Source organism: Panthera leo, chromosome B1, assembly GCF_018350215.1.
Source record: "Panthera leo isolate Ple1 chromosome B1, P.leo_Ple1_pat1.1, whole genome shotgun sequence".
In the NCBI taxonomy this organism is placed as follows: Eukaryota; Metazoa; Chordata; class Mammalia; order Carnivora; family Felidae; genus Panthera; species Panthera leo.
Window position 1 is genome coordinate 18,326,888 of NC_056682.1, and position 72,089 is coordinate 18,398,976.

The 72,089-nt window shown below is 36.0% G+C and overlaps 1 long non-coding RNA gene and 1 other non-coding gene across 2 annotated transcripts; one reads left to right on the forward strand and one right to left on the reverse strand.

The window, feature by feature from the left end:
- Window positions 1-38,724: 38,724 nt before the first annotated feature.
- On the reverse strand, window positions 38,725-38,832 carry LOC122218755. The gene has a single exon (XR_006202087.1). It is a non-coding gene; the product is annotated as a U6 spliceosomal RNA (small nuclear RNA).
- A 24,532-nt stretch (window positions 38,833-63,364) lies between these two features.
- LOC122216849 lies at window positions 63,365-66,078 on the forward strand. Its single transcript, XR_006201154.1, has 3 exons — window positions 63,365-63,397; window positions 65,265-65,349; window positions 66,005-66,078. It is a non-coding gene; the product is annotated as an uncharacterized LOC122216849 (long non-coding RNA).
- The last annotated feature ends 6,011 nt before the right edge of the window (window positions 66,079-72,089 follow it).

Sequence of the window (72,089 nt, forward strand, 5' to 3'; positions counted from 1 at the left end):
AAAAGAAATGAGGTCCTGCTGAGAGTCTGAGCTGAAGAATGACATGATTTGTGCTGCATTTTTAAAGGATTATTGTGGCTGTTGTGTTGAAAGTTTAGGAGAGGCAAGACTGGAAGCATTGGAAAACTAAGAAGCTACTGAAATAATCTAGGCAAGACATGAGAATGGCTGAATCAGGGCTGTAAAATGCAGATACTGGTGAGTATTTGGTCCTTAGACATACATGGCAAGTAGAAGGATATACAATTTCAAAAAGAAAGAAAGAAAGAAAGAAAGAAAGAAAGAAAGAAAGAAAGAAAGAAAGAAAGAAAGAAAGAAAGAAAAAAAGTGGATGTAGAGGCGGAGCGAAAGAGTCCATTGTTTTGGCTTTAGGGACAAGAAGAATGGATTTGCGACCAACTGAGATGAGTAAAACTCACATGGAATAGGTTTGGGAGGAAGACCAAAAGTTTAGTTTTGGACATATTGAGTTTGAAGATTGTTTCAGAAAAAAAGAAGTTGCACAGACTGTTAAATATATGAGTCTATAAATAAGGAGTGTGATTTGGGCTCAAATTATAAATTTAGGAGAAGTCTACATGTTAATAATATATTTATTTCCTATTGCCACTGTGAAAAGTTACCACAAACTTTGTAGCTTAAACCAATACAAATGTGTTTCTTATAGTTCTAGAGGTCAAAAATCTAAAATAGATTTATGGAGTTAAAGACTTAGTCTTGAGATGCCTAGGTGGCTCAGTTGGTTAAAGCATCCAACTTCAGCTCAGGTCATCAATTCACGGTTCATAAATTCAAGCCAAGCCCTACATCGGGCTCTGTGCTGCCAGTGCAGAACCTGCTTGAGATTTTCTCTCTCTCTTGCTCTGCCCCTACCCCGATTGCACGCTCTCTCTCTCTCAAAAATAAATAAACATTTAAAAAAAATAAGGAAGGGTGAGCCTGGGTGGCTCAGTCAATTAAGCATCCGACTTTGGCTGAGGTCATGATCTCAAGGCTCAAGTTTGAGCCCCGCATCAGGCTCTGTGCTGACAGCTCAGAGCCTGGAGCCTGCTTCAGATTCTGTGTCTCCTCTCTCTCTGCCCCTCCCCTGCTCATTCATTCTCTCTCTCTCTCTCTCTCTCTCTCTCTCTCTCAAAAATAAATAAACGTTTAAAAATTTTTTAATAAAATAAAATAAACATAAATAAATAAAAAAGAAGAAAGAACCTCAACATATTTGGGGAGAGGAGGCCATACAAGCTCCAGCATGGAGAATGGGGGATGCTCATGTGAGATGAAGTCAGGGAAGCAAGAAGGTGGCCTGTCATTCAGTGTAGATTTGACTGTGGGTCAAACTTGGGATTTTGTATTTATCCTAAGTGTAAAGAGAAATCAATGGAGGGTTTACCCAGGCTGTGACAGGATCTTATTTATTTTGGATAGAATTGGGAGGTAGGGAAAGAGTCATATTAGGAAGACCAGAGAAGAAGGATTGCACTTTGAACTAAGTGAGAAATAGTGGAAATGTATTCAATAGACTTAGAATGTGTTCTCCAAGTAGAGTTAACAAGCTTTGCTGATAACCTACACCATGGGAGTTTATTCTTTTTATTACCTCTGTGCCCCTTGGGCATTAATTGGCAGTGTTTCTGATTTGGTAAAAACAATGCTACATTCAGATGGTTGCAAATCTATTTGAAAGCTGGTTAATCCCACTGTACATCTACAGATTATGCTCAATGAGTAGTTAGACATTTAGACACCAACTAAAATGTGATTAGCTAAACAAAGGTTACTTTGATAATAGTTTTGTCCTCATTTTTTTGTTAAAAAAGTAAAATTGTGGGGATTAGTTTGAGGATAAATATTATTAAAGTATATTAGAAAAATATTAATAAATTTCCCTCTGTCAAAATTAATATATATTGACAATAAATGTTGGAAGATTCATAAAGAATAACTTGGCTGAAACCCTGTAAAGATGAATCCTCAATATGTAGAGATGAGAAGGGTTTTCTTCTGTTTCACTTTGTTTTTAGACAACATAGAGAAAAAAAAATGGACAGTAAAGCTGCCAAAACAATCTGGTTTTATTTTATTGTGAGTTACCAAGAAAAAAATAACTCTTTTTCTTTTTTGAGCTTATCTAGCCATAAACACTAAAAATAGCACAAGAGTTTGATAGCATGCCATTCCCATTTAACATAAATTTTAAGGCATTCAATAATAGTAATAATTTAGATGGCATCCATCAGAAAATTTCCCATTGCTACTCATTTTATTAGTTCAGTTGAATAGCAACAATAGCAGACTTGCATTTTAAAAAGTTAATGATGGGTTTGTTTTCTTTTAACAAGGAAGGAAAAAAAGGGAAGCTCAAATGCACACTGTTGCTGGAGTCAAAACAAAGAAAATTCATCAAAGCATACATGAAGGCCACCCTGGAAACAAAGAATTCACACTCTAGAGAAGACAATAGATATTGGTCACAATAGGCTGCCTTCGAAGTCTTGGGGAAAAGTCACTGTGAGCACACCACAGTGCAGCTGGCTGACTGCTCATTGTCCCACACATGGATGTCGAGAACACATTTCTGACCTGAATTCTGACTGGTTAAACTTAATTTAGACTTTGAGATAGAGGGTCAAATGTATTCTCTCCCAACATTCCCAGGCCTGGTCATATTAACTTGTTTGATCTCAGATAATAAGTGTTCCTGTAATACTCAATGTGATTTCCTTCTTCGTACAGCTTCTGCTCTTTAATACAGCAAAAATATCCTTCTGCTGTGTCATGATAGAACAATAATAAAGAATTGGACTCATGAGTTTACACAGAGGCTTGCTTTTTACTCGAGTGTATTATTTTGTCCTTAGGAATCCTGGAAAAGGTCCTCGTATTTAGGTGTAGAACCAGAGTTATGTGTATTTACAGCATGGAGAGTCTACTGGTGGAACAAAAAGGTGAAGTGACAATGCACCAGGAAAATAGGGTAAAAATGGACAAATTTTACATTTAGTAGTGTTCTTATTGCACATGTATCAGACACCAGAGGCAAGAAGAGACTGATTTCTCAAATGGAACTTGGCTACAAGGAAAACATGGAATTTAAGAATAGCACTATAAGAAACTTCATCTTTTCCCTCAAGTATTCCATTTACACTCACAATTCTAATGAGCAATGACCATGGGCACCAACTACAGGGTCCAATATTAGTACATCTCTTGAACGTGTCAGTCTTGCAGATACTCACACTAAATAATCAAATCAAGAGCCTAAAATTGAATCTATTAAGAATTACAGCAAAATGTGAAGGAAGTATTTAGCAAGCTCCAGGAAGTCTTCCTTCACTAATGGATGTTAAAGACATATGCCTTGGACGTTTAAGATGACACCAATTTAACCATATTCAAAATTAATGATGAAAAGACTGTTCTTTTTTATCTACCTCACCGATTTTCCTGCAACATCAGGGTCCATTTCAGAGTCTTTCTGTTTGTTACTTCTCAAATTTGGAAAATATGGGCTCTCAGCATCATTGTGACTTAAGACAGAAGGACCCTCATTTCCTTTACCCTAGATCGATTAAATTTGCTTATTCCTAAAAGTTCATTTTGCTTAGCAACAGACACAAGTTGTTGACATGTATGATTATAGTTTCCTTGCATTATCATCGAACAGTTTGTTCTACGTATGCTAATTCTCATGATGTTCTGCTAGGTAAATATTAAAAGGCAATGTAATTTTTAGAAATGCCAATCAAACCAAGTAAATCACATCACTGTCAGATGCAGTATATCTCAGCACTTACTTCTCACAAGATTCAGGGGGTCCTCTTTCTGTACAGTTTAATAATAAGAAAAGTTGCAAAGAATAACAGCCACATATGAGAATTAGCAGAAGTGAAAGTAAATTAGATTAGAAGTTATCAAATGTAAATGGCAACTAGGCCACTCTGTGTAGACACTGAAGAAAAAAAAAAAATGACCTCAGCAGACTCACAAACTTACAGAGGCAAGCCAGTGGCTAAGGATCAGAAGTCAGCCTATTAGAATGTTACCCTCTGGGAAACTTCAGCCAAAAGGAGGCCTGCATGGCTAAGTGGTTAGGAAAGAAACTAGCATCTGAAAAAACAATTGAGGACAGCACCGGCAGACACATACCATAAGTCATCCTTAGCCGTTCATATTCATATATTAAAGGCTCTGAAAAGTCCTGCAAAGAAATGTGTTTCACTATATTTAGCCCACTGTCTTCCATAGTTATTTGAGCAAGAAAATGCCCTAGTGTTTCTGAAACATAGTTTGGAAAAGCTTGTTGGGTTGGTAAATCAAAGATTTGCCCAAAGTCCCACTTGGTTCTCTCTGGAATTAATCTATAGCCTGACATATGTCCGTTGCTTGCCAGACCAGGTGAAAATCCAAGTGTATCTAAAAATTTGAAGGGGCGCCTGGGTGGCGCAGTCGGTTAAGCGTCCGACTTCAGCCAGGTCACGATCTCGCGGTCTGTGAGTTCGAGCCCCGCGTCAGGCTCTGGGCTGATGGCTCGGAGCCTGGAGCCTGTTTCCGATTCTGTGTCTCCCTCTCTCTCTGCCCCTCCCCCGTTCATGCTCTGTCTCTCTCTGTCCCAAAAATAAATAAAAAACGTTGAAAAAAAAAATTTAAAAATTTGGTCACACAAGTAGTGCAAAATAATATAAATTATTTTTTTACCTCATTTTCTGATATTAAATATTCTTTATGTGTTGCCTTGGGAGAAAGGGAATCAAATGAGGTAAAGTGTATGGAAATCATAGTCAACAGTTACCTCTCAGAAATGTTTAAGCTTCTCTTAAAGTTGTGTCCCAAATAACATATGAGAATCTAGCAAGGGATCGATCAGTGAATACCATCATGAGTTTTTAGTTTAATTTAGCAAACAAAAACATTTGCTGTGGAAAAAGCCTAACTGATTTTTATCTGAAGTCTCCGGGATGCCAGTTGCCATAACCACTTTCACTATCATCCCTGCCGGCATTTGCTAATTGCACCCTGTGCTGAGCACTGCATTTTATCAAAAACATATTAAACCCTGCTATCTAGTAAGAGAAGTACTGGATAACTCTATGCATACCTCGCTCCTCATGTTTGACAAAGTATTCAAGGCAAACTTAAACGTTACTTACTTTAGATTATAACAGATTCATGTGCCATTCTGTAAAACTGGTTATATCTGGAGAAGGGGTGAATTCTTGGTTTAATTTTGAACAACCAGAAAGATGTCATCGAATCCTAGCCAGTGCTACCTAGCTCAACTGTTTTTTTGCCAAGAAAATGTTTTAGTTATTCAAGCCCTGTGAAAGCAAACTTGGGAGTTGGAAAATTTTAATAAGTATTTTTAACAACTGCAAATCTTCAGATTCACCAGGTTTGATGAAAGCAGGTAACATGGATAATTTACCTGCCATGAGCCTTTACTTTCAAAACAAGTGCATGTTGCAGGATTCTAGTATTTAAAAATTTGTTAAAATACCTGGCTCCAAAAATCGCATGCCTCATCAGACTGTATCCAAAGGGGAAGATACACAACTTGTTTTCAAAAAATAAGAACAATGATTTAATAAAGAGCAAATTTATCCTGAAGACATAAAGCAATCACATTTAAAAATTTAATAAAACAAACAGAAAAGTAAGTACTGCTAGTCAAATAAGCTAAAATGTTTTCCTTCAAACTTTTAATTTTGAAAAGTACCTTAAAGTTAATTACTGCTGATAACTAAGTTCTAGAGAAAGCTGCTGTACAACATTGTGCCTATATTTGACAATATTGCACTACGCACTTAAACATTTTTTGAGGAGTACCTGGGTGTCTCAGTCAGTTAAGTGTCTGACACGATTTCGGCTCAGGTCATGATCTCAAGGTTCATGACGGAGCCTGCTTGGAATTCTCTCTCTCCCTCTTTCTCTGCCCCTCCCCTGATCTCTCTCTTCCTCTCTCAAAAATAAGTAAATAAAATAAGACAAGTAGTGCAAAATAAATTATTTTTTAATCTCATTTTCTGATATTAAATATTGTTTAACTATGTATATTACCTTGGGGGAAAAGGAATCAAATGAGTTAGTGTGTGGAAATCATTGTCAACTGTTATCTTTCAGAAATGTTTAAGCTTTTGTTTAATCTTTAAATGTTTAATATATTTAAAAATTTGTTGAGAGTAGGTGTCATGTTAAGTGTTCTTACCATAATAAAAATACATGTATACATAACTTTTAAAACCTAGCTTTTGCAAAATATGACCAAGTTTTTAAGATAGAGATTTCTTGATGTTTTTAAATGAACTGATTAAACATTCAGTTATCTTGTCTGGTGTCCATGTGTCTCATAGGTAGCAATCAGTTTATTTGCTAACTGTCTCACCACTAAAAATCTTGGCTAATACATTCACTTGAGCTTTACATTTTTAAAGTAATATTTGCAAAAGAAATAATTTGCAAAAAATGTCAATGCTATTTCTGGACAGTACATAAAGCATCTTGGAACTGATATATACACACCAACAGATGTATAAACTATTATGATGTTTAATTTATTCAATGGACAAGAGAAATAAATATCATCCTATCTATAGCTATTGTACAAATGTTTATCTGTTTCAGATCATCTCCCTGTCCTAGATAAACACACACACACACACACACACACACACACACACACACACACACACGTAGAGTAAAACTCCAAATATATTTTAATCGAAATATACGAGATCAAACAACTGCTTTGTTGGACTGGTCATGTTTGTCACATTGAATTCCCCCAATAGCTTTGCCATCATCTCTATAATACCAATGCCTGACTGGATTCCAGAAGTATGCCAGTAAATACTTCTTGGTTACTGACTATGTGCCTTTGTTGCACTGAGATTTGTGGAGAATAAGAAAGTGTTCTTAGGGGACATATTAGCCATTAAAAATATTTCCTAATACTAATTTCTTTAAGGAGAGAGACAGAATCCCAAGCAGGCTCTGTACCATCAATGCACAAACCACAAGATCATGACCTGAGCCCAAAAAAGAAGCTTAACCTGCCACCCAGGCACCCCTAATACTAATTTCTAAATCATGTCAGAGCTGTCCATAGTCATGTAAATGCTGGTTAAAAAAAAAAAAATCATGCCACTCAAGATGCCACACCATATTCCTGGTTAGAAAAATTAATGATGAAATTGATGGAGCAAATTTCTACCATGTCTTCTATAATCAGCCTCAAGGATCTGGAGTTTTGTTATCAACACAATGAAAGGACAGAACATGATATGCTTTGTTTAATGACTAGGATATTCTGAATACATTTCAGTCAAAAAAAATACTATACTCACATGGTCTTAAAAATATATTCCGTTCAGGCTTTGTGACTTTCTAGGTTTATCAAGGCAAATTCTAATATATTTCTTTCAATAAGGTGCATGAACTCTTTTGGTTTTTAAATGTAGCTTGTGCAGACCTGCATATTAAGATAAACCTATCTTCCCAAGATTAAAAGGTGTTTCCAGTAGAATTTTTGCTCAATTTGAATAATGACTTAAACTCAGAACTACAGCAACTTCATTTAATGCTTCTGATTTTAATGAGAGCATGTATGTATCTTTAGAATATATTCAAAATGGTCTAAGGCAGTTTTCATTGTTGAACAGCAAAGCAGAAAAGGAGGACTATTTGTGTTATGTACCACTTCCTCCCTAACATAATTTTGAAATATAAACTTTACAAGGTTGGTTTTTGTTGTGTGGGAAACCAGTGTTTCTGTGAGATAAAAACACGGAACTAATTGTTTATATTAGAGACTTTAGGACTGGTGCTATTTTATATGCAAATTTACTAGAGCAATTTGTTTTACATGTGTATTAAGTCAAACGGATCAAATTATCTGAGTGGGTTGAACTAAGATGATAGACCATTTCATTCTATTTGAAAAGAAGTTGCGATTCAGCATTTTATACAAATCTAATTGAAATGTATTCATGCCTCTGTAGAGCAGTGATAAACTTAATAAATGAGGACCGTTATTATGCGCCAATAAAATATCAAAACCCAGCAAATTATAAAATAGTTATCGGTGTGACTGCTTAAAATAACACAACCAGCTCTAAAGCTGGGTCAAAAATAATTATTCCAGCTGTCAGAAGAACAATCTAGCAGAATGAACTCCATTTTGTTCTGCCTGCAGATGAAGTGTCTGTACAATACAATGGTAGCAGATCTTTTAAAAGTTGGACTTGTGTGTCATAGGGGAGAGTTCAGGAGGGTCACTAGTACCTGGATGACGGGGCAGCATCATTGTTAGGCCCACACGCAGGACTGACATTTACGGCCTGCAACAAACAGGCCTATGGCCCTTTATAAAGTGAAGTGTTTTCCTCTCATTGCAGCAAAATTGGTAAAGTAGGCTTTTTGGATGATCAAGTCGCAAGTCATTTAATACTGTGTGACTAGAGTTTTTCAGCTGTTTTTCTTTTCCTTCTCTCCCTGTTTTTGGTCAGTGCTAAAGTAAGCTTTTTGTTGCTGAGCAGGCCTGCAGTGCAGGAGCGGTAATGGCCGCGACTCAGGACCATGGCTCCCTCAACAGTTTTGTTGGCAGAAGAGTAACAGTGTGTAACAAAAAAAAAAAAAGGTCTAACAACCTAGATGGCATTGTGTCCTTACATACCAGGATATTTTTTAAAGAGCTTCTTAATGGTCTTTTAGTTTTTTACAATAATCCTTTTTTTAAAAAAAATGAATTTAACTTAGTAGCTCAACAAGAAACTTTGACTTGCAAGCAAGATAACTCAAGGATAGTGCAAACTGCAAAGCTCTTCATTTAATATGATATAGTTTGCTAATGTTTGCCTTTTCAGTCAGCTTGAAATATTTTTATTTTTTACTTTTTTAATGTTTATTTTTGAGAGAGAGAGATGGACAGTCGAGTGGGGAGGGGCAGAGAGAGGGAGACTCAGAATCTGAAGCAGGCTCCAGGCTGTGAAGCTGTCAGCAAAGAGCCCAACACGGGGCTCAAACTCACAAACCACAACACCATGACCTGATTTGAAGTCAGATGCTGAACCAAGTGAGCCAACCAGGCGCCCCGAGCTTTGGAATATTATTAAGTTTAACAGCTCTTAGCAACAGGGTTTACACTGTGGTGGCAAATATTAAAGCCAATTTATAAGAATGTTCTATTCACTCGTTCAAGTCCAAAATTCTAACACCAGGTGGGCGGCCGTCCCACCGAGAACATAAAGCAACCCTGTGTTCACGGCACAGTGCTGCAGTTGGTCTAGTTGGACTATGAAGTCTACCCACCTTCATACAAGGGTAGAGACTACTTGTCTTAGGTGAATGGGGTGCTAAAATTCTCATAATCGTCAACCTCTGGGGTATGTTCATCTCAAGATGTGGGAAGAACATTTAAGAAGAATCTACTGGCTTAGAATCCTTTATTTATTTGCCTTCCTAGGCCATAGCCATCGGGTAGAGGAAATCAAGGTGGTTAGTTACAAAGGTGACTGTCTCCAAACCAGAGTTTGTCTCTGAGCTCTCATACAGTAGCCCGTTGCAAACCCTAAAGATCCCCATGACCTAGAGACATAGATATGCATCCTTTTATTAGAAAACATGTATCCATGTGAGAAAAAAGTAATAATAGTATTTGTGCCTTTATCATTGGTTTTAATTCTCAGAACTTTTTGGAAACATACAGAATTTAGTTTTTTGTTATGAAAATTAAATGTGTTTTTTTAATTGTCAGATAACATGAAATTCAACATGTGCTTTTTTGGGTTTTTTTGTAGAGTGTAGAAGTTACGCTGTGTAACCATGTGAAATATTAACTGCTCCTTTAGATAGTCATCTCCTGGCTTGGGCATGACTTTTATTTTAAATGCTAATTTTCAGAATTCTTTTGGAGGCTGTTGTGTTTGTTATTTTATCACATAGTCCTGTGAGACTTGCACAGTGTCTGTAAAATTCTGAAATGTGCATAGGTTTTTTAAGTATCACATGTAATTAAGATTAAATATTCACACTATTATGAGCCTGTTCTTGCAGACATAAAGCAAAGCAAATTCCCAATGGATAATACTTCGGGAAATATTTGCATCCTTAACTTTTGTGGCATTAAATCTGTCTCACTGAGTTAAAATTGCTTTACTGACCAACTTTGAATGCAAAAGGGTAAATAAATCCAAAACATGACCTAAAGATAAATGCGCAACAGAAATAAGTATACAACATAAATTATTGACAGCGTTTTCATATTTTAACTAGTTCTGCCATTAGTAAGTAGAATATATATGTATATGTGTGTCTTTCTATATATGCATGTACATTGCCACTATTTAAATACATTATTCAAAGGTGCTAAGGTAACTTAAATACTTCGCGGACTTAAAATGATAAAATCTTTATCTTAGAAAAAACTGGAAAACAAAAACGGAAACATTTTCTTTTTTTTTAATGATGTAATTCTGTATTATCTTAGTGACTCTTTAGTCTCTGTGTTTTCCTTGACATTTTTTAATTGCTGGAGACAACGTTAAACATCAACTCCATCTATAATTTGCCTATTGGTGGAAGAAGCCACTGGAATATGTGATCAAATGTTTGGCTATGGAAACACCTGAAGAAGATGCACTGATCTAATTGAACAAATGAAATGTAGATCTATAGGCAATGTTCATTACATAGAGATGAATTCAACAAATACATTCTTTCTGAACACCTTCTATGACAATGCACAGTACTAGGTCCTTTTGAAGATGCAAATCAAATGGAATCTTGGCCCTCAAGGATCTTAAGAGTATATATACACTTGAGAAAGGAGATGTCTATGTTTATATTAAAGTTGTTTTCCTTCAAGCAATTTTATATAGGAGTGCTTAAGACTTTATATTACCCTCATGTCTTTTCTTTTAAAAAGAGTTAATACTAAATATATTTATAGGGAAAACACTGCATTTATATGTAAAGATAACTGAAATTAGTTGGAAGTGAAGTCACATAAAATGCTATTAACATGAAATTATACCATTAAGGCCTCAAATAAAGAGCTATGTCCATATTGTTAACTGCAATTCAGGGGAGAAATGGCACTTTTACTTATAACAAGCAATTGTTTTCAGTTAAAAACATATTTTTTAATAATCTCTAATTTTTTTCAAATATAAAGTTAACAAAATATATATAAATCTAAATCTTTTGTGGAGTACTTCAATTTTTTAAAATTTTGGTGGCTTAATTTGAGAAATGCAATTAAATAAATCCAATCCTCATTACAGTACAAATTTCTTAAAGGAAAAACTATACTCTATTCATCTTTATGTCCTCAAGGCCTAACCAAGAGATGTGCACACAAAAGGTAAGCAACAAAAGTTGCTAGCTATTAGAGGACTATTTGTAATACAGTCTATTCGGTTATCTACTGAGGTATTTTCACATTCTCAGAGATCCTTCCACCATCCCTACTAGCCGTTCCTCTTAGATGTCGCTATTAATATACAGGAGGATGACAGAGCAGCAGGGTAAACTTTGGAAACGTGGACAAAAGATGGCTGGGGCAGGTTTCACAAAGGATCAACAAAGTGAAGGCAAGCTTCTGGCAGCCAGTGTGATGTCACATGGATGGGACATATTCATCACCATTTCTAACTATTTTTAGGATGATGCTACTGAAGGAACTGCCCAAATTTAAGTCATCATATACAAACTAAAGATAAAAGCACCTATTCTAGCAGAGCCAACACAATGGCATAATATGGAATAGTTTTCAAATAAATATTTTTAATGAATAGATAGATGAGTAAATGAAAGGACAGGTAAAAATGAAATAAAGTAAGGCATAAAGTGAGTATGGAGTATGAGGGGGAGAAGGGAGAGAAGTCATGCGGTAGAGAACAACAGATGAGAGGGCCATCGAAATTCAATATACACACAACTGTATTTCAGCCACACTGGGCCAGGTGACTCTGTTCAGGGCACTTCCTACAAAAGAGTAGGCAGTGCCCCTGTGCCTTTACATGCATGCTGTACTTCTGGAAAGAACTAGCTACCTTTTGTTTACATAGCCTTAGGTGTTTACCTCAAGCATTATCTTCTGGAAATTTCCTGTCTTGAACCCACTTTTTGTCTTGTGTTAACTCTATCATAACATTTGTCACACTGTATTTTAATTATTTATTTATCTCTTCTTCCAGTCATTGAAAATTCTTATTCTTTTTTGTATCTCTATTTGTTTTTCAATGCTGTATTTATTGAGTACCCTCTATATCATTTCCCACTAGGCACTGGAAATAGAAGACTGAACAAATAATTTATAGTCCAATACAGTAATACACAATAATGTTTAAGTCTTTGTTTCCCACATTAATTTTTTTCATCTCATAAGAATATTCTTGACAATTGTGTTTTTGCAAGTATTAGTAACCATTTCATACAGATACAATTAAAGTATGGTCATGTGATAGAGATTAGGAATATTCAGTAATTCCTAAAAGGTACTACTTACACATGTAATATTTGGAGAAATTTTTGTATTCTTTTGTTTCTTATGAAGAGAATAAAGAATTGAGTAGCTATCTCCATTATATAATAATGTGAGGGAACATAAATGCAAAGGCTGGATTTTAATTCCTCTCTATATCTCCTAACATCACATAAGAGCTCAAATAAACTTTGTTCAAAGAATTAACCAAATAAATGAAAATAGTAATCTGAAGAAACATATTTTCTTCCAAATCTTTATTTAAATTCTAGTTAGTCACCATTTAGTGCAATATTGGTTTCAGTAGTAGAATTTAGCGATTCATCACTTATATACAACACCCCATGACCAATACAACTGCCCTCCTTAATACCTATCACCCATCTAGCCCATCCCCCACCCATCTCCCACCATCAATTCCCAGTTTCTTCTCTATATTTAAGAGTCTTTTATGGTTGCCTTTCCTCTCATTTTTCCCCTTCCCGTATATTTTGTTTCCTAAATTCTACATATGAGTGAAATCATATGTAGAATGATTGTCTTTCTCTGACTGAATTATTTCACTTAGCATAATACACTCTAGCTTCAATGCAAAATGGCAAGATTTCATTCTTTTTTGATGGCCGAGTAATATTTCATTATCCCACACCTTCTTTATCCATTCATATAAGTTGTTAGACACTTGGGCTCTTTCCATAGTTTGGCTCCTGTTGATAATGTTGCTATAAACATCAGGGTGCGTGTATCCCTTCAAATTTGTATTTTTGTATCCTTTGGGTAAATACCTAGTAGTGCAAATGCTGGATCATAAGGTTTTTCTGTTTAGTTTTTCGGGGAACCTCCATAGTGTTCTCCAGTGGCTATACCAGTTTGCATTCCCACCAAAGTGTAAGAGGGTTCTCCTTTTGCTGCATCCTCATTAACATCTGTTGTCTCCTGTGTTGTTAATTTTAGTCATTCTGACAGGTGTGAGGTGGTAATCCATTGCAGTTTTGATTTTTATTTCCCTGATGATGAGTGATGCTGAGCATCTTTTCATGTGTCTGTTAACCATATGTATGCTTTCTTGGGAAAATGTCTATTCATGTCTTCTGCCCAATTCTTAAATGGATTGTGTTTTAGGTGTTGAGTTTGGTAAGGTCTTTACAGATTTTGGATACTAACCCTATATCAGATATGTCATTTGCAAATATCTTCTCCCATTCTGTAGGCTGACTTTTAGTTTTACTGATTTTTCCTTTGCTGTGCCGAAACTTTTTATCTTGATGATGTCTCAATAGTTCATGTTTGCTTTTGTTTCCCTTGCCTCCTGTGATGTGTCCAGTAAGAAGCTATGATGGCCGAGATCAAAGAGGTTTCTGCTTGTGTTCTCCTTTAGGATTCTGATGGTTTCCTGTCTCACATTTAGGTCTGTCATCCATTTTGAATTTATTTTTGTGTATTGTGTAAGAAAGTGGTCCAGTTTCATTCTTCTGTGTGCTGCTGCTCAGTTTTTGCAACACCATTTGCTAAAGAAACTTTTTTCCATTGGATATTCTTTCCTGCTTTGTTGAAGATTAGTTGACCACGTACTTGTCGGTTCATTTCTGGGCTTGCCATTCTGTTCCACAGATCTATGTGTCTGTTTTTATACCAGTACCATATTGTCTTGATGACTACAGCTTTGTAATATAGTTTAAAGTCTGGAATCATGATGCCTCCAGCTTTGCTTTCCTTTTTCAGGATTGCTTTGGCTATTAAGGGTCCTTTGCAGTTGCTTCCAAATTTTAGAACTGCTTGCTCTAGCTCTGTGAAACATGCTGGTAGCATTTTGATAGGGATTGCATTAAATATGTAGACTGTTTTTGGTAGTATTGACATTTTAACAATATTTGTTCTTCCAATCCACAAGAATGGAATTTTTTCCCATTTCTTCGTGTCCTCTTCAATTTCTTTCATAAGTGTCCTACAGTTTTCAGAGTACAGATCTTTTATCTTTTTGGATATGTTTATTCCTAGTATCTTATTGTTTGTGGTGCAATTATAAATGGGATTGATTCTTTGATTTATTTTTTTGCTGTTTCATTATTGGTATATAAAAATGTCACAGATTTCTGTACATTGATTTTTATATCCTGTGACTTTGCTGAATTCATGTATTAGTTCTATTACTTTTTTGGTGGATTCTTCCAGGTTATCTACATAGAGTATCATGTTGTCTACAAATAGTGAAAGTTTGATTTCCTCCTTGCTGATTTGGATGCCTTTTATTTCTTTTTGTTGTCTGATTGCTTCTGGTACCATGTTAAATAGTAATGGTGAGAGTGCACACCACGGTCTTGTCCCTGAAAGTAGAGGAAAAGCTTTCAGTTTTTCCCCACTGAGTATGATAATAGCTGAGGGTCTTTCATACATGTCTCTTATGCTATTGAGGTATGTTCCACCTATACCTACTTTGTTGAGGCTTTTTTTTTAATCAAGAATGGATGCTGCGTTTTATCAAATGCTTTTTCTGTGTCTACTGAGATGATTATATGGTTCTTATAATTTCTTTTATTAATGTGGTGTATCACATTGATTGATTTGCAAATACTGGACCACCCCTGAAGCCCAGGGAGAAATCGCACTTGGTCATGGTGAATAATTCTTTTAATGTACTATTGGATTAAATTTTCTAGTATCTTGTTGAGAATTTTTGCATCCATGTTCATCAGGGATATTGGCCTATAATTCTCCTTTTTAGTGGGGTTTTTGTCTGGTTTTGGAATCAAGGTAATCTAGCCTTGTAGAAGGACTTTGGAAGTTTTCCTTCAATTTTTATTTTTTGAAACACTTAAAGTAGAACAGGGATTAACTCTTCTTTAAATGTATGCCAGAGGGTGCCTGGGTGCTCAATCAGATAAGCATCTGACTTTGGCTCAGGTCACAATCTCACAGTTCATGAGTTTAAGTCCCACATCAGTTGAGCTCACCCACCTTGGGTGAGCATGGGCCCCACAACAGGGGAGCTCGAGCCCCACTTTGGGTGAAAATGAATGCCGCTTCAGGTGGGCCCCACTTCTCTTTCTCTCCCTCTCTCTCTCTCTCTCTGACCCTCATGGGATTCTCCATCTCTCTCTCTCTCTCTCTCTCTCTCTCCCTCACTCAATGCACTCACCCTCTCTCTAAAAAATAAAAAATAAAAAAAAATATTTGGCAGAATTCCCCTGGGAAGCCATCTGGCCCTGGACTTTTGTTTGTTGGGAGATTTTTGATTACCAATTCAAATTCTTTGCTGGTTATACGTCTCTTCAAATTTTCTATTTCTTACTGTTTCAGTTTGGGTAGTTTGTGAATTTCTAGAAATTTGTCCATTTTTTCCAGATTGCCCAGTTTGTTGGCATATATTTTTTCATAATACTCTCTTAGGATTGTTTGTTTTTCTGTGGTGTTGTGATCTCTCCTCTTTTAGCTGTGATTTTATTTGGGTCCTTTCTCTTCTTTTTGATAAGAATGGCTAGGGATTTGTCAATTTTGTTAATTCTTTCAAAGAACCAATTCTTAGTTTCATTGATCTGTTCTATTGTTTTTTGTTGTTTGTTTGTTTCTATATCATTGATGTCTGCTCTAATCTTTATTATTTCCTTTCTGCTGGCTTCAGACTTTATTTACTCTTCCTTTCCTAGCTCCTTAAGGTGTAAAGTTAGGTTGTGTATTTTAGACTTTTCTTGCTTCCTGAGGTAGGACTGTACTGTAATATACTTCCCTCTTTGGTCTGATTTTTCTGCATCCCAAAGGAATTGGACTGTTGTCTTTTCATTTTCATTTGCTTCCATGTATTTTTTAATTTCTTCTTTAATGCCTTGTTTAACTCATTCATTCTTTAGTAGGATGTTCTTTAATCTCCATGTATTTGTGGTCTTTCTACATTTTTTCTTGTGGTTGACTTCAAGTTTCATGGCATTGTAGATATGAAAATATGTATGGTATAGTATTAATCTTTGTGCACTTGTTGGGGGCTGATTTGTAATTCAGTATGTGATTTATTCGGGAGAATGTTCCATGTGCACCTGAAAAGAAGGTATATTCTGCTGATTTAGAATAAAATGTTCTGAATACATCTGTTAAGTCCATTCAGTCCAGTGTGTCATTCAAAGCCATTGTTTCCTTGTTGATTTTCTACTTAGATAATCTGTCCGTTGCTGTAAGCAGGGTGTTAAAGCCCCCTACTATTATGGTATTATTATCAATGAGTTTATTTTTGTTATTAATTGATATATATATTTGGGTGCTTTCATGTTGGGGGCATAAATATTTATAACTGTTAGATCTCCTTGATGGATAGAACCGGTACCTACAATGTAACGCCCTCTTCATCTCTTGTTACAGTGGTTTAAATTGGTTTGAATCTAGTTTGTGTGGACATGATACTCTATGTGGAAAACCCAAAAGACTCCACAAAAAAACTGCTAGAACTGATACATGAATTCAGCAAAGTCACAGGATATAAAATCAATGTATAGAAATCGGTTGCATTTAAAAAAAATTAACATTTATTTATTATATTTGAGAGAGAGACAGAGCATGAGCAGGGAAGGGCAGAAAAAGAAGGAAATACAGAATTTGAAGCAGGCTCCAGGCTCTGAGATGTCAGCACAGAGCCTGAAACGGGGCTCAAACCCACAAACCAGGAGATCATGACCGGAGCTGAAGTCAGATGCTTAACCAGCTGAGCCACCCAAATGCCCCTTGTGCCTTTCTATAAACCAATAATGAGGCATCAGAAAGAGAAATAAAGGAATTGAGCCAACTTAAAATTGCACCTAACCAAAGAGGTGAAAAATCTACATACTGCAATATAGAAATCTTATGAAAGAAATTGTGAAAGACACAGAAAAATGTGAAAACATTCCATGCTCATGGACTGGAAGAACAAATGTTGTTAAAATGTCAATACTACCCAAAGCAATCTACATATTTAATGCAATCTCTATCAAAATAACACCAGTATTCTTCACAGAGCAAGACAAACAATCTTAAAATTTGTATGGAACCAGAAAAGACCCCATATAGCCAAAGCAATCCTAAAAAAGAAAACCAAAGGTGGAGATATCACCATTCCAGACTTCAAGCCATATTACAAAGCCATAATCATCAAGACAGTATGGTACCGGCACAGAAACAGACACACAGATCAATGGAACAGAATAGAAAACCCAGAAATGGACCCATAAATGTATGACCAACTAATTTTTGAGAAAGCAATAAGGAATACCCAATGGAATAAAGACAGTCTTTTCAGCAAATGGTGCTGGGAGAACTGGACAGTAACAGGCAGAAGAATGAACCTGAACCACTTTCTTACAACATACATGAAATAAACTCAAAATGAGTGAAAGACCTAAACATAAGACAGGAAGCCATCAAAATCCTAGATGATGAAACAGGCAGCAATCTCTTTGACCTCAGCCACAGAAACATATTACTTGACATGTCTTTCCAGAGGCAAGGGAAACAAAAGCAAAAATGAACTACTGGGACCTCATCAAGATAAAAAGCTCCTGCACAGCAAAGGAAACAATCAGCAAAACTAAAAGGCAACTGACAGAATAGGAGAATTTATTTGCAAATGATCTATCAGATAAAGAGTTAGTACCCAAAGTCTATAAAGAACTTATCAAACTCAACACCCATAATCCAGTGAAGAAATGGCCAGAGGACATGAATAGACACTTCTCCAAAGAAGACATCCAGATGGCTAACAGACACATGAAAAAATGCTCAACATCACTCTTCATCAGGGAAGTACAAATCAAAACCACACTGAGATACCACCTCACACCAGTCAGAATGACCAACATTAACAACTCAGGCAACAACAGATGCTTGCAAGGATGTGGAGAAAGGGGAACCCTTTTTCACTGCTGGTGGGAATGCAAACCAGTACAGCCATTCTGGAATACAGTATGGAGATTTCTCAAAAAATTAAAAATAGAACTACCCAATGACCCAGAAATGGCACTACTAGGTATTTATCCAAAGGATACAGGAGGGCTGATTTGAAGGGGCACATGTACCCCAATATTTATAGCTGCACTATAGACAATAGCCAAAGTATGGAAAGAGCCCAAATGTCCAATAACTGGTGAATGAATAAAGAAGATGTAGTATATGTATATAATGGAATATTACTCAGTGATCAAAAAGTAAGAAATCTTGCCATTTGCAACAACATGGATGGAACTAGATTGTATTATGCTAAGCGAAATAAGTCAGTCAGAAAAAGACAAATATCATATGATTTAACTCATATGTGGAATTTAAGAAACAAAACATATGACCATAAGGGAAAGGAAGCAAAAATAATATAAAAACAGAGAGGGAGACAAACCTTAAGAGACTCTTAAATACAGAGAACAAACTGAGGGTTGCTGATAGGGTGTTGGGTGGGAGGATAGGCTAAATGGGTGAGGGGCATTAAGGAGGACACTTGTTGGGATGAGCACTAGGTGTTATATGTAAGTGATGAATCACTAAATTCTATTCTTTATATCATTATTACACTATATGTTAACTAACTTGGCTTTACATTTTAAAATAAATAAAATTAAAAATAAAATAAAATAAAATAAAATAAAATAAAATAAAATAAAATAAAATAAAATAAAATAAAACCTATTTTGTCTGATATTAAGTATGGTTACTCTGGCTTTCTTTTGGCATTTATCAGCATGATAGATGGTTCTCCATCCCTTCACTTTCAATCTGCAGGTGTCTTTAGGTCTAAAATGAGTCTCTTGTAGGCAGCACATACATGGATCTTGTTGTATTTTTATCCATTCTGATACCCTATGTCTTTTGATTGTAGCATTTAGCCCATTTACATTCAGAATGATTACTGAAAGATAGGAATTAAGTTCCATTGTGTTACCTGGAAAGTTGATGTTTCTAATGATGTTCTCTTCCTTTCTAGTCTTTGCCACTCTTGATCTTTTTTCTCCAAAGAGTCCTTTAATAGTTCTTGCAGGGCTGGTGTAGTGGTCACAAACTCCACTAGTTTTTGTTTGTCTAAGAAACTATCTCTCTTTCTATTCTGAGGACAAGCTTGCTGGATAAAGAATTCTTAGCTGTATATTTTTCCCATTCAGCACATTGAATATATCCTGCCACTCCCTTCTGGCCTGCCAAGTCTCTGTAGACAGATATGCTGCAAACTTGATCTGTCTTCCCTTGTAGGTTAAGAACTTTTTTTCCTTGCTGTTTTCAGGATTCTTTCCTTTTCTGTGTATTTTGTGAATTTGACTATGACATATCTTGGTGATGGTGGCTTTTGTTGAATTTAACAGTTCTGCATAGTTCTTGGATTTTAATGTCTTTTTCCTTCCCCAGATGAAGGAAGTTTTCAGCTATACTTTGCTCAAATAAACCTTCTGCTTGTTTTTCTTTCTCCTCTTCTTCTGCTATTTGTATGATACATATGTTTTTACACTTTAAGGAGTTGCTGTGTTCCCTAAGTCTACATTTGTCATCCAAAACCCTTCTTTCCCTTTTATTTCCAGCTTCACTATTTTCCATAATTTTTCTTCCATTATCACTGATTCGTCCCTTTGTTTCATCCATCCTGTTGTCATAGCATATATTCAGTTTTGCATCTAGGTTTAGCATTTTTTATTTGGGCCTGACTCGTTTTAGTTCTCTTATCTCTGGAAAGAGGGATTCTCTACTGTCTTCTATTAAGTCCAGCTAGTATTCTTATTATTGTTTTAAATTCTGGTTCAGACATCTTACTTGTATCTGTATTAATTAAACCCCTGGCCATGACTTTTCCTGTTCTTTCTTTCATGATGAATTCCTCTGTCTTCTCATTTTGTCTGGGTAACTGTTTTGTGTGTGTGTGTGTGTGTGTGTGTGTGTGTGTGTGTGTGTGTGTGTGATTGTTAGAAAAGCCTGTTGTGTTCCTATTCTTGAGAGTAATGGTTATATTAAGAAAAGGTCCAAAAAAAACAAAGAAAGGAAACTAGATCCTATTTCTTGTAGCGTTGAAGCTTTCCAACTTGGTGTATTTGAGGGGTTTGTGCTGGTCTTCTGAAGAAGAAGCCTGCTACTCTGATTCTCAGGCAGATTCCCCATACTGGAGATGCATGTGTAGGGCACAGGTGGGGGTGGCGGGTGGGGGGCGGGGGGCGTGCTTGGTGGAGGCAGCTCCAGCCTCCACTGGGTGGCGCTGTTTTGCTCCCTAAAGTCTGTCAGTACTGATGGGTGGGGGAAAAAAACGGTGTCATTCCCTCTTGTCCTGAGCAGGAAGCTGGTGCCTGGCACTCTTCAGGAAGCCCTCAAAGAAGAGCAAATAATCATCTCTCTTATGTCCCTGGCTTCTACCAGATCCCCGCCTTCACCCTCCCCTGCATCAGAGCTGTCTGCCTGCCAGGTGGCCCAGCACTCCTCTGTTTTATTTTAGGTGCATGGCGGGGTTTCAAAACTCAGAAGTTTAGAGATATGCATAGGGTGGACCCATGCTGATCCTCTGGGGGAGGGTCTTACTGCAATGTGGCTCATCCTGACTTGTCCCAGAAATCGGTTGTGTGACCACGCGGCGATTTGGAGTTTATGGTAAAGCTTAGGTAAAAGCTAGCACCAAAGCTCACCACCCTTAGCTGGTGTCTTTGTTTCTATGCTAGGGAACAAGACAGCATGCTGCCTGTTCTTTTGCCCCCAGAGAGGCTGTACTGCCACTCCCAAATGCACTCAAGCAGGGGAACTGCTTCTCCCGTGTGACCCAGGGGACACACGCTGCCTGCCCTCAGGTGTCTGCCTTCCCTCCACACCAGAACATAGCCAAGCCCTTCAGACACAACCCCAGTGATGGCATGGACCTCTGAAACTTCAGACTCTGCACTCTGCTGTTTATATAAACTTGTAGTATTTAGCCCCTCTCCCTTTCCCAGTCAATGGTTTTGGGGAACAGTGTCTTTGTTTTTGTTTTTTAATTCCCTGTGTGTGTTTTCACTCTTTCTCTCTTTCTTTTTCTCTTGCTTCTCTCTCTAAGGCTCCCTCCCCTTTGCAGCACCCGCAGCTATTCTCTCCCCCAAATCAACTCTGCAGCTCCCACATTCCACAATGCTCTTTTCTACCCGTAGTTGTGCAGTTCTGCTCTCTCAGTCCTGAGATGAATTTCTTGAGTGTTCAAAATGATTTGATATTTACCTCACTGTGTTTGAGGGATGAGGCAAGCCAAGAGTCCCCCTACTCCTCTGTCATCTTCTAATCTGAAGAAATGTAATGTAATACCTGTATACAACTACCTTATAAAATCCAAAGGCTGTTTTTAATCATTGCTTTAAGTGAAACTCTACTTTCTTAGAAAATTAGTTAACATTTCCTTCTAATTAAAAAAATAAATAAAACACTTTCCTTTTCTTCCCAAGAAATGTACCTGATAATGTTTTGCCTCTATCATACAAAAAGACATTTTTTTAATACTCGAAGGACATCTAGAAAAATATTTTAACATTTCCAATAAAAGGCTAATAGTTAAAACACACCCTATTTCTGTGAATTGTAAAGTTCTCTCAGTGTACATGAGAGGTCTTGCAGCCAAAATAATCAATTCCTTATAATGTATATTTCCAGTTTACCAATATATTTTCCTTATACTTTATCTTTTATGATGTGTTTTCTGCCTTCAAATTAAGCAATTTGTTATGCTGGTTCATTAAATGGGCTTTAGAATCCAACACCTGAATTTGAGCCCCATTTCTTTACTGACCAGATAGGGTACTTGGGCACTTCACTTGACCTCACTGAGCCCAGACTTTCCTATCTGTTTGTGGAGAAAATGCAACAGTAAATGAAGCATTGTGCTCAGCCTCTAACACAGAGTAAGGGCTGAATAACTGATACGCATCATTAGTATGTGTTTGCTCAACAGACAGTGTGCCCACTGAGTGATGCCATTTTTTGAAAAGTATTATAGGATAGTTCATTCCATATGGCTTCTAAAATCTCCCAGCTGATTGAATAATATTAAAAATTCATTTCTCATTAATAATTTCAGTCTCAAAATGTAAGTTTTTTTTTTCTTTGCCCCTCACTTAAAGAAGTATCATTCAAACTTAACATACAAGGAACTCTTCGAGGAAGCATAAGCAGAACTTTACCCCAATGTCTGAAAAATAACCTTTTTATTAAGACATTTGTACTTTTTTTTGCCTGATTTCATTTATATTTAATGATCTTAAATAATACAAGAAAATTAACTTTGGAGACAATAGTGAAACTATGAGCTGTGGGGTAGATGAGCAAGAATAGGCTTGCAGTGGGTAGAAATATAAGAACTAATTCCTTAACTCATGTGAAATAAAGCCAAATTGTAGATTCTGAGAAGCAATATTTTGGAGTACTCTGCAGGAAGACATGGTTCCTACCACCAAAGAAACACGTGCAACTAGGATTTGTTCTCATGGGCCTTTATCTCTCTGCCCCAAATCCTCTAGCTGACTTCTCCTTGAAACACTCTTCTCCTCAAATAACCTGATTCTCATTCGATTCAATTCAATTCTAATTCCTTCAGTCTTCTTCTATGACATGTATTTTCTGGTTCATTTTTGGATTCTGTTTTATTCCCATCCTACATAGGTCTATTTTCAGCCTCCTCATGTCCCTCTATATTTTCCCCATTATGGTTACTTTTACATTTATAACTTCCATTTCTTTCAGAAATGCCTCAACGACTACATCATTTCTGTTTGTTCCCAATTAGGTATTTGGTGACACCTAGATTCAAGGGATGCTAGGAAATGCCTCTAGCAGAAAGGAGCCCACGGAGAACTTGGAAGGATTTTTTTTTGAAGAGAAGCCAATCCAGTGGCTAGTCTTTATTGGAAAGAAGAAACTTTATAGCACTAAGTCAGTGCAGGGGTTTGGTGGCCCAACTGGTGGAGTACCCTCTTGGAATGGGTTCCATAGTCAGGGAATCGCTGCAAGTCACTTTTGTGCAGGCAGAACCAGATGGCAGACTGAAGTTCTCTCGAACAGATTCAGTCAACTATTTGCTTGTTGGTGATGGTGGGGACTAAATTAGGGTCTTCCTTGGTGTCTGAAGTTTCCTCTGAGGCTAGCGTACTGAAAAGGTCCAATTCGCTCTATGCAGCCATCATGACCTCTTTCCCCAGCCCAGTGGGCCGGTGGTCATCAGCAGGAACATCACCTCCAGATGCCATCAAGCCTACTACAGTAACGGGATCGGGACTGTGGGCCCCCAGGGCCTGACCAGCCAGCATTGTAGCTCAGCAAAAAAACTTTGAATGGCTTTGTTTTTAAAGGAAAACAGAGTGAATGCAGTCTGCTGACAACTAGCTCCCCTCAACACAGCAGGAAAGAATATAAGATCCAAGCGCACTGGCCCAGCATCAGGATAGCTGTGCAAAGTCCTGCTTTGGACTAGTACCAGAGTTTCTACGAACAGGGCTTTTGTTTTCGTTTTAGGCCTCATGACTCGCCTTGGTTCTCAGCACCCCCTGTGCTGAGGCTGCAGCCCTACTAGACCCTCTTTTTTCTTCCAGACTAAATCAGTATGCAGGCCCTTGACTGGGTCCCTGCTACCTGCTTTTCGCCTCTTTATTTCCCTGTTCTCCCCCAAACTGCATGAAACCCATCTCCTGCCAGATGCCAAGTGCCCTAACTCTGTGCTCCCTTGTTTGCTGATACATCTATAACAGCAACTGTGCATTTTCTAGGGCTTCTTTTTTTTAATGCACTTATAAAGGTCATTTAATTTTATTTTTTAATTTATGTTTCATTTTGCATTTTTTAAATTATACAGTTCTCAGTTCTATGAGCTACAGAACAACTTCCTAGGAACTCTTTAATGTTGCTCTTCATGCTGTTCCTTACCTTAGCCCCTGGCAAAGCTGATCTGTTCTCTGCCCCTATAGTTTTGTCTTTTCTAGAATTTCATGTAAGTGGAATCATATGGCATGTAACACTTAGCATTACATATTTGAGGTTCATTCATGTTTTTGCATCCATGTTATGCATAAGTGGTTTGTTCCTACTTATTGATAAATGCATCTCATTGTATGACTGTACCATTGGTTGTTTATCTGTTCACCAGTTAAATGACATTTGGGTTTCCAGTTTTCAGTGATAACAAATAAAGGCTGCTATAAATTCATGTTATACATTTTTGTGGGAATACACATTTGTATCTCACTGGAATAAGGACCCAGAAGTGGGTTTTCTGGGTCATATAGACAGTGTGTATTTAATTTTTATGGTAAACTGCTAAACTGTTCCAAAATGATGGCATTATTTTGCATTTCTGCCAATAACATATGAGAGTTCTAGCTGATCCACATTCTCACCAAGGTTTTGGTATTGTCTGATATTTTATTTTGTTTTTAGTCTAAAAGATGTGGCTGTAGTATTTTTATGCCTCTTCTTATCCTCTCTTAACTGTCTCTACTGTCCTATGAGTTTATCTGGTAACTATGCAGCCATATCTCAGGTTCTGAACTTCATATCTATTTAAGTGATTAGGTTAACAGATATTTACTGAAGGCCAACTGTGTGTCAGGTACTGTTCCTGGTGTTATGATTCAGTGATGAACCTGACAGATTTAAATTCCCTGACCTTAATAGACCAAAATTCTTTTCACAGATACAAGCATAATGAACTGAATATAAAGACAGATATATAAATTAAAAACTGAAATTATTCTAGAATTTGCACTAGCCAACATAATAGCCATTAGCAACCCAGGTAGCTACTACAGGAAATGTGACCAGTACTAGCTGAATGAGCCATAAGTATAAAATACTCACCAAATTCTGAAAAGGTAAAGTGGTAAGAAGAGTATGAAATATCTCTTACAATTTTTATATTGATTACACCTTTAAATGGTAATAATTTTGATCTACTGAGTTAAATAATATTAAAATTATTTTTTCCTGTTTCTTTTATATTTTTTTGATGTGACTACTAAAAAATTTAAATTATGTACTTCTGTGGTTCACATTATATTTTTATTGGATAGCACCATTCTGGAGAATTAGATGTAATACTAAGAACACAAACAGGTTAAAATTACAGACAGTGACTGAAGTAGGATTTAGAGAATACTTGAAATAAAATGGTCAGAAAAACTTTCTGAGGAAATGAGATTTGAAGTCTAACCTGGATGATGTGAAGGAAGCAGGCATGTGTCAGTCTTGGGGGAGTGTTGGAAGCAGAAGAAACAGTACAAGCAAGACCCAGAAAGAGCAATTACTCTGGGTGTTTGAAGAATGGAGAGAAGCCAGTGTGGCTGGGAGGGAATGAGAGAAGTCAGAGTGGTCTGCAGAACTCAGATCCTGGGTCTCAGAATGTGGTAAGAAACACGGGTCGGACACTGACCTAGCACCTACACTCAGGAAACTACTGAAAAAACAAAGTCTCCTATTTGAAGTTTCTACCTTTATTCTCTACTGCCTCTAGTTATTAGTAGGGACTACCTACCATTCACTGGGCTCCTACTATGTGCCAGGTACTGACAATTTGAAGCACTTGGTGGTCTTGCTTCACCCAGAACTCAGGGTTCTGTTTTGGGCTCCTTCTTCCACTGGCAGAGATTTCCCTCCCTCCTTCATCCTCTGGGATTCTACATTCCTGGGCCCTGTGTCATATAATATCCCCATCTCTATCAACCAGGACCAGGCCATGAAAATCAGAAACTTTAGTCTTTTGTTTTTATGTTTATTTATTTTTGAGAGAGAGAGAGAGAGAGAGAAAGAGAGAGAGAGAGAGAGAGAGAGCATGAGCGGGGGAGGGGCAGAGAGAAAGGGAGACACAGAATCTGAAACAGGCTCCAGGCTCTGAGCTGTCAGCACAGAGCCCGACGCAGGGCTTGAACTCACAGACTGCGAGATCATGACCTGAGCCGAAGTCGGGACGCTCAACCAACTGAGCCATCCAGGTGCCCCAGAAACTTTAGTCTTAATAAGTTTTTGCTCTTACTTTTATCCTACTTGATATATAGGATAGATACAATTTTGATATTATGTATCTATTTATTTTTGAGACCTAAGTTTCATGGGATAAGATACACATACTTTTCACAGTCTGACATCTTTGTAATCAGGATGCTTATTCCAATCAATGTCAGTCAATAGTTGTCTTTGTCAGCACATAAGCATATTTGGTCATGGTGGTTCATTTGCCATGATTTCAACTGAGTTATGTGTACTAGTGGATTGTTACTATACATATGTTGAGTTTAGTTATCATTGAAAATATATTCAGAAAGACTGTACTACAATTTATCTTTGAAACAAAAAGTTACTGTGTTCACAGAAAAACATGAGAATACAAGGGGGATAAATTTGATATGAGTAAAAAAAAACTTACACATTGGAGGAACAACCAAAATTCCATATTTTTTTGTAAATCAACAACAGAGAACTTTAAAGAAGATATCTACAGGTAAATGAAGCTGTTACTACATTTTAGCATGTACCTACAAGCAAACCCAAGACTTCTAACAGGAAAAAAACTGCAGTTGAAGGCAGAAGACATTGCTAAATCCCAATGGCAATAACAGAACACTCTTGATAGTATAGTGAGCAATATCATGTAGAAAAACATAGACACCAAGTGACAATGGTTTTTTTTTTTTTTTAATTTTTTTTTTTTAACGTTCATTTGTTTTTGAGACAGAGAGAGACAGAGCATGAATGGGGGAGGGTCAGAGAGAGGGAGACACAGAATCTGAAACAGGCTCCAGGCTCTGAGCTGTCAGCACAGAGCCCGACGCGGGGCTTGAACTCACAGACCGTGAGATCATGACCTGAGCCAAAGTCGGCCCCTCAACCGACTGAGCCACCCAGGCGCCCCTAAGTGACAATGGTTTTTAGAAAAGTCACAATGTAAAGAAGTTAGGAATACCTTCTCATTTTATTTTGCTTATTGCATTTGTTTTTAATCCACAAAAATAATACAGGATAAAAAATCTTGTCTAAATCTAAAGGAACTCTTTCATAAGTATAAAGCTGTCAAAATCTATGTGATTTAAAAATATATTTCATAAATTATTTGGCAGCATTTTATCTTTTAAGTAGTACAGAAAATAACGGTACATTTTTCAATCAATGATAGATATATGTTAATACAATTCATGCCAAAATGTCAAATGAGTCTGGAGCCATTTGGATATTTTCCAGGGATCAAGTGTGGATACTTAGGTCCCTTCTCCTGAACTCCCATGGCCAGGAGGCTAGTAACACAGCAGAAGAAATGTAGAACAAAAGGAGGATTTCCCACAGGCACCCATTTGCCCCACACCATTATCCCAAGGTCAAACATATAATTCAGTGGTTTTCAATGTGCTGATAATGTCTGTAAACCCAGGAGCCATGAAAATGGGAGAACTGAGGTCACAGTGACTTGGGGCTACTGAAGGTATTGGTTGATAAAAGCTAACAAATGCTAAACACTTTTAAATATCCAGGACAGTTCTGCATCATGAGGAACTGTCCCACCCAAAATACCAATAATGTTCCCGTTGAGCTGTAATTTGTTGGCAGAGCTTACGTTATAAGCTCAATCCTTCACCTATCCAGAAATATTCCAGATGTTTGTCATGGGACTGACATAGCTGAGCTGTTGATTTAGGCTTAGAGAGGAAATTCTTGATGGTACCCTATCAAATTAAGCTTCAGTGTTTCCACACCCCACCCATGCCACTCAGAGATATCCTAAGATTCTGTCAATGAGACTGGTCTGTTCCCTTCTTCAAATACCCCAAATACTCCAAATACAATTACCAAAGGTAGAAGAGAATAGGCAGAGATTTGGTCACAATGAGTGTTATTTATACATATTATTTCTAATCTCTACTGCCACCTTGGAAGAAAGATTTTACTTGAACACTCAGGTGACCGGGGCCCATGCATACAATGGTGGCCCTTTGGGTGAGAAGATGCTTCACAAAGTGCTATATGTGTTTCGTGAGAGTCATATGCTCAGATCTCTGACTTTGTTAGCACATTAAAAATAATTTGGTCTTTCAAGAATTGACTCACATAAGTTATGCTTGATGAGGCTTATTCCATCTAAATGTCAGATTATTCCGGTCAACAGAGAACTACATTCTCTTCATGGAGGCAACCTAAGCACAAAGTCACCTGATCAGATTGACTTGACATTCCTTCAAGATCAATGTCATTTTGTAGGATAACCCCACTGTCAAGAATGTATTTCTATTTCACCTCTTGAAAATCCCATCTAATCCTTCAAGGCAAAATTCAAATGCCTCTCCTGAGGCTTATTACTTGATTTGCTCTCCCTGAACACCTAGTGTATGCTATTATCCCCTTCTTTGTCATTTAGTACAGAATATGGTACATCTTGTCACTTAAAATACCTCATTTTCTCTACTAAATTGTAAGATCCTTGAGTACAACAGCCATAATCATACATGCAAAGAACCTAGGGTAACAGGTATTCAAAACCACCTCTCAAATAGTAAAGATCCTGGCTTTATAGACGAAATATACTTGGGAGATGTAACAGTAAGTTTGAGTCAAATTAAGCAGGCTATTAAATGGTGGCATTAAAAGTGAATTCTGACCTGGACTTCAATCATAACTCTAGATCAGTAGATTATGAATCAGGAGTAAGTTTAGTACACAAGGGACATTAAGTAACATCTGAAGACCTCTCTGATTGTCAAAAATGGGAGTGGAGTCAATAGAAGGATGCTACCGACAGCTGATGGTAGAGGCCAGGGATGCTCTAAATATCCCACAATGAAAAAGACAGCCGCTCCTCCATCCCCAACAACAAAGAAATATCAGCCCAAAATGTCAGTAGTGCTGAGACTGAAAAATCCCACTCTAAATCTATCAAATCAGTTGTTTTTTCCGTGTTTCCCATGCCCTTGTTAAGCTTTGGGATTTATGGAGTTCACTGAATGTATATCCATTTTAGATAATCTCAGAGTTCCTCGAAAGCCATCATCTTCTTTATAATCATCATCAACATCATCACTGAAAGCAATACAATGACAGCGAAACTCAATAGCAGCAATACTTTAACAAGATTAAATTTTGAGGCAGTTCAAGGGATTTGGCAGAAACCAGAACAGGGCCTTCACCCCTGAAGCCTAAGGATAAGAACCATGTGTCTGCTAATACTGTAACTATTCATTACTAGGTTAGGGAGAAATTTGCAGGGCAATTTCTATTATTTCTATTATTTCAAATCTTTCCATCAAAGTACCTCTTACACCCTGCCTTCAAAGATGAAACTGGAGATAAAGTATGTTAGAGAATCAAAATTTTTTCTTTATAGGCAAATATATTTGGAGAATCAAATTCTGTGCCTTGCCTGTATCATAATTTATGTATCTTATAAACTGTCAAGAAATTTCTATTTAATCAAGTTTTATTTCTCGCTATTATGTCTTAAAGTTATTTATTTATTTATTTATTTATTTATTTATTTATTTATTTTTATGTTTATTTATTTTGAGAGACAGAGAGAGCATGTGAGCAGGGATGGGGGGAGGGAAAGAGAGGGAGAGAAAGAATCCCAAGCAGGCTCCACACTGTCCCAGGAACTGTGAGATCATGGCCTGAGCTGAAACCAAGAGTCAGATGCTTAACCAATGGAGCCACCCAGGCGCACCCCTAATGCCATTTTCTTGTTTAGTTTTATGGAACTTTATCCTGCCCTGTTTGCAGATTTAGATTTAGGAACCTAGATTTACAAATAAGTAAGAATTTTTGTGACTTTCTTTTACTGAGGGGAAATAATCAAGCTTTCTTACCACAGCACCCCATCATCCATTCCTTTTTAGATACTCCCAGTTTATTCATTTGTCATCTCTCATAATTTTTCATGTTTCTTTTAACCTCTAAAGCCCATGGCCTACACCATACATACTCGCACTCACACACACACACACACACACACACACACCCTCACACACTCCTCTCTTCATGGCTGACACACACAAATAAAAAAATGGAAGAAATAGAGACCAAAATACTTTATGCAATGAAGAAAGTTGAACTGCATTCTAGAATAATAAATAAGGGAGCTGTGGACTCAGACTTTTTTATTTGTTTTAGCTCAGTGATGGTGAGTGTAAGAAACTGAAAGCTGCCAGGCCCAGAAGATTTCACTAATGAATTCTAACAAACATTTAAGAAAGAAATAATACCAATTCTCCACAATCTGTTCCAGAAAATAGAAGCAGAAGGAACACTTCCTAAGGCCAGCATTATCCCAATCACAAAACCAGACAGACATTAAAGACAGAAAAACCAGGGGCCAATACTTCTCATGAGCATACATGGAAAAATTCTCAAGAATACTAGAAATTGAGCCCAAGAATGTATAAAAAGAATTATACATAACAATCATACCTGGGACCTATTCCAGGTATACAAGACTGGTTCAACATTTGAAAATCAATTAATGGAATCCATTATATCAGCAGACTAAAGAAGTTAGAGATGTAGTAATATACATGATGAGGAGGAGGAGGAAGTGGAGGAGGATGGCTTTTTCAGGAACTCTGAGACTATGTATTTTTTTTCTAATGTAGACCCCATGCCCAGCATGGAGCTCAACAGGGCTCAAACTCATGACCCTGAGATCAAGACCTAAGCTGAGATCAACAGTCGAAGGCTTAACCAACTGAGTCACCCAGGCACCACAGGAACTCCCAAACTATCTAAAAGAACATATCCTTCCAGTGAACTCCATGTATCACTAAGTTTGGCTAGTTCATGGGAAACAAGAAAAAAAAATCAATGACTTAACAGACTTAGAGGTAAACTTGGGAGTCCACCCAGACTCCACATTTAACACCACAACATAGTATCTCACGTAATTTGACTTAACCTTACTTTGCAAGGGTAAATAACAAAATACAACAGACATGTCTATTCCATGAAACTGTATAAGCACCGTGACTGTACTTCACGAAATCACCTTAAAAGTCAAAATTCAATCCAAGCCAATATGTTTTGTTTAACATACTGCAGAAATGTCTCCGGTTTTGGATTTAAGTGATACAGTATTAAAATCATGAGGTTTTTCATTAAAATGTGAGAAAATAATCTATATGCAAAGCTATGTTTAGGGTATGTGAGGTAGAGCTGAATTTTAAAAAGTCAACTATTATAAACTAAAATAAAATTTGAAATTCGCTGGGCTGAAATATACTAAATATCCTATATCTTGATAGGGAGAGAACAAAAGGGCCATAATGCAGTTTTATATATATTGCTCTCATTTTGAAAATAATTCCATTAGAAAAACAAAACATAATATTCTAAATGTAAACCTAAGTCCCAAATACCACCACTGAACTTAAATGAAAGCTCTCTATCTATCATTGGGGAGACAGAGTTTCTGCTTGAAGGTTCATCTTTTTCATCTTGTACTAAAGCAAACCTTTTATATACTACTGTATATTCCCCATGGTCTTCTACTTCTCCGCATTTACGTCCTTTTTTGAGTGCATACTGCATTTCCATATACTAAAATACTGTCTTACATACTACTGCTTGAACTAAATTTGGCTTTTACACAAAGTTACATGGGAAGTATACTAAGATAGTCGTGAATGGTACAGAAACTACAACCATTTGTCATTTGCCAAGCTATGTTTACACAGTGGCAGAGAAGAAATAGGAAGTGACTTTTTCTTATAACTTGCTTTGTGGGTTTAGCATTACTAGCACAAGGGATTTTCCCCAGATCCTTAATAAGTTAAATACAAATTGCAATAATGTCCTTTTCCAAAACTTACCGGGCTACGTATTATTTATATAAGCAACGGCCCCATTTGAAGATAAAGGGAAAGGTCAAGGCAGTTAAGTGACAGTATTTCAGTTTACTACAATAAATTATATACCTGTCAAGTCTCCAGGTTACAAAACTGCATCACTATGGAAGTTTTCAACTTTTAAACTCTTCTCCCATTTGACTTATAAAATATATATAAAAAAGTAATTATTTTTCCCATCTGATGAATCCCTTTTGTGATTTCTTAGTTAAAAATATGAAATTTAGGGGTGCCTGGGTGGCTCAGTTGGTTAAGCATCCGACTTCGGCTCATGTCATGATCTTGCAGTTTGTGAGTTCGAGCCCCATGTTGGGCTCTGTGCTGACAGCTCAGAGCCTGGAGCCTGCTTCAGATTCTGTGTCTCCCTCTCTCTCTGCCCTTCCCCTGCTCACTCACTCTCTCTCTCTCTCAAAAATAAATGAACATTAAAAAAATTTTTTTAGATATATACAATTTAGAAACCATGTGTGGTTCCAAGGCAAAAGTATATGGCCAGTATAAGTATTATAGTAATAATATGATCTTTCATTGAAGTGACCCTTAAAATAAAAACATCATATTCTAAAATATTCATCAAAGATCCACTAAGTGTTAGAAACTGAGCACTTAAAATACGTGTCAAACTTCCAACCAGGTCCCTTGGGAGTTTATCATTCAGTTAAGGTGGGAAGATAAAGAGTAATAATAATAGTAATGATGGTAACAACAGAACTAATTACATCCATTATAACGCTTATATAATACAACCTAGTACATTAATATATATTGATTACTATACTCCAGGCATAAGTCTAAGCATTTTACATATATTAACTCATTTAATACTTAAAACAACCCTACAGAATGGGTATAATTATTGTGATTATTTTCATTTTATAGATAAGGAAATTGAGGACAAATGGAAGAAACAGCAGAGATAGAATATGAACCCTCTCTCTCTCTCTCTCTGCCCTTCTCCTGCTCATGCTTGCTCTCTCTCTCTCTCTCTCAAAATAAACATTAAAAAAGTTTAAAATAAGTAATAATCTTTAAATATAAAGAAACAGGTACATTAAAAGTAAAAGGATGGAGAATGTATACCATGTGAACATTAATAATAAGAAAGGTGAATTGACTCTGTTGATGAAGTATATGTCAGGACAAGAGATATTGCCAGGAATAAAGGAGGACATTTCCTGATGCTCTTCAATTCATCAAGAACATGTTAAAATCCTAAATGTGTATATAACTAATAATTCAGTTTAAAGCAGAAGCAAAACAGACTAAAATGACATATTTAGAAATTCACAATTTTAGTTAGAGATTTTAGCCCTTCTTTCTTAATAAGTGATAGGACAGATAGAGATATATTCAGATGTAATACAGAAATGTGAGTCACATTACTAAACAATGTGATTTAACTGACTGATATTTATATGACAGATGCCCAACACCAAGAAAGATCTTGCTGAACCATAAAACAAGCCTCAACTAACTGAAAAGTTTTGAAAAACTGTAGAACATGTTCTCCAACCACAATAGGATTAAATTAAAATTTTGAACATTTGGAAATTGAGTAATATTCTTCTAAATAATCCACAGGCAAAGTAGAGAACACAAGGGAAATTAGAAAATATTTTTAACTGATTTTTTTAAATTAAAAAAAATTTGAGAACAGTAAAATAAAAATTTACAAATAAAGAAAAAATAATGAAACCAAAAGCTAATTCTTTGAAGTAAAAAAACTGATAAAGTTCTAATTATAATACTCTAGAAAGCAAGTAGACCCAAATTATCAACATCAGCAATAAAGGAGGGACATTATGATGCATCTTACAGATTTTAAAGGACTATAAGGAATTACTATGAAAAATGTGATGACAATAACTTTTGACAGTTTGGATGAAATGAACATAATCTTTAAACAATTCTACTAAAACTATACAAGAAAAAAATTAAAAATCTAAATAACCTGATTTTGGTTAAAGGAATTTAGTCTGTAATTTAAATCTTCACACAACAGGGGCGCCTGGGTGGCTCAGTCGGTTAAGCGTCCGACTTCGGCTCAGGTCATGATCTCACGGTCCGTGGGTTCAAGCCCCGCATCAGGGTCTGTGCTGACAGCTCAGAGCCTGGAGCCTGTTTCGGATTCTGTGTCTCCCTCTTTCTCTGACCCTCCCTGTTCATGCTCTCTCTCTGTCTCAAAAATAAATAAATGTTAAAACAAAAATTTTTTTAAATAAATAAATAAATAAATCTTCACACAACAAAAACTCTGAACCCAAATGGTCTTGCTTGTAAATTCTTCAAAATGTCTACGAAGAACATACTTATCTTACATGAACTCTTTCAGAAGACTTGGGAAGAGGAAATGCTGTCCATATCATTTTATGGGACCGACATTATTCTGATACTAAAATGAGATAAAACATTATTTCAAGAAAGAAAACTGTGGACCATTATCTCTCATGAACACAGAAGTAAAAATCCTCAAAAAAAATTTGCAAGTAATATCCAAAATAAGCAAAAAAACAGTTAATTCTCCACGCTCAAGTGAGTTTATCTCAGGAATGATTAAACCTGCTACAGAAATTCAGTACAAGTCACCTTATCACAATAAAGTCTCCTAACCGGCTCCGCCACTCCTCAGGCGCTATTTCAACTCACCTTCTTCTCCAGCATTTACACACACATACACACACACACACACACACACACACACGCTTCCCAATCTATTACAGAAATTAGTGAGAATAAAGGAGAAAAGAATCACTGGAGTCATAGTTGTTGGCCTGGGATGGGGTTGTGCTATGGATTTTCTTTCACTTCCCAAAGCCAAGTGAGAATTCCAAGAGATTCACTAAGGGATATTTCATGGAATAACAATAATAACCTTTTCTGATGAGACTGTGAATATCATGACTTAAATAAATAATACAAAAAGAACACTGCTTTCTATAATATCTGTCTTCCATAAGGCCCTTTGTTTGGTTAGCACCTGTGATGGGCATGAAGAGACAAAGCAACTAAGACAGGACTAAACTAGCAAAGGCTGGAATCATTTGAAGTGTGAAGCATGAGAATAAGGGAATGACTTTATGAAAACAGAGATGAAGACAACAATCTGAAGCTGTATGAGGAAAGGGCAAAAGCAAAAAAGCTATGGTAATGGTTGAAAGATCGTATTTTAGAGGAAAGACATGACAGATAAAGCTCATTCAGGGATTTCCTTCTCTTCCTTCTGTATCAAGTGTCTATAAAATTTGCATTGTTCACTAATGCAGGGAGATGTGTACACAAGGACACATACAGTTGACCCTTGAACAACATGAATTTGAACTGCATCAAAGTTCAAGTTGGATGGTCAACCGACTGACCCATCCAGGTGCCGCGTGATTTTCTTAATATCATTTTCTTTCCTCTAGCTTACTTTATTCTTTTTCTTTGCACTTGTGACAGTGCTCTTTTGATTTTAATTTTATTATCATTATTTTTTTTTAATGTTTGTTTATTTTTGAAAAAGACGAAGAGACAGAATGCAAGCAGGGAAGGGGCGGAAAGAGGGAGACACAGAATCTAAAGCAGATTCCAGGCTCCAAGCTGTCAGCATGGAGCCGGATTTAGGGCTCAAACTCCAGAGCTGTGAGATCATGACTTGAGCCAAAGTCAGATGCTAAACTGACTGAGCCACCCAGGCATCCCTCTAGCTTACTTTATTCTAAGAATACATTGGGGCGCCTGGGGTGGCTCAGTCGGTTAAGTGTCCGACTTCAGCTCAGGTCATGATCTCACGGCTCGTGAGTTCAAGCCCTGCGTCGGGCTCTGTGCTGACAGCTCAGAGCCTGGAGCCTGTTTCAGATTCTGTGTCTCCCTCTCTCTCTGCCCCTCCCCCGCTCATGCTCCCTCTCTCTCTCTCTCTCTCTCTCAAAAATAACCATTCAAAAATAATTAAAAAATAAAAAAAGAGAATACAGTATATAATACATATATCATACAAAATACGTGTTAATCATTCCTTTATGTTACAGGTAAGGCTTCTGGTCAACAACAGGCTATTAGTAGTTCAGTTTTGAGGAGTTATACATGGATTTTTGACTATGTGGTGGTCAGCAACCAACCCTTGTGTTGTTCAAGGGTAAACTGTATACCTTTTCTTTTGCTCAACAATTCTGGAAGTCTAGGATAAAGTCATATTATTTTGTCCCCTAATTGTGACCCTCAATAAACATTCATTGAATGAAGTACACCCTAACGATGACACCAGCTCTTCCTCCAAATCTGGTCACAGCTGGAGAGTAATTATTTACGGCTCAGTGCAAATGTTCCTCCTCAGTAATGCTATGGAAAACAGCTGCATCTTCCATAGATACTTTCTATAATAGCACTTATTTAATCATTTTCACATAATCACCACCTGAAGTTATTTGTTCATGTACTTAGTTATTTGTCCACTGTCTTTCCCCCCATTGCCATGTAAACATTATGATAGTGGGGACTTGTATGCTTTCTCACTGCTCTATTCCTAGCCTTTACAACAGTGCCTGGTACATTACAGGTGAACACCATATAGTTGTTGAATGTAGGAAAGGACAAAGGAATAGATTCAGTGGATATTTTGAAAACATTGTGGCCTCTATTCAGAGAGGTTCTTAACATGCAAATTAAGACATACGAGGTGGTATCTCTAGGAGGAGGTACCTGAATCAAAAAATCAGTATTCCTTCTGGAATTCTAATCTAATATTTCAGTTTTAGACCTAAGTACTTAATTTGCATACCAATTACAAAAAACAGAATTGATAATTTCAAAAGATACTTATTATTCAAATTTTGTTGCAAAGAAACAGTATACTTTAAAAGTTAAAAAATGAGATACTAAATTATATCTTGATTTGAAAGACAGAATTTCAGCTAGTTTGTGTCTCTATCAACAAGGAAGCAGGCCACTCTCACTGGTTTCACATCTTGCTAACAAAGAAGGTAAGCAGGGAGGACTCCAGCTTATCTACTAGTCCTAAATGGAAGTCAAGGTGTTCTGGCTTGTGTCCAGAAACTTTATCAAGATCCTACTTATAAAGGATGGGTTCAACTCAAAGTCACAGACAATCCTGTTTGGCCTCCAGTCATGGTCTCCACCTGAAATAAACACTGAGATTCAGAACCAATTGAAAAGAGCCCTTCAGAAATTTCCTTTGCCCCGCCATGTCTCCTTCCATGCTTGTCTGCACCTTAACCACCACTGCCCCTATTTTAACTGAATGGTTCTTCAAACGATAAAGTAGAATACCAGCTTATAATAAGAAGGTCTTTGCCCATGGGCACTTCTGTTTGCAGAGAATGGAAGACTAACTGAGCTGATCAATATTATAGTCTTAAGCGTGTGAGAAATGGACAATATAATGCTGCTAACTGGCATCATTCTAAGTGCTAAGTAAAAGGAAGAATGTATGTCTGCCATCAATTATGAATAGGAATTCATACTGTGCAGCCTACTATTCAAAGCCAAAGTAACTTTATTTTTATAAAGTTGTAAATCATGATTTTATTTCAGAAAAGGGATTTTTGACTAGCTTTAGAAAGAACATGACACAATGTGAAAGTGGACGTTTAATAAATACTTCTTTCTGCACTGCACACAGGGAACAGGTAATAAATGCTGTTGTCTGACTTGATAATGGTGATGCCTTACACAGTGGAGAGACAATTAATGAATGTTCTTTGATTGATGAAGACACAAGCAGTACAAACATGGATGTTTCTTTGTCAGTTTTCACCCAAATAGTTCTGAACAAAAGCAAAATGTGCTTCAGCCACAGAAGGAACCTAAGACGCTGAAATATTAGAATCTTTCTGGTTGTTATGTGTTTCATCTTAATAATAGATATTTACATATTATTTATTATACACGAGGGACAGTTGTTCTAAGTGCTATAGACATATTAAGTTGCTTAATCCTCAAAGCCACCCTAATGATGCTGATGCTGATAATAATAATAATAATAATAATAATAATAATAATAACAACAACAACAATAGGGATGCCTGGGTGGTTCAGTCAATTAAGCCTCCGACTTCAGCTCAGGTCATGATCTCACAGTCCGTGAGTTCAAGCCCATGTTGGGCTCTGTGCTACCAGCTCAGAGTCTGGAGCCTACTTCAGATTCTGTTTCTGCCTCTCTCTGCCCCTCCCCTGCTCACAATCTGTCTCTGTCTCTCTCAAAAATAAATAAACACTTAAAAAAATTTAAAAAATAATAATTCACTCTGATGTTTCCTGCTTTTATAGATGAAAAACAAAAAGCACAGAGAGGTATCTTGCTCAGGGTTACAGTAGTTTTCACTCTGGGCCAATTACATGGAGTACTGCAGTGAACATTCATTTACGAATACACACACACATGTTGAGGGAACATATTTTCTGTTGGGTATATTTTAGATGTGAAATTACTGGGTTATGGGACATACCTATGGCCATTTTTTTTTTATGGAACGCTTCACGAATTTGCGCGTCATCCTTGCGCAAAGGGCCATGCTAATCTTCTCTGTATCGTTCCAATTTTAGTATATGTGCTGCCGAAGCAAGCACGGCCATTTTTAATACATATTGCTAGATGATCTTCCTAAGTGATACTGTCTGAGAATTTTAGTCGTGCCACATTCTTACCAACACTTGATACTATCTGTATTTTTCATTTTAGACATTCTGGTTAAGTATACAGTGAAATGTCATGTGGTTTTAATTTGAATTTCTCTGATGAGTAATGAAGTGGTGATGCATTTATTGGTCATTTGAATATTCTTTTTCTCTAAGTGCCAGTTAAGTGCTTTGCCCAGTTTTGTCAATTCTCTCAAAACTCATCTGTATGTTCCACACAATCCCACTTTACATCTTAGCAATATGTATATGTATGTGTGTATATCAATTAACAAGAAAACTGCAGAAATCATATGGAAATGCAAGCATTCAAGCAGAGTCAAGGACACTTTACATTACCAGATGTAATTATAAAGTTAGAGTAATTAGCACGTTGTGGAATAGGCTACTGGTTAGACAGACCAATAGAGAAGAATAGGGAATGTGTACTTATGACAAAAGTGACAGTGGGGACTTCAATAAATAGTTCTGGTTCAGGATGGAGGAGATGAGGGAGCAAGGAAAAAAAAAGGCAACTTTTTAATGGAAAAATCTTTATCAATAGTAGAAACTGATTACAATGAGATCTTATTTTTTTAAATAAATAATGTGCATAAATTTTGCAAACAACAAAGCACTGGGTAGGTAATACTTGTTACTATTATTCAAAAGAGGAGGCGACCACTGCAATAAAATTTAGCATCAGACAGAGACCTACTAGGTTTCCTCTACTTTTTTCCTGTCCTTTTGTCCCTTAAAACTATATTTTCAAAACATAGTCTAGTACAGAAGATGTGAATTGACTTCCTAAAGCAAATCTCAGCAGAAAAGGCACACCATTCTGCTATTCCACCTGATCTAAACTCATCACTGAATTTCAACAGTTCCTTGCAAAGTTTCAGAATCTCTCTCTGCCTATAATGGAGACCAAACATATTTTAGAAAACCATTCTTGATTTCCCTAATGAAGGACATTTGGAATATCTGAAATTTCCTTATCCTCTTGTTGAAATTAATTTGAAATGATGGAACTCTTTCAAAATCAGAGTACTTTTTAATAGTTCATTACTCATTAGGTCACCCGTAAAATTCAGCCCAATATGACTCAAAACTAGCACTGAAAACATTTGCAAATTGTATTTAACAGGTTCATGGTTCTCTAATGACCCAACCAAGGCCAAGTTAGCCAAAATGAGTGACTGCTTATTCCAATATATTCTCTCACTTTCCATTCTTGTTTCTTTTAAGGTAATCTGTTTTTAAACAGAGTTCTTACAATGCACTTAGGAGTCTGCAAAATAAAAGTATTCATGAATGAGAAAAGGCTGCAGTTGAAAGAAGCTTTTCTTTCAGAGGTGAAAACATGCAGGTCATGTGATTCACCAACCTTGCATCAATTTTGACAATAGTGTTACTCTCAATTAAATAACTACTAATTCCCTACGTGATGCTTCATGCTTCATTCCTTTCCATATTTTTTTAAAAATGAATTTTAATTCACATGAGTTTTGAGGTAAAATAGTTTCCCAGATGTATGTGCAGGAAATGATAAAAAGAGAGCTGAATCTACAGTTGGAAAGGGATATTTATGGTAGAGTCCAGAAAAAACCCAGACTGTATTCCTAAGGTGCAGAGAGGCAAATTCGTTGGACACTTTTTATTTACCACTCTGGATTGGATAACATTTCATCTATTTTGTGATATTTTTTTAATGCCAAGAAATACTAACTTGGATAACTTTGCCACCTTTGTAAGAAGATAACTTTCTGAAACACATACAAATATTGTAAGTTATTGAATGAGACATTTTATTATGTATTTATGGCAACCACTCTCCTTCCCTATGTGATTGCTAAATCTGTGTTCCATATAAATATGTATTAGGTAATTTGAACCATAGCTTTTTTTAATTATTATATCAAGAAGGCTATTTATTTATATATTTAATTTATGTATGTAAGTATGTCTTTTGACCCTTTTCATCCATTTCTCTTTTATGTTACCTACTGTAAATAATGCTGCAATGAATGTGGGAACACAGATATCTTTTGAAGTTAGTGTTTTTGTTTTCTTTAAATAAATACCCAGAAGTCAAATGGCTGGATCACATGAGAGTTCTATTTTTAACTTTTTGAAGAACTGTTTTCCACAGCTGCACCAATTTACATTCCCAACAGCAATGCACAATGGTTGTCTTTTCTTCATATCCTCCTCAGCATTTGTTACTCTTGTCTTTTTGATAAAAGCAATGTTAACAGGTGTGAGGTGATATCTCATCATGGCTTTAATTTGCATTTCCCTGATGATTAGTGCTGTTGAGAATCTTTTCATATGCATGTTGGCCATTTGTATGTCTTCTCTGGAAAAGTGTCTATTTAGATCCTCTGCTCATTTTTTAATCCGGGACATTTGCTTTTTTGCCATTGAGTTGTGTGAGTTCTTTCTATATTTTGGACATTAGCCCCTTATCAGGTATCTGATTTCCAAATATTTTCTCCCATCCAGTAGATAGTCTTTTTACTGTATTGATGGTTTCTTTTTGCTGTGCAGAAGCTTGTTGGTATGATGTAATGCCACTGATTTATTATTTCTTTTGTTGCTTTTGCTTTTGGTGTCAGATTTAAAAAAAATCATCTCTAAGACCTATGACAAAGAACTTACCACCTATGTTTGCTTCTAGGATTTTTATGGTTTCAGGTCTTACATTCAAGTCTTTAATCCATTTTGTGTTAATTTTTGTGTGTAGTATAAGACAGTGGTCGAATAGTTTAAAGATACTTTTCCTTGGAGCTAATTAAGATATCTCTGGGTTTATAGTGTACTGCCAGGTACATATGGAACATGCTAGAAAAGTGCAATAGGACAGTGAGAGTACTTTTGTTCAAATCCTGGATCTGATAATTACTTTACTGTAGACTTTAATAACCTGAACAAAATTAAAAGTTGGGATAAAAAAGGAAAATAAACATAAACCCAAAGTGTAGTTCTTTTGTGTGATTATAAAATGATCTAAGTGGCAGGCACAATGTAAGGCACAGTAAGCAGGATAGTGATTTGATGATGATGATGATGATGGTGAGGGTGATGAAGATGATGCTATATTAAGCCAAGTCAATCTGTTTTGTATGGGGTACTTTGCTAGATGTTAACAAATATACGAGTATATAAAATAGACACTGTTCCAGCCCTGACAGAATTTATTGTTAACTTGAACAAAGCTTCATAAGGTTAGGCAATGAAAGCTAATGATTTTTGAGTTCAACTTTAATAGAAAAAGAACATCTGAAGAAAAGATTTTTGAAGATGAAAACAGGAATGCCTTCCAATATCTTTTTTTTTTTTTTTTTTGGTTACACTTTCTGCTTGGCTAGGACAAATATTTGTGGGCCTTGGAGGAAATTTAAACTAATCTTAAGGAGTATTGTCTCTTTAGAATTTTAACGCAGCTTTATGTATGCATTTACCCAATTAATAGCAGAGTAAAATATATTTAATAAACGCTAAATATAATTTAGGAAAATCAATTCATTTACAAAGCTAAATAGTTATTTGTATATTGAGGCAGAAATTAGAGAAGTAAAATTCAATGCTAACTTTAGGTGATGTAATACATCCTATAATTATATCACATTTTTCTATCTATTTTGAATTAAGGTTAGTTATATCAATGAATTTTTTATACTATGAAGTCGCAATGATCATAAATGTTTTTTTAAGACTAGATTATTCCAGTACTTTTTACTACATGAAATCTCTGATTACTACGTTGTCTTGGGTACTTTTTGTTTTGTTTATAAAACTCACAAAATAATGTAAATAAAAAAGATAAACAGAGTGAAAAACTTGAAGAGCTCACAGAGGAGCTATGATTCGTCATCTATTAAATCTATATTCCATATCTAACAAATTCCATTTATGACAATTTCTTTGTATGGAAGAAAAATTTTATAATGTTTAGATCTATTAAGAGAAAGAATGGTTTCATAGAGTTTGAAGCTATAAGAATAATGCAAAAGAGATCTATCATTCTTCTATCTTCTATCATGTGTAAAGTCAATTTTAAAAATGGCAGGATATTCAGCCTAAAGCCATTAAAGAGATTTCCAAATTCTTACACTAGCCCTGGATATATTATCTATTATCTAGTCAGTTTACAAAAAAAAGAGTGTAAAGGGAGATTTATGTTTTTACTAGATCAGGTAGTTGAATAACTGTCTTCATTGGTGATGGAAGTATAATCTTGCTTGAGTAGACAGAGGAACTAAATCAGCTCTTGGGATGTCTTTCAGTAATAAAATTCTATGACAACTTCTGATGCTTAGAAAATATGAACATTCTTAATGCAATAAGCAGCATTTATACTTGAAAAGAGTTTTAGAAATTATCTAGTTCAAGGGTCAACAAACTGCTGCCCACAGCCTGGTTCTGTAAATAAAATTTCATTATAACACAGCCACTCCCTTGCTCATTCACTCATTCATTTAAGTGTAGTCTATGGCTGCTTTCACACTCCAGTGGCCCAGTTGAGTAGTTGCAACTGAGACTGCAGGGCCCACAGAGCAAAAGTAAACTAGCCCTTACAGAAAGAGCTGCTGACCCCTGATCTAGCTAACGACCTCATTTCATAATGAAGTAGTTGAACCTCTGGAAAAAAAAAAGTCACTTGTCCATAGTCACTAGACAGTAAAAATGACTTACACGCAGGTCTTCTATTTCCAGATTCCTTAAGTTCTTTTTACATCATCCTGCGACTTATGATATAAAACAATGTGTTATATATTCTCTAATAATATGATGAAACAATCCCTAATAAGCGGAATTTTCTATATAAGTAGCTGTACTCCTTTATCTGCCTTATTCTTTTCCCTTGCAATTACAGTAAAATTTAAAAAGGCAGGTAACCAAAACAATACCTATACATTTCGGTCCTTAAGTTGTCAGAGTCTCTTCCTAAGGAAAACAATGTGATCAGAACAGATGACACATATTATTGGATTCTCATTGTCAATCATGTTTTTTATTTTTCCTAATTCACTCCAAATTTTTGCCCACTACTTCTATCCAAGTACTACATTGTGTAAAGACCCCATTAAGTAGAATGCCTACCAGTATCTTCAGGAACTGGAGAGATGAACAGCTCCTCGAAGATGTGAGGTAGAGATGAGTGTCAGTTTGGGGTTAGGGATGAGAGGGTGGAAGGCAGTTTACCCCGGAGGCAGTTTACAATTATGCTTTACTCCACACTGCCTGCTTGTTTACAATGTGCTATACTCTCCGTGACAGTGAAAGTACTATATAAAAGGTTACGTATCTTTTCCTTTCACAACCATGAGAGTGTTACGTTCACTATCTTGTTTGTGGTGACTGTATATAAATTATACCTCAGTTAAAAAAAAAGACAAAACAAAAATCATGAGATTGATACCCGTTTAGCAAGCGAGGAAAAGAAAATATAAACCTGCCATTTAAGTCAAGTTTTTGTGCTAAGATCACACGTGTATGTGACAAATCACAATAAGCAATAATCACCGTGAAGAAAATTCCTGTCAGATTAAATCTCTGGTTATTATTGTTGCTTAACTCAAAATAAAGTGGCCCTTATTTCTTATTTTGTAGTGATAAACATTTTGATGCATATGCTTTAAGTCAGATGCAAACCATGTCACCAAAACAAGTATGTTGACATCCAGTATTACGTAGTCATCTAAAACGGTTACACTAAAGATTCTAGTTTAACACAAAAAATTTCAGTTCCAAAAGGCACTTATTAAGACATATTCTGAGCACCAACGCAAAAATGCAGAAACATGAAAAGTACAGAACAATAAATAAAGCATAACAAGATGGAATGGGCCCAGAGTATTTTTTTCCCCAGTTTGGAGTTAAATGAAATGATTTTCTTTCAAGAATCTAAACTCTGCTTTAATTAGGATATCAAGGAAATCAGACTTACCAATAATTTTTAGCCTCACAAAAATCCTACAATTGATCTTCTGTTCCTAAAATAGTGCAGGGTCTTCTGGGGAAGGAAGTAACATTTACTTAGTTAGGCTGAGTGTTGTATGCCTAGCGAAGGCACTGAGGCTTTATCTGTAATTTCCTAATTTGCCAGCTCCTTCCCTTCTACATGTGCTCTCAGGAGGTTAGTGTCGACTTCTGAGAAGGAGCTCAAGCTGTTCTTAGAACCATCTTCTTTATCTCACAATCACTGTTGGTAAAATAGTAAGATACCAAGGGATTTCATGACATGTAATTCTTCAACGTGAACAATAAATTAAAAGAATAATTTATGTTTCATACATCTCTAATTATAGAAGGGTAAAAGGAAGTAGGAAGATCCTATCATTGAAGTTACAAATTATGTATAAGACCCATCCAAAGCCAGCACTTTCATACAGGGTAAGTTTATGGCTCATTAAAAGTATTGTGTGTAACACTCCTTTTATGATCTTACTCTTCATATATTTTAAATTATAGATAGACTAATTATAGATATTCCTAAATAACATTTTTACAATTATGACACAAATGACACGCTGTATCTTGGGTTAAATATGTTGACAACAATTGTTTTTTTCTCAGCCTTATGGAGAGGTATAAAGAAAAAAATTCTTAAACAGAAGTTATTCAAATTATAATCATATAAATCAAACAGTTATGTTTTTAAATATTTAGAAGTTACAGCAATTGGTAAGCTATAGACATTCAATTTTACCTTTTTGTTTTAAAGTCTGGAGTAATGTTTTAATGTGCACATTCAAAATTTTAAACGCTTCTCAGGGCAGTTTTTCCCTTAGAAATTTGACATGATAAAACTTTCTGATTAATAAAAAAGGCAGACAGCAGGATTCTATAATTCTCCACTCTTGAAACATATTCTTGAATCAACATCAGATTTGTTTAAAGTATATTCAAGTCTTTAAACAAGCATGACAGGGTTTGAGACAGGGGCTGAGGAGTTTCATTTACTTTAATCTTATAAAATAAATAGTATAATATTGTAAAAGGTACAGAAAACCGTGAAGTGAAAAAGTTAAGTTTAACTCTGCACCCCTCCACCCAATCTTTCTCTCCAGAGGTAACCACAGGTAAGAATTTTTTTATGTATTGTTTGAGTTATTTTCTATGTGCATACACATGGGTTTTGATGTTTCAAATCCGGGAGAGGAGACTACCTGAGAGCTAGAGCTCCAAGTGGAGTCTTTTAGATAAACAGAAGGCAACATTCAATTCAATAAAGCACATTCACAGTACACCTCCTATGTGCAAACTGCTGTGATACATTTTAGAGAAGGCACCTGAGGGTATAAGGATGGAGAGATCCCAGTGGATCTGCCTTCAATTAGCGTGTGTTTCTGAAGCTACACAGACAAATACTACTATTGTATAAACAACTCTGAGTGCTACTCACTATAAGAGAATGTGATATGGGAAAATACAAGAGAGAAGGATTAATTCTGTCTTGATGAGTTTATTGGAACCACTCATATAGTAACGGAAACTGACTCAGCCTAACATATTTAGAAAAGGAAAACAGCCTGGCATGGCTTACGTTTAGAAAGCATGAATGTGTGTGGCAAGTAATGAGGTTGAAAAGTAGGTGGACGCCATGTCTTGGATTTTATACAGTAGACAAAGTGCCAACATTAATCACTATCAGATTTTCATTTTATTTCTTTAATATAATTTATTGTCAAATTGGCTAATATACAGTGTGTAAAGTGTGCTCTTGGTTTTTGGGGTAGATTCCTATGGTTCATCGCTTACATACAACACCCAGTGCTCATCCCAACAAATGCCCTCCTCAGTGCAAAGAAATATGTTCAGTACAAGTGAGAATGGATCATATATCAAAAAGATAAAGATGAGTGAAATAGAAACTTGCTGTACTCCTCCAGGTAAGACTTTAAATGGGTCATCAAAACGGGAGCCATTGTAAGACTGAATTCAGAGACATTTCGAAGAGTAAGACTGGCCTGAATATGGAATATGAACTTTTGAATTTGAGGTATGAAGCAGAAGGGAATTGAGAAAGCTATAATATTTCTTGCTTGAGTGACTGTATGGCTGTTGAAGTTATTAATTAAGACAGGGAATACAGAAAAAGTAGCTGATGAAGAATGGTGAAGAATAATGAATGTGGCTTTGAAAATACTCAGTCTGAATTGTTGGTGAGGCACACACAAAAGTTCTCTCAAAGCAAGGTGTGGGATATTTAAGATAATTAAAGGGCAGAACTCAGAGCCATAAATTTGGAGATCATTCGCATATACTTGGTATCACTCAGCAAAATATATTAAATTGAAAAGAGATCCAAGAGGTAAACACACCCACCAGGCAGGAAATGCTGGGGGGCAAAGAAGAAAAAGAACCTAGAATGGAGACCCATACATAAAGGAAGGGAAATAGCCAACAAATCGTAAACATACAGCCATCTCCCCACCAGCTCACATACATCTCCAGCATGTCACTTTTGCTCTGGGATGGCTCTGAAGCTTTCTCATGCAATTTTTCGCCAGGCTTTGGGGATTGGTTTATCTGGCCCAGTTTGTTACCAGCACGCAGACTCTCATCTTGCAGATACACTAAGAATGGATTTTAGTGCGTTTCTCTTTTTGATTCTGTCTCTAAGAGAGTTTGAGTTTAAACGGTTTTTACTGCTAAATATTACATGAAAAGAGAGGTTTTTTAAAATGCAAATAAGAAAGTTAGAAAAATAAAACAGAACTTAAAATGCTTTACCTTAATACTCATGTTCTTTGACATACAAAGAAACTAAAACATGGTCTTTAGCAACCTTCCTGATTTCAATTTTTATTTTTTCCTTCTTTGTCACAGTCTTTTCTAGAACTCCAATTATCTTCTTTGTTCCAGAGGCTGCTTCTCTGAATCTTTTCCAAATCCTATGACCATGTTCTTTCCTATCCATTACATCCTGAAGTCCCAAAGTAAATCTCAATGTTCAACACCTGGAACCACCTGTGAGATTCATTTAAAATGTGTATTTATTTATTTTGAAAGACAGAGTGCACAGGCACATGCACTAGCAGGGGAGGGACAGAGAGGAGAGGGGGAGAGAGAGAATCCCAAGCAGGCTCCACGCTCAGCCCAGAGCCCGACTCAGGGCTCAATCTCATGACTGTGAGATCATGACTGGAGCCAAAATCAAGAGTCTCCAACGCTTAACCAACTGAACCACCCAGGTGCCCCAAGATTCATTTATATCTCAGAGGTTATCATATAACCAACGTCTTATTGTTTAATGCGGAAAATGCCTTACGGTACTGCCGATGTAAGTCAGGGTAGCGGACATGGAGTACCAAATGGAGTATTAGAGATTTTCCTCTTCTCCATGTTTTACTCCAGTGTCAACAACAATAAACATTTACTGACTGCCTCCTGTGCAGAACACTGGGAAATAAAAGGAAGTGCCACTTATGTTTTCTGTTCTTAAAAAGTTCAGTCAAGAATAGCTATAGAAAAGAGGAGTTAACCTAGGAAGAGAGAATTATCTAGTTAACAATTTAGCATATGCCAAATGAGACATCATGAAACTATGTAGAGTATAAAGTGTATTTAATAAACACTATTTGAATTAAGTACTTTGCAATTTGGGGGAAAAATCAAATTAGTTTCATACCTCCCACCATAAGCCAAGAAACTCTATTTAAAGTATTTGACAACAGCTTGGCCTCCATTATCCTGTGAGTCTTCTCTTGCACATGAAAATCCCTTTGGAAACTTCCCCTTGCCTTTACCTTCTCCAACTCCCAAATATATAATCAGTCTCTCCTCATTATCCCAGGACAGCTCTTTCTGCCCGTGGGTCCTGTTCCTGTGTTTTAATAAAATCACTTTTTTTGCACCAAAAAAATAAATATATGAATGAATGAATGAATGATTGAATAAATAAATAAATAAATAAATAAATAAATAAATAAATAAAATGTTTTAGAGACAGGCTGTACAAATACCCTATGATTTCTTCCCCCAAATCTCCACCTGAGGTAGTCTTTCATACACACATAAAAGCATCAATAGATCTGAGGATAATGGCAAAGAAGGGTTTTTTAATGTTTAAAAAAATCATGCAATTTAGAAAAACAATAGTAAGAAATTCATTAGTTAAATGGTAAAATGATGTGAACATGCAACTTGTAAAAAGAGGTAGCACATTTTTAAGTAAATATTGGCTATAAAATGTAAGAAAGTGTTGAAACTCAATAAATATGAAAAATTTTACATTAAAACAGCAGTGAAGTAGCATTACTTTCACACACTGCTGGTGACACTCAATTTTTATAACCATTTTGGAAAGCAATTTGGCAACATGAGCAAAAAGTCTACACTCTTTAATCAGTAATTCTAGTTCAGAACAAGCACAGAATATATTCTCAGGAAATAATCAAATTGTAAATTATGATTAATTCACTTAATGTAGCATCCATTAAAATCTAAAGTTATAAGATCTATAGAAATAGGGTAAGACTTTATAATTACAAGTGGAAACACATGATATAAAACTACATATGCAAAGTAATTACTATTAGGTAAATTTATGAGTTCATTTGGAGTATAATATATAAAATGAGTAAGTATGTGCTAGTAGTATTTCAAAAGAGTGGTTACTTCTGAGTATTTTTTTCAATTTTTCAGACTTTAATATAGGTTACATGTGGTTTTTACAATGAAAAAAAAAAGTACTTCTCTGATTTTAACTGAAAAGACCTTAGGTTCTTATTTTGTTTACTTTTTTGCCTCCTTACTTGATAACTCAGATTTCTCTAGTTTGCATTTGGCTTCTGTTCAGTATTAACATTAATTTATCTAAAATAAGTTAATTAACCAAGGATGGTGTATTATTAAGTTATTGCCGCAATGATGTTGCTGAACAAACCACTCCAAACTCAATGGCCTACAAAGACATTGATTTTTCTGTTCCCAGGGTCTGCAGGCCAGCTGGGGAAGGGTCAAAGGAGAAGGGAAGTAGCTATTATGACATGCCCTTCTCACTCTTCTGTTAAAACTGTGTTGGCTGAATGAAGTTATAGTGTCAGACCCAACATCAGCGGGAAAGAGAAATATACGTTGCCCCCTCTATGGTTCTGCAAAATCACATGGCAGAGGGAAGGAGAGCAGAATTAACAGCAATCCAGTCTTCCGCAGAGAGATTAATTCTCATCTCTTAGTCTCAGAGTCCTCATCTGTAACTTAAGAATATCAAGTTATATAATCTCATCAGCAAGTAGTTTAACCTGTCTAAACCTCAATTTCCTCATTAATATGGATGATAATGGTATCTGTGTCATGGAATGTTGTGGCATTTAAGTAGATAGTGCTGGTAAAACATATATAATGCTCAACAAATGTTACTTATTATTAATCTTAAAGTCCTGTCCAGTAAGTGACATTTAAGACATATCATAGTCTAAAATAAGCCATAGCAGGACTTCTAGGGAAGATGGCAGAGTAGGAGAACCCTAAGCTCATCTCTCCCACAGATTCAACCCACATCAGTGTGAAACAACATGAAGACTGGAAGAAGATGCTCTCCACAGCTAAATGTAGACAAGAAGCCACATCAAAGAGGGTAGGAATAGTGAAGACATGGTCAGGAGCTAAGGGGATCCCTAGCACTGTCCACAGAAGGGAGGAACACCACCAGAGTAGAGACAGGAAAGAAACAGACCTCCACACCAGGAATCCAGGCACAGGGAATCCCTATAATATATGGCTTTGAAAACCAGTAGGACACATTTTTACAAGTTCTTGCAATCAATGGGGCTTAAACACCTGGAACATTAAAATAAGCCATAGTACATAAAAAGAAGGGTAGGAAACACTAACTGTCTCTCTCCATTTTGTTACAAATTCTCAATCTGGCCTCCAAAGCTCTGTGCAGATCCCATTTGGGGGCACTTTGGCACTCTATACCTTGGGGGCCTAAATATACAAATCCTGAAGGTCAGCGTTTACCTTTGTTTCCAGAACTCTGAAAATTCTGAGATGTATTCAAGATGACTTGAGTAATGAGTTTGCTTTGTGAGGGAATTGAGAGTTTGGTTCAGGTGAAGTAAGCCTTAAAACTCTTTTTTAGGTTCAAAATAGACCTAACTATTTTTAAGAAGTTGTGGTCTCCAGAAAGACTCAGAATAGAAAACCTGTGAGAGATGAGCACACTTGGGCCAACTAGTTTTGACTGTCCTAAAAAATAGGATAATCAGACCCATCGAACTGCCAAGGCACCAGACCACTGGGTGTTACGCCTTTATTATGTTCAGATTTTTTTCTTATTGTCTTATTTGATCAAAAAATAGTGTAGTTCCCAAAATATAAATCCAATAAAGATTAACACTGGAAAAAATAAAAAAAATTTGTCAATTTAAAATTTCCAAAATATTACTGATGTATTTTAATGAATACCCATTATTTAGCAAGGATATAGAGATCATTTCTCTTTTCTACTACCTTGCTCTGGAAATCTTATAAAGATAAATAGATTAAAAAATTAAGTATTCTATTATGGGATATCATGTGTTGTTTTTGCTTTAAGGGAATCAATATTAACTTCTGATTTCCCATGAAACTGGTTTTGTAATCACCATATATTAGGCAGCACTGATACTTGTGTTTATAGCATTTATAGAAACTGATAGCATAAATCTTAAAAATACAAAAAAAGAAGAAAAGTGAGACAGACAGACAGACAGACAACAGAGAAAGGGAAACAACTTGCCAAAAGAAATAATATTTGGAACTTATGTAGCAAGATTTCGTATTATTTTGAATTTAGTATTGCCCTTCTAGTTTTCTCTATTTTTTACTTGTTCAATTATAAATCAATCCATAAAACTCTGTTTCCCTATATCTTCAAAGAATTGGAAAAGATTTTATCATGAAGCTAGCTCTCCTTTTGTTAAGCTGCAACTCTGAGACTAAATTCACACAAGGGTCTTCCAAAATGTGAAAGAAGATCTTTATTCATCACATACATAACTAAGGAAATACCATATTATCATTTTCCCAAATGAAAAGAATAATGTCTTGGTCAATCAGTCATTGATTATTATTTTTAAAAAAATTTAAGCTTAGGAGTGCCTGAGTGGCTCAGTCGGTTGAGCATCCGACTTTGGCTCAGGTCATGATCTCATGGCTCATGAGTTTGAGCCCCGCATCGAGCTCTGTGCTGACAGCTCGGAGCCTGGAGCCTGCTTCGGATTCTGTGTCTTCCTCTCTCTCTGCCCCTAACCCACTTGCATTCTGTCTCTGTCTCTCTCAAAAATAAATAAACATTAAAAAATATTTTTAATTAAAAAAATTTTTTAAGCTTATTTATTTTGAGAGAGAGCAAGTGAGCAGGGGAAGGGCAGAGAGAGAGAAGGGGAGGGAGAGAATCTCAAACAGGCTCCACTTTATCAGCACAGAGCCCAGCACGGGGCTCAAACTCCTGAACCATGAGATCATGACCTGGGCCAAAGCCAAGAATTGAACGCTTAACCAACTGAGCCACCCGGGTACCCCAGTCATTTATTATTTTTTAACTGCTTTTCAAGTAATGTGTGCAGAGTTGAACAAATAAATTCTCTTTCTGAAGCTACTTTCTAACACTTATTCAGGCACAGGGTTAACAATTCACACATCTTTCCTCACTTCACAGGATGTCACCCCCTACCCATGGATATCTTCCATTTTCTCTTCAGGTCCATTGATGTGGTGCCACTATTCTGCCTTGTATCAGGTTCTATCAGGTTAGAAATACTGGCCTGCATGAATACTGGAAAAGGGCTAACTCCCGGAAGAATACCTTCATTTCTTTGATTGATTCCTCCTCATTCCTTGAGTGATCACCTTACTTCTTGAAGGATACAGTCCATCAAGATTCAGATCCTTTATCTTCCACTTTGCACCCTAGTTTCTATCTCATCTTAGCTCTGATCAGCCTTATTTCCCCCCATTTCTTCACCTTTTCTCTAGCCTTTAACATTTTATGTTTCTCTAAGTCCTTTTCTTGTGTGTGTGTATATATACACATAAATCTGGCTTTCCTCATTTGCAAAAAAAATAAACAAACACAAACCCCATTTGCTATCAACACCAGCTATTTCTCACTATGAAGAATGTCTGAATTCCACGAGGTATAATCTTCTCTTGAATCTTCTGATTTCTCTCATATAATTACTTGCCTCCTCTAAAAATCTCCATAATTTTGTCACTAAAAGCCTATACGCAAATTTCCAAAGAATCTCTCTTAGACAAATTCAAAGTTTTCTCATTAAAAAAAAAAAGAAAAAAAAAAAAACCTCACCAGTTATGTGATTTTTCAGGTAATTACCTAACTTCCTTACACCTTGGCTAAGGAAGCCAAGGCTTCCTTGCTACCTGAAATGTAGCCTTGCTACCAGACTATTGCTACCTGAAAATAACACAGTCCTCATAAGGTTGCAGTAAGAACTAAGTAAGATAATGCATGAAAGGTGCTCAGTCCTTAAAAGAGGATCAAGAAAAGATGGCTAAGTTTTTTGTTTTTGGTGTTTGCCTTTCCTCATTAACTCCTTTTGAAGTCATGGGCATCAAAAGCAATGCTATCTTCATTCCCTAAGTTATTGGATTATCTCCTCCTTTGCCCATCTTGCCTTTGCTTGACAATTAACTCTGCGGAGTCACAGAAACCTATCTGTTAGCGGGTTGTTTTAGGTGAGCCCCTACAGAGTACATAGTAAAACAGTTGGGGCTCAGTTAATATTGGACGGATGAATGCTCCTCCTTCAAAACACCCTCCTTGCACCTACACTATGTTTCTTGAGATGCTACTTCCTCCCCGGCTTCCCCTTTACATCTCTGGGCAGCACCCTGGGGAGCAGGTGCACAAGACTTCCACAGTGAAGACTGCTCATCTCTAAAGACTTCCACTGGGAAAATGTTCTCCCTTCTAAATTCAGAAACTAGGAGAGAGAACTGGAGCTAAGGAATGCAGAAGGAGATGGTGAGAACCCTGAGAAGTTAATCATTTTATTTCCTCACATAAATATTAAAGCAAAATGTAATGCCAGCAAAAGCCTTTTGCTAATATTCCTTCAGGAAACCATACAACCAAAGAAATTTACTTGCAAAAACCAACCAAACAAACAAGCAAAAACAACTCTGGACTTCTGACTAGAATACTAGGCAGGTTTATGATTTAAATTTAGAAACTAGTCTTCTATATATTTTTTCTAAATTCCATTAAGACTCAGCTTTATATCCACTGGTCGGAGAGGCCTCTATTCCTACAAGGATTGCTTATCGGGTCCAGGGAGAAAATATCTTAAAGGCAATACAATTCTCACTCTTCCTTAAACAGAAATTTTACTATTCTATATTACATTTTCATATAACATATTATTTGGTGCCCTTGGGCCCTTTTGTAAAACAGAAGCCTATAGCAGTAAATGTCATGATAAAATGAAATCAAGGATGATGAAAGTGGTAAAACTTTTATTAATATGAAATCCTATATTCACGACCTTAGACTCAGTGACTTGAACACTTGCTTTTCAAAATTTGGTGTCAATATCAGCTTTGTCTCCAAATTAACAAACTGCATGGAGCATTTAAGGCATTGACTTTTAATGAAATAAACACAATTTATATTTTAAATATATTACTATGTGTGCCCAAATATAAAATAACCTCAAAGGTAAGTTAATTCTCCCATTTTATTCCAAAATGTTTTGAACATTTGAGCTTGAAATACAGGCATATAAATGTACTAGTGAAATATCTATTTATAATATTATTTTAATTACCCAGACATTTAAAATTATTCTCTGGTACAGTGTCATCCAACAGAACTTTCTGCATCGATGGAATTGCTCTATATCTGCTCTATCTAATATGGTAAACACTGGCCACATGTGGCTATTGGGTATTTGGAATGGGACCAGTACAACTAAGGAACTGAATGTTTACATTTAATTTTCATTAATTTAAATTTAAATTAGCTCATGAGGCTAGTGGCTACAAAACTGGACAAACATGGCTTCAGAAAACATTATGTATACATTTAAATATACATTTATTTTCAGAAAAAAATTAATTTTCGTTAATTTAAATTTAAATTGGCTCATGAGGCTAGTGGCTACCAAACTGGACAACATGTCTTCAGAAAACAGAAGAGTCTTTCAGAAATGTTCTTTTCCACTCTCATTGAGACTCTTCACATATACCTTAGATAGCATTATCATCACCACCATTACAGTGATGTTAGAGGTACTACTGAATCTTTTGCACAGCATGTAGTTTTTTACTTCTAAGTGTTTTAAAATACAAGGAAGATTTAAAAGAAAATGGTGTGTGCAGAGACAGGAACATAAGACAAGAAAAGTGTCCTGATACTTATGTGTGAAATGAGACTGAAGAGAGGAGATGCCAAATATAAGCACCACTCTCTGTGAAGATGGTCCTAAACCTATTTGGGTTTAGCACTTTGTTCTTCTAAATTCTAAGGAACCGAAGGATCCATACGCAAACGACAGTCTTTCTTTCTGCAAATGATTTTCAAGTGATTGTCAAAAGGCTCATTTACAACCATATCCAACACTCACAATTGTAAGACCTCAACCCTAGGAATAATTATAAAATCTGTTTCACATTTCTTTCCTTTTTTTTTAACCCATAAGATTAGATTTTTTTAAAAACATAAAAATCTAGCACAGTTTGAAATCATTTCAAGCAAACCTGAACTTTGTTGTTCAAAACAAAATGATTGAGACATATTATATGAGAAACTTCTTAAGGACACATCCTCTCATCTGAAGGATAATTTTGAGGGAAAGCAATTGCCTTAATTTGGTACATACAGTAACTAAAAAAAAATTACAGAAGTGAGAACTGAAAGAATACATCTTTAAAAGTTGTGCATTTTCTTTACAATAACATGAAATCTTTTCCTATCAGCAAGCCATCTTTAGATGTCTTTCTTTGCTAACCCTCAAAACACCAGTCCATGGAGACTGATTTGAATTTAGTTAGGAGTGACTGGTCATTCTAACAAGCACCAAGCGGCAAACATTGTAGATAGAGGCCCAGAGGCTCCTTAAAAGGTGATACAGGGGCACAGGTATCAATCCCAGGAGTTTCCGGCATTTAAATAATAATGAGTAATTATGTGATCATTTTATACCTCTTGGCATGCACAAGTAACATACATAGCCATGTATTTCCTGTCAAATAAAACAAAATACCTCCGCCATCACTCCTACAATGAGATCAAAAAACCACTCGGCTTCCTCTCCAGACTTTCCTTAGAACGATTTTTCCCCAAAGATGAAATGAATGATGTTTCACATGTGCCATTTCGTTCTGCTTTATTACTAAGAATTCCTTGAATGGGGTGAGTGAAAAGGAATGTTAATCTACCACAATCCAGAAAAAAAAAATCCTCACATCCATAAAATGAAATTAATGATCTCCAGAAGCAAATAATTTCAGTGTGATGATGATCTTTGAAGAAGAATTAAGGTGCTTTCAGGTGCTCTGCCTGGATCTTTAGCTTAATGAGGCAGATCAATCAAGAGGATAATGGGTAGATGGATATTTTTGTTGTTCTATTTTTAATGAATAAGAGACACTTGTATTCATTAAAATTATAAAAAAGATAAATAATGAATCACCTCAAATTACAGAATTTCCATATTTCTTAAAAAACTGACACTGTGCCTGCCAATAATAGCCTCATATAATATTTATGAAAGCCTGGCTTTCTGTAATGAGAAATTCAACAATTATCATGGTAATAACTTGGGAGGCAAGGATGAAATATACGGTAGTAAAAGCAAGTCTCAAGTGGAGACGGTGTGTGCGTCCTGTCAGACCGCTTGGAGTCAGGACCTTCCGAAGTCTGCAGGGTGAAGCCCATGTTCCTCCATGATTGTCCAACTGAATATGAAACTTACTTTATATAAAGCAATTTTCATTGTTCTTCCCTATAAATTTCTCATATTATATTAATAATTTCTCAGACCCAAAGTTTACATTCTTTCCTGCACATCTATCACTTGTTTTTTTAACCCTAGTGTCTCTTACTTCACCCGCATTTTTCTCTGAGAAAATCTTCATTGTATTACATTTTCTAAGTTCTCTTTCAATAATTTGATTTCTTCTCCTCCTTCTTCCTGTGAAATACCTAGGTACAAGGGGTATCTGGGGGACTCAATCGGTTAAGCTACCGACTTTGGCTCAGGTCATGATCCCATGGTTTGTGAGTTTGAGCCCCACATCTTCTGTCTCCCTCTCTCTCTAGTACTCTCTCTCTCTCCCTCTCAAAATTAAATAAATATTTTTTTTTTAAAAAAGGAAATACTTGGATACAGAGATCCTTTCCACAAATAATGAGTAAAACTATTGAGTAAGTGATCAACTTATCTTTCTGGCTTTCTTTGGAAACTGACACTTAGTCCAAACTAGAACAACACAAAACTAAGGTCCTGCTGGTAGAATTAAAACTTCTATTTGGCCCAATTCTGTGCTTCTAATATCTTTAGGATTTTGACTTTTAGCCTACATTTATTAGCAAAGGTTAAGTTTTAGTCTAAGTACAAAATATTTACCAAAAATCTTAAAGTAGTAGAGTATTGAGATGTTATGACTAGAAAAAAATTATTAAGATGCTATTTTTAGGAGTACACATGTAGTTTATTTTATCAAGAAGTATTTTCTTTTTCCACACTGGGTGTAGAGCCCAACACAGGGCTTGACTCACAACCCTGAGATCAGGACCTGAGCTGAGATCAAAAGCTGGACACTTAACCAACTGAGCCACCCAGGTGCCCCAAGAAGTACTTGCAATGAAATTAACTGTTTGTAAAAAGTCAATCTTCTATTCATATTATATAAGACAGGACCATGACAAAATACCAGAAAAGGAAATAAAACTAAAGAATGATTATAAAATATTATGTAGAACTAGTGGTTTTAAAGAAAATATATTTGCTATGATTTTTAAATATTTCACAGCAAATTACTTCAATTATACCTCTAGTTACCATAAAAACTCAAGAAGCACGCCATATTTTAACATGTCTAATTTTAAGATTTTCAAATGCAAATAAATAAGGCATTTAAAAAGCATGACAATTTATCCTGTCATTGCTTAAAGCTCTTAATTGTGTATACTTAAGGCTAGTAAAGCTATAATAAGAAGTAGATTGGAAGCAAGCTGAACAAATAGTGTTCATGAATGCATCTTATTTGATGTTGAAGTCAAATGGTTCTATCAAAATGATTTAAAATTTGAGAGATCTATAGGGAATCTTGTTCTGTACATAGGAGTTCAGAGTTTTCCACTGAATTCTGTTTTGTTTTTGTTTTTGTTTTGTTTTTTACCTCTGATTATTCCACATGGACCACTGGGAGTAGACCAAATTAGGGGCACTGATCCTAATTTATGTCCTTTTTGACCCCTTTTCCTATCTTTAATTCTTGCTTGTAAGAGTGTTAAAAAATGTTTATGTCAAAATAAAGCCTGCATAATAAAGCATGGGGAGTTCAGAATAAAAATGTTGGTTTCATATTATGCAGATCATTATACCAACTAAATGTTCTTATTTTATCTTTTGATGTGGCTTTACTGTTAGTCCTATCATGAAAGATGGTATTTGTCAGTGTAACAAAGTACATTATATCAACTTCTACAAAGGCAATAACTGCATGACTTGCAAGAGAATAATTTTTTAAAGTAAAAATAAATAAATCTTATATTAAATATTTGATGTATATACAACTATGTACGTAATTATATAATACAGAATACATTAATTGTATTATTAAATTAATAGTATTAAATATCAGATTAAATATATTATGTAATTATACACACACACACACACACACACACACACACACACACACACACACATATCGTATACCTAAACATGTACACAAAGGAAATAAAACAGAAACCTTTAGTTAAATGAGATCTTGAGTAATCCTTCCGTATGTTGAAAAGTTTTCAGTTAATCTGACATACAGCAATAAATACACCAGGAACCTTTATATACATTTATTCCATATCCATTCACTTAAAAACATAAAGTACTATATTTTCATCCTAAGCAAAGCTAGGAATAATAACTCTCTCTATATAGAACCCATTTTCTTAGGGCAATGGAGCAAGGGAGATTTAACCCCTTATCTATTTGTTAGAATTCAAAAGGCTGCACTTTGGCTAATTTGTTTGGCCATTCTCTGTATGGACAAAGAGAGAGAGAAAGAGATAGACAGAGAGACAGAGAGACAGACAGACAGAAATAGAGACAGAAAAAAAGATATAATATTTTTATATAAAATAAAATATATATGGTAACAAATAATCATCTACACTTTTCACTTACCTGAAACTATAAAATCATTCAAATGTGTATCTGTGTGTGTCTGTGTGTATTAATGGGTGTTTGATAGTTATGTCCATGAATGTCTCTGAACTGGTCTAGCACTTATAAACCTAATTTTAAAAAAATTAGAAATCAGAGAATTACTTTTGGGGATCTTTAGATTCTACTTCATTCACTCACCTCTTCTTGTGGGTGATAAATAACATAGCAGAAAGCAAGTGTCTTGCAAGGGCCAAGAAACAAATGAGTAACAGACATGGGACTAGAGTCTAACTGCTTAATCTTCAAGTGAGTGCTATTTCTAACGTACTGCGTTGCCTCACAAACGGTATTGTGTTATCCTGTTAATTTTATTGTTAATTTGGCTCTTTAAAGAACAATGACAATTAACTAGCAAAAGAAATTATTTTAATGAACATGTGATCCCACAAATTTATTTTGAAGCCCTATATGTCAGCAATACTAAAACAGATTAAGTATTAAGATGGGTGTGTATATCTGAAATTATTTAATATAAATTGGTATCTCTAACATTAATGAAGAAAAACTTAACTCCTTAAGCAGGGAAATATTCTAATTTTAAACCATTTTTAGGTAAGGAAATTCCATGGGCTCACCTGGCAACTCAACAACACCTCCACCCTCACCACCCTTGCCCCCCTGGCTGCACTAGAACATGCACACACACTCCTCTGAAATCATTCGGGAAAAAAAAGTCTCCCATACAATTCAAACATGCTATGTTTTGCCACATCCACCCTCAGACTGAAACCAGATAAAGAAGTAGAGAAACTGGATATAAATAAAGGTTGGTTCAATCATTTCTTAATGACTGTTATAGCCAAGGAGCGACACCTCGTATTTGGTTAACCTTATACTAGTTCATGGAGCACATAGTCAAATAGTATTCTAGTCATCCCCCCCCACTTACCTCAGAGGATACATTCCCAGACCCCCAAGGGATGCCTGAAACCATAGACAGTACCAAACCCTATGTACACTGTTTTTCCTGTACATACATATGAGAAAGTTTAATTTATAGGTGAGGCACAGTAAGAGATTAACAAGAATAAAATACAACAATTATAACAATATACTATGATAAAAGTTATGTGAATGTGGTATCACTCTCAAAATATTACCCAGCATTGTCTCGTACTCACCTTTCTTCCTGTGATGCTGTGAGATGATTAAATGCCGACCTGAGGAGAGGAAGTAAGGTGCAGGACTCCAACGTGTGATGCAGCCCTAGGCTACTATTCACCTGATGATTTGTCAGAAACTGGGTCTGCTACTTCCAACCAAGGTTGACCTCTGGTAACAGAAACTGCGGAAAGCGAAACCACAGATAAGGGGCCTATGGGATACAGGTGAGAAAGAAGATTTCCGGGTTTCCTGATTCTACCAGTGAATACATCTGTTCTTGAGAAAGATACTTAGAATGACACTGTTTGTTTGTCAAATATGCGTAATTTCAGAATAGGTTCTTATGAGGACTGAGGCTCATAACAGGTATTTTTATAAATTAAGAAAAATTTTAAGTGCTCCAAAATTCAAAATATTACCCGTATAAAGCAATTTATCCATTCCTGTGAGAAAATATGCAGTAGGGACTGTTAAAGATAATTGGATCAAATGTGAAAGAGATTTGGAACATTGGCTTATTTCAGTGACCTACACCAAGGAATTATTTGAAATAAATTTAGTGTGCTATAAAGTAGCCAATAAATAGCATGGTTCCTATTTGCTAACTCAGTGTTGGATGCAGATTAAGTGCTTGATACAGATTAAGTGCTTATGCAATACAAATGCCTGAAATAGAGAAAAAGAAAATGAATGAGGAGAAAGGGAATTTATTAACATGGAAAATAGGAGAAAAGAGAAGACAGTGAGAAGCAAGTAAGTGAGAGCAAGAGAATTCCTGTCAAATACACCACAGAAAAACAAAGTAATAAGAAAGAGGAAAAGTGCATCCAAAGCAAGAAATTACTAACACAAAGCCCCAGATGATAGCACAAAGCTAACTTATAGAGCAGTCAGTCCAGATCAGAGCAAGAGAAAGAAGGTTCCAAAAGGAAATTCTCCTAAAAAACATAACAGAATGAAATAAAAACTAGAAAGGTAGATGAGGGGCGCCTGGGTGGTTCAGCTGGTTAAGCATCTGACTCTCGGTTTGGGCTCAGGTCATGATCTCAAGGTTTCATGAGTCCGTGCCCCGTGTAGAGCTCTGCACTGACAGTGTGGAGCCTGCTTGGGATTCTGTCTCTCTTTCTGACCCTTCCCTACTCACGTTGTTCCTGTCTCTCTCAAAATAAATAAATAAACTTAAAAAAAAAAAAAAGGTAGATGATACTTTAGGGTAATAGAGAAGAATTAAGACTATGAGAGAAAATATTTTAAAACATGAGGAATTAGGAAGTAAAAGAACAGTGATTATTCTTCCAAACAAATACTTATCCAAGATGAGAAAAGTTAACATGATACTTGTTTTAGCAGTGACCAATATGTACATCATATGAGGTTGTGAACACTGCTTGCTGATTTACATTTTAAAATGCTATAATTCTATTGCAACAATTCTATTGCAAGAATGAGGGAGGAGCAAATAAGAGAACTAAATCTTTATCCACCATCATCGACAACCAATATATATAATACATCAACTTAAAAATTACCATGTGGCAATGCAGACTTTTATTTATAACTATGAATAAAACTACAGAAGAAATGGCTAAAAGAGGTAAAAGTGCCTCTGTAAGAAAGGCGCTAAGAGGAAAGGAGAAGTGGGAGGTGCTACTGTGTATCATGGTAACTTTTCAAAACAATGTAGTTTATTTGCATGTTTTTTTTCCCCAAATCATTCTCCTCTCTCCTTTGCATACGGGGGGGGGGGGGGGGGAGGGCTGACCTCTGTAAACTACATTTCCCAAGATCCCTTGCAAATTGACTGCTGGCCCATTTCAGCCAATGAGAGGCACTGGCACAGAGTTGGCAGGCTGAAAAGCGAAACCAAGATATTTCCTTCTCTTTCTACTTTGGTATCATCTCTGCCAGCTGGTATTCTCCGTGGCTCTAGTTCTCCTGAGACAGCTGGGATCCAAGGTTCTAGCTTCAGCTTAGTGTCCCCAGCTCCTGAGCTCCTGCTTTTGAACCTTGAACCTAGAAATAGTGGTAACTTCCTAAGGCAGGTAATCTTGTCTTCCCATAGTGGTTCCCTAGGCCTTCCAACACCTTAATATTCCATACTAGATGATTATTATTATTATTATTATTATTATTATACTGAATTACTTTACATGAGTTTTGGTTTTCTAAATGGCTCTTATACAAGCAACTAATTGATACTTTAATATACAGGTATAAGTAGGTAAAAATTTCTACAAGTTTAAACATATAAATGTATTTTATAATGCTTTTCAAATTCTTAAAAAAAATTGAACAATTCACTTCAGAATCACTTCAAAGGATATTATATTCTCACAAAGTATCTACCTTGAACAAATTCTCAGAAGTGCCTTTATGGTTGTTAAAAAGCATTTGATTTATTTTACGACACTGAAAATATGAAATAAGTAAAATATTATATCCCCGAATAAAAAAAGCAGAGTTTGCTGTTTCTGAGAATTTATATTTATGAAAACTGCTTCTGTGTTTTTATTTTGTCTGCAATGAAAATATGTGCTCCAGCAGCACATCACTGAATATATCAATACAATTTGATACAGCAGGGCTCCTTCCTAAAAAGGGTTCACAGTCCAGCTAGAAGGAAAAACTCAACAGATGTTTTCCTCTGTTATTATGATGCATTTAAAAATATAAGTATATTTTTAAAAACCAATATAGAAGGGCACATAGTGAAAACCAAGTCTCCCTCAATATTAATCACACTCCCCATGGGCAACCACTCTTAACATCTGGTGTGTCCCTCGTAATTCACGTATGCAGATGTAAACATATATCCACATTTCATCTGTAAAAGGGCATGATAATAACACTTACTATAGTAAAGTTTTTGTGAGAACTAAAGAAAAAAACACAAAGAAGTTGTCATTGTGTTTACAGTAAATATCAGTTATTAATATTTTCCAACTTCATCTATATACCTACCTCCCTATAGGGAAGTAACGCTTATCCAGTCTCCAAACTAGGTAAGTAACTCTTAACGTTATTTTTGAAGTTTTTCCATGTATGAATATGCATGTATCATATATTGTGTATTATTACATGTACATATATAAATACAGACAGTTAAGAATTTATCTATATGTGTGTGTATTACTGGGGATTAAAGGATTTGCATATTTTCACTTTTATATTGCCAAAGTGCCCTCCAAATAAAAAGTGCGCGCGCGCGCGCTCTCTCTCTCTCTCTCTCTCTCTCTCTCTCTCTAACACACACATTCAATACAATATGCTTTGTGGTAATGATTCTAAATGTAATAGGTTATAAGGGTAATAGAACTCTTCAAAATGTGTCTTGTGAGGCAGGTAAGGCTTAAACAGAATGTGCAGTAGGTAAAGAGGAGGAGAAAAGACATGGCATATAAACAGACACATTGTGTGTTATAACATAAGCAATGATGTGAAGCAGGGATTAGATGTGTATATAGACACAGCTTCAGAGTTAAGATGCTGGCTTGATTGAAGGGAAATAAAGTGAGGCATGTAAAGTGAAATCAGACTGTAGAGGAACTTGGAGTCAAGTTTCTGAATTGATGGAGAAGGTAAGCGTAGGTTTTGGAGCACTGGAAGGAGATGTAAAAGCAGTGGGATTTTTTTTTCCTGTTTTTTTTTGTTTGTTTTGGTTTGCTCTTTTAGGACAGTCAGGCCTCTTCTCAATCTGGTGATTTGTGTTCATTTTTTTTAAGAATTTAAGCACATATTTTTGGTAAGCTTAAGCATAACGTGCAAGCAAATCAACCAGTTCCTGAATTATGAAAACTGTCATTTTCTAAGTAAAATTATTTAAAGAGCTAAAAATCAAGTTGTAATGCAATCGTCCAGAGTTTGCAGTTTTTATTTTCATCCTCTTTTTTTAACGTGTAGATTTTATGATTCTTTTATGAATTAATCAGGTTGGTACCAAGAAGTTTTGAAACTATTAGTTTAAACACAGGAATGCTTCATCATGATATTGAACAGCCAATGTGAGAGGGGCTGACAGGATGATTTAATATTCCAGACCTATTTACCTATCCAGTACTTCTTGGCTGATCATTGAGCTTTTGCTGTGTTTTGGGTTTTTGTTTTTTTTAGCTGCTTTCAATACAGAGGGTGAGAATTAAAAGAAAATCTGTTTTGCTATCTATATATCTGTGTGCATGATTTATATAAAGAATGTATAATCATTTTTATATAGATACATATGTATTAACATGCATATTAATTAATAATTAATATTAATTAATTAATAATACATATTAATATGTATACATATGTATAGATTTTTATATAGATACATATGTATTAACGCCATTTCTATTCCTATCTAAATGGTTTGCGTTTGCTTTTTTTCATATGCATGATTATTCTAATTATTGCCTTACGGTTTTTCTTAACAAGGTAAATAGAGGTAAACATGCCAATGTTTGGAATCAGATCTAATTTGAATCTTGGCTAGCCGACTTATTAACCCTGTGTCTTTGTTCATGTCACTTCTGTGAATGTCAGTTTCTTTACCAGAAAATGAAATAATTATACCACCTACCTCATAGGTTTTTTACCTATCAATTAAATAAAATGACAAAGGCATTTAACAAGTCACTGGCAGCCATCAAGGAAATAACATGTAATAGCTATTATTATTATTGCTGTTAATTATTACAACAACCATGATTGGAAAACAGACACAGAAATGAAATTTCAGTGAAAGCCTGAACTCTCTTAAAATATATGGAAGTCTTGCCAATCTTTCTTGATATGAAGGGGCTTTACAGGTGGAACCACAACTCTGGCTCTGAATTAGAGGAGAAGAGGATGTGGGACTCACTAATTTTGTCTTTCTTCATTTCCCAGCTCTAGCCACTCTGTCATTGCCCTGGCTATCCCTTTCCCTGGGCTCAAATTTCAGCAGATGTGCACATCTACGACATTATGAAAGGTAAATGTTTTATCTTTTTAATGTGGTTAGTGAAAAAAATGCTTTTAAATATGTATTCCAAACCTCTCATATGGATACTTGAAAAACCATAAATAGGTTTATATGAAGGTATTGAGAAAAGAAAACTTTGAAATTACATTTTTGAGGTAACTTTTTAAAATTCTAATTTCCAATGAAGAATGTGCAGTGTTCATGTAAATATATGCAAATAAATACAGCTGCTTTTCTATTTTACTCCTAAATCTGGCCCTTTGAAATATCTCTACAAAAACTATTTGCATGGAGGCTGTAATAAACTGTAGTGCATGTCCCTGTTACATAAAACAAAAGTATTCTCTGTATATATACTGCTGCATTTATTATTGTGTACTTTAGAATCACATTATGTGGAGACGGTGTTCTCTAGATCCTGGTGATGGTTTTCACTCAACTGATGTTGGCAAAGGTTAGGTTTCTCCTTTTGAAGCTAGCAGCATCTCATATACAAGCTCCATGAACACAGACTATGTCCTATTTTGTGCAAGACTCTATCTCCAATGTTAACTATAATATCCAAAAGTAATAATTGTTTAATAAGTATTTGTTGAATAAATGAATAATTAATATCTAGTTTCAAGATTACTAGTGTTTTCATGATATTCTTTAATTGTTGAAGCATCTACACCAGTTTCCCTCAAAATTCTTGAGCATCCTGAGGCAAAGGAAACAAAAGTAAAAGTGAACTATTGGGACCTCATCAAGATAAAAAGCTTCTGCACAGCGAAGGAAACAGTCAACAAAAATAAAGGCAACCGATAGAATGGGAGAATATATTTGCAATTGACATATCAGATAAAGAGTTAATATCCAAGGGGCCCCTTGGTGGCTCAGTCGGTTAAGCGTCGGACTTCAGCTCAGGTCATGATCTCGCGGTCTGTGGGTTTGAGCCCCGCGTCGGGCTCTGTGCTGACAGGTCGGAGCCTGGAGCCTGTTTCGGATTCTGTGTCTCCCTTTCTCTGACCCTCCCCTGTTCATGCTCTCTCTCCCTCTGTCTCAAAAATAAATAAATGTTAAAAAAAAATTTTTTTAAAGTTAATATCCAAAATCTATGAAGAATTTATCAAACTCAACACCCAAAAAACACATAATCCAGTGAAGAAATGGGCACAAAACATGAACACACACTTTCCCAAAGAAGACATCCAGATGGCTAACAGACACATGAAAAGATGCTTGACAACATTCATCATCAGGGAAATACAAATCAAAACCACAATGAGATACCACCTCACACCTTTCAGAATGGCTAACATTAACAACTCAGGCAACAACAGACGTTGGCGAGGATGTGGAGAAAGAGGATCTCTTTTGCACTGCTGGTGGAAATGCAAACTGATGCAGCCACTCCGGAAAACAGTGTGGAGGTTCCTCAAAAAATTAAAAATAGAACTACCCTATGACCCAGCAATTGTACTATTAGGTATTTATCCAAAGGATACAAAAATGCTGATTCAAAGGGGCACATGCACCCCAATGTTCATAGCAGGACTGTTGATAATTGCCAAAGTATGGAAAGGTCCATTGGCTGACAAATGGATAAAGAAGGTATGGTACATATATTACACAGCAATCAAAAAGAATGAAATCTTGCCATTTGCAACAACATGGATGGAACTAGAATATATATGCTAAGTGAAATAAGTCAGTCAGAGAAAGATAAATATCATATGGTTTCACTCATATGTGGAATTTAAGAAATAAAACAGATGAACACAGGGAAAGAGAAGCAAAAATAAGATAAAAAGAGTGAGAGAGGAAAACCATAAGAGACTCTTAAATACAGAGAATAAAATGAAGGCTGCTGGAGAGGTGCTGGTGGGTGCATGGGGCTAAATGGGTGATGGGCAGTAAGGAGGGCACTTGTTGGGATGAGCACTGGGTGTTACATTTAAGTGATGAATCACTAAATTCTACTCCTGAAACCATTAAAAAATAAATAAATAAAATAAAGTAAAAATGACCAACAAAAAACAATCTGTGAGCATGTCTCTTAAATTGAGTGTAAATATTTGTCCATTTAGGTTTTCTCTAATAGTACATCCACACAGAATCATGGTTTCCAAGAAAAAAAATGGGTGTTCAGTTTAGCTTTGGCTATTATAAGAAAATTCATCTGTCTCAGTTATAAGTTATGTTCGTAGGCTAGAAGCATCTGGGCTTTTCCATAGGAAGTAGACTCATAAGACAGTATAAGGGAAAATGGCCTAGTTACCCTATTCTGTTCATACTGGGGACCCAGCCACAATTCCAGTTTCAGCCATTCCATTGCCACTCCCCTCACCTCCATCTGACTGCCACCCATTCCTGTCCAATATAGACCTGACACAGATTTAGGAACAGAGCAACACCATGATGTGGCCTATAGTGTTCTTTACCTGTCACTTGAGCCTATATTAAATCTATGGAAGAACGAAAATATCCTCCTCTGTCCCTAAGAGATGCTCATGTATTATACCCATTACAAAGAATAGAAACTGGGGTAAACAAAAGTTATTGGACAAGCTCAAAACTGTTGTTACTAACGCTGGTCAGAGAATCCATAAGCTCTTAATTTTCCCATATTTTATCCTAGAAGCACAAACTTTCTTATTTCCAAGAAGTGAATAAATATTGTGTCTTTGACTCAAATTGCAAACTGATATCTCACCGATCTTGAAAATTCCACATAGCTCCAGAAGTTTTCTACTTTTTCTTGCTCCTATTAAGCCCATTTCACTGTAACTGTCTCTTTGGTTTGTTCCCTTGTATATGAATCTAAACAGAATCACACAAAAATAGGTGAAAATATTTGGAGAAAGGAAGCAATTTGAAAATAATGAGACCAATCAAAGTGAAACTAGTTATTTAAAAAAAATTTTTTTTAATATTTACTTTTGAGAGAGAGATAGAGCCCGAGTGGGGGAGGGCAGAGAGAGAGAGAGAGGGGCACACAGAAACCAAAGCAGGCTCCAGGCTCAGAGCTGTCAACACAGAGCCTGACGCGGGGTTTGAGCTAAAGAGCTGTGAGATCATGACCTGACCAAAGTCGGATGCTCCACCGACTGAGCCACACAGACACCCCAAAACTAGTTATTTTTTAACAGCCGATAAAGAAAACTTAGATCAACTTTTGAGCACTTAATAAAGTATTGTATATTTAATTTTGTAGTTTGACAACAGTCATCCTTACCAATGCACAGTCCTTCTGGTTTGCATTAAGTATCCCAATACTTTTCCTAGAATGTTAAGAAATGATATTTCATCTGTTTAATCTGACATTCTGGTCAACAGCTTAATTTTCTAGGATATTAAATCTTTATTTGCTTGGAGAAATCATTTCTAATAATGCATTCAAGTCTCAGATGCATACCTAACCCCATTAAAGACAAGCTAAGAACATTTTTATAGTGTATTTCTCAGAATTATCTACAGTTATAGTTTATCTTTTATTCTTTATGAATAGAGGATATATTAGCTACCATATTTTTTCCCCTTCCTTACCTTGTTCTACATGGAATGAATGGATGCAATCAATTCTACATCACTTAATGCACCTTTTCTATCTATAAAGGCAAAAACAAAGATCTAAATGTGAATCCATATTTTCTATCTTTTTTGGCATTTAAACCAAAGTGCAGAACATTACATATTAATTGTGGTTGTTTAAAACTCCCTGTAGGCAGCTTTTTAAGTAAATGGCATTCCAAGAATAATTACAGGGCAATTTTTAAAACAAGGATACAAAAACTTATATCTATAAATAAATGTTACCCTTCAAGGAAGTTACACCGGATAAAGAGCAATGTTACTGGAATAACAACTTTAGGCCTGAAGTAAAAATGAGACGCCTAGAAGGTTCAAAACCTAATTCTGCTATTTACAAATGGTCTGATCTAAGGTGAGTTATTCAGATCTTCTATGCCTCAGTTTAGGTATCTGTATATGGTAGATTGTTACAAAACGGCCTCAGATGGAATATGCCTTCCTAAATGCATGCCCTTGTGTAATCTCCCCTCCACACTAAATCTGGGCTAGCTTTATGAATTGCTTAGACCAACAGAATATAATGGATGCAACACATGCAAGTTCTGGGCTTAGGTGTGAAGAGGCTTTGCAGCTCTTATTTTCACCTTCTTGAAATCAGAACACCATGCTATAAAGATGACCTGTGTAGCATACTGAAGGACGAGAGTTCATGTGGAGAAGACATGTGGTACCCTAGCTGACAGCCAATAGCTAGATAAATGAGCAAGGCTATCTTGGACCCTTCAGCCTCAGCTGAGCCATCAGCTGATGGCAGGCCACATGAACAACCCCAGGTGGCATGGGCAGAAGAAATCATCCAGATTACCAGTTCACAGAATCATTAGAAATGATAAATTGTTGTTGTTTTAAGTCATTAAATTTTGGGGTACTTTATTAAAGAACAAAGATTAACTGAAACACTGAATAATAAGATAATGTTTACCTAACATGGTTTTGCTGAAGATGAAATAAAAATATACATACTTAGGGGGCGCCTGGGTGGCTCAGTCGGTTGAACGTCCGACTTTGGCTCAGGTCATGATCTCACAGCTCGTGAGTTCGAGCCCCATGTCAGGCTCTGTGCTGACAGCTCAGAGTCTGGAGCCTGCTTCAGATTCTGTGCCTCCCTCTCTCTCTGCCCCAACCCACTAGCATTCTGTCTCTGTCTCTCTCAAAAATAAATAAACATAAAAAAATTTTAAATAAAAAAATATATACATACTTGGAACAGTTTCTGGGCCATACAAATGTTCAACAGATGTTAATCATAATTATTATTATAAAGCAACTAAATGGAAGAGAACAAAACCAATATTCACATGCAAATTCTAGAATATTTGTTCAAAATCAGCACATTACTTCAGCATATACAAGACAATGAATAAGGACAAAAACTCTGGTGATTTGAAATCTAGACAAAAACAAACAAACAAACAAACACACAAAACACACGGACATAATGATGCTTTAAATCAGGGACAAATTAGAAGCATAAAAACCACATCCACATGGCACATTTTTTTCTGTTTTTAAAAAATATCGCATTGCTATATATATATATATATATATATATATATATATATTCAAAATAAGTTGCCATATAATATAATTACCATATAATAAGATACTACATAAAAATAATACATTTCACCTTCTTTTGTAAAAAGCTTGCCAACTTTCAGCATCTAGCCACCATGGCCCTCACTCCCTTATCAGAGGCATTGTCTAGAGCTGAAGTTTCCCCACAGCTTGAAATTGATGTGTTTTCCAAGCCACAGTGAACTAACTCCACCAGCTTGTCATTCATTTAGTTTCCAAACTGACCCCTGTAGACATTTGAGTTTCAGGCCTTAGCTTTAAGTTAAGGGTAAGTAGAGGGTTAGATTTGCATTTCTTGATTTTAAAGCTATGAATTTCTAGAGTTGCAAAATCTTGAGAAAGTATCTATTTCAACTGTCTAATTTAATTTAAAATCAAGTCATATCACAAATTAGGCACAGCAAGGGCTAGAGTGCAGAGACTCTAAATCTAGCTCCAGGCTACTTCCACCTCTCTTGAGAAGCAACAATCTGGCAGTTACGAGTTCATGACAAAAATTCAGCATTTGGATAGGGACTCAGGTACTGCATGTGGGTGTCAACTGTAGAAAATAGAAACATGTAGTTTACATAGTGCCACCCATTCCTTAGGCGTAAGAAATAAAACGTGTGACCTGATGCAGCTTCCAGATAAGTTAGAAAATTTTGTTTTTGTATTACACGTTGTTTAAAATCAGTATTTGATATTACATGACTTCAGAAGTTTCCCAGTTACCCAAACCCAGAGGAGGGTGATTTCTTCCTGCTTGTTCAGACTAGACAAACGAACCTATTTATTCTGTGCCATTACGATCTGGGGAGGAAAATCAGTCTTACATAGGACTAGAGGACCTCAGCATACAACAGAATATTTTTGAGCAGCCTGCAAGCACTTTTCTAGTGAGGAAAGAAAGAGAGCTGGGCTCACTGAGTTAGCTTACCACTTCTTTTGTGTTCATAAGGCATATTGTGGGGCACCTGGGTGGCTCAGTTGGTTAAACATCCAACTTCAGCGCAGGTCAAGATCTCACAGTTCGTGAGTTCAAGCCCCGCGTCAGGCTCTGTGCTAACAGCTTGGAGCCTCAAGCCTGCTTCAGATTCTGGGTCTCCCTCTCTCTCTCTGCCCCTCTCTCCAGCTTGCTGTCTCTCAAGAAATAAGTTTAAAAAATTTTTTTAAATTAAAAAAATAAAGCATATTGTTCCACTCCTACTGCAACTCCAAATAGTAAAATATACATATCGACCTGTTCACTACAGAAAGTTTCCCAAGCTCAGAGATTATGACTTTTTAGCTTTGAAATAGAGTTTCCAGATAAACTCAGGATGCTCAGTTAAATATTAATTTCAGATAAATAAATCATTGTTCCCTATAAGTGGGTGCATGCAACATTTGGATAATACTGGAATAATAAAATGATTATAATAATAAGATGATTCAGTATTCATCTGAAACTCAAATTTAACTGGGTGTCCTATTCTGGTTTGGTTTGTTTCATTTTGCCTTGTTTATTTGTTTATTTATTTATTTTTACTTTTTGCTAAATCTGGAACCCTACTTAGAGATAAATGTTAAATATAGTCCAGCCATAAAAGATGTTCAATAAATGCCGTTTGAATATT